The following is a 72,089-nucleotide window of genomic DNA, read 5'->3' as shown; positions in this document are numbered from 1 at the left end:
AAATATATGACCATTTCAAAAAATAGATGTAAAAAAGATATTTGTCCAAGTTCAAAACAGTTTCACTCTAAACTTCTCAACAAGCTAGGCACAGCACAACAGAGACCTTGCATGACAGAACACAAATGACACCGTAGAATGCACATTAAGGAAAAGCTGAAAATGCCATATCTCCTCTAAAAGCAGAGAGAAGAAAAGAGGAGTCTCATCACTTCCAGTCAACAAATATTTAAAGTCCTGCCCAGAGCAGTTACACAAGAGGAAAATATGCCAAGTTAGCCCAGATGGAAAGGAGAAAGTTAAATTTTCTTGGTTTCCAGATAACATCATCTTATAATTTCTCAGAAAACTCGAAAGCCTCAAGCAGAAGCTGTCAGAGCTGATAAATACAGTAAAACTGCAGGACACAAAGTCAATGTGCAAAAATCAGTAATAAATCTACACCCTGACAGGAAAGAATCTATGAAGGATTTCACAAAAGCATCTCATTTACAGCAGTGAAGATAGTTAGAAATAAATTTAACCAAAGACATGTAGATCTATAAATATATATATAAAATATTAATGAAAGACTTTATTTATTTACTTATTTATTTTGGAAAGATGGTCTTACTTTAAATCCTTTGCTGGTCTAGAACTCACTACATATAGACCAGGTTGACCTCAAACATGTGGCAATTCTCATAACTCTGCCTCTCAAGTGTTGAAATTATAGGTATATACCTTCACACCCAGTTTATGAAAAAAATTGAAGGCCTAAATGGAAAAAGAGTCCACATTTAATAGAATAGAAGAATTACTTTTGCTAAAACATTTTACTACCTATTATGCCTGGATCACAGAGTCCCCCCAAAACCAACTAGAAGACCAAGTCCTGTATGTAAAAGCAAAGAGCTTTTTACACAAGTTTGCAAACTCAGACTCTCCGTGTGTCCAATGTATTGGAGTGATTGGAGAGCTGCAAGCTCAGTTGAGGTTGAGTTTTTATAGTAGAAAAGGTAGGGGGGAAAGATTTCTTTTTTTTTTTTATGGTTTTTCAAGACAGGGTTTCTCTGTGGCTTTGGAGCCTGTCCTGGAACTAGCTCTGTAGACCAGGCTGGTCTCGAACTCACAGAGATCCGCCTGCCTCTGCCTCCCGAGTGCTGGGATTAAAGGCGTGCGCCACCACCGCCCGGCGGGGTGAAGGATTTCTAAGGTTCAAGACCCCTAATTGGCTAACATTTGTCTAGGGGGTGTCCTGGTGAAAAGAGATGGGTGTTTGCTGGTAGGCAATCCTCTCTCTACAACGGTTGGAATGCTAGGAACTTCCTCCTTGGTGAAAAGACAACGGGTGTGTGCTGGGCTAAGGGTCGTGTGTCCCTGGGTGGAGCGTTGGTGGTCTCAGTTTGGGGTCTTTCTTAGAACTAGGTTATGCCTTAGGGCAAACTGAGACTCAGGCCTACCTTGAGCTTGTCATGGCTGAGTCCTGCTATACAAGTTATTTGTCTATAGGTTCAGTGTAATCCCTATCAAGCTATCGCTGGGATTTTTTACAAAAATAGAAAAAAAAACCCACAAATTTCATATACATTCACAAAATACTGCCCAGTCAAGATAGTCAAGTAATCTTGAACAAGAAGAACAAAGGTGGACTGGAGAGGTGGCTCAGTGGTTAAGAGCACTGGCTCCTCTTCAAGAGGATGAGGTTCCCTGGCATCCATAAGGTGGCTCACAACCTTCTGTAACTCCACTTCCAGGGAATCTGGTACTCTCTTCCAACTTCCTTAAGTACCAGGTATGTACATGGCACATAGATATGCAAGCAAGCAAAGACCAATACATATAAAATTTAAAGGGGGGGCAGTTTGGAGAGATGGTTCAATGGTAAGAACACTGACTGCTCTTCTAAAGGTCCTGAGTTCAATTCCTAGCAACCACATGGTGGCTCACGATCATCTGTAATGAGATCTGGTGGTCTCTTCTGGCCTGCCGGCATACAGGCAGACAGAACACTGTGTACATAATAAATAAATAAATAATTTTTAAAAAATAATAATAAAAGAACAAAGGTGATACATCATACAACCTTATCACAGTAATCAATACACCTTTATACATAATGCTGGCAAAATAAAAGACATATAGTCCCATGGAACAGAGTCGAGCCCAGAAAGAAATCCACACACTGACTACCAATTGGTTGGTTGCCAGTTTCACCAATGCTGCCAAGAATACATAGTGAAAAAAGCATATTTGTTTTCAATAATTTTAAGGTCTCATATTTTTATATAAAACTTAATTTAAAAATGAACAAATGACAGAAATGTAAAGCCTCTATAGGGAATGAAATACTCCATAGTCTTGGGCATTTGGATGTTAGTCCCCAGTTGGTAGCATGGATTCAGTGGATTCAGGAAATGTGTCCTTGTTAGAGGAAGTATGTCCAGAAAAGCGAGCTTTAAGAGTTTAAAGATTAGTCACAATTGACAGTTCATGCTGATGAGGATGTAGACCAAAGGGAACACCCACCCTCCATTGCTGGTGGAAGTGCAAACTTGTACAGTCTCTTTGGAAATCAATATGGCAGTTTCTCCCCAAAATTGGGACTCAATCTACCACAAGATCCAGGTATACGCCCCCTTGGGCATATAGCCAAAGAATGCTCCATCCTACCACAAGGACACTTGCTCAACTATGTTCATAGCAGCATTATTTGTAATAGCCAGAACCTGGAAACAACCCAGATGTTCCTTAACAGAAAAATGGATAAGGAAACTGTGGTACATTTACACAGTATTGTGTTACTCAGCTGTTAAAAACAATGAAATCATGAAATTTGCAGGCAAATGGATGGAACTTGAAAAAAATCATACTGAGTGAGGTAACCCAGACCCAGAAAGACAACCATGGTATGTATTCACTCATAAGTGGTTTTTGTTGCTGTGAAGAGACACCATGACCACAGCAACTCTTTTTCTAGGTTTTTCTTTCTTTTTTTTTGTTTGAGACAGTGTTTTTCTGTATAGCCTTGCATGTCCTGGAACTACTCTGTAGACCAGGCTGGCCTTGTACTCAGAGAAATCCACCTGTTTCGGTCTCTCAAGTGCTGGGATTAAAGGCATGTACTACCATCGCCCCACCGACCATGGCAACTCTTACCAAGAAAACATTTAATTGGGGTGGCTCACTTACAGTTTCAGAGGTTCGGTCCATCATCATTATGCCAGGGAACTTGGCAGCAAGCTGGTAGATGTGGTGCTGGAGCTGAGACTGCTCCATCTTGTAGGCAACAGGAAGTCCAGTGGCTGTCACACTGAGAGAAGCTGGAGCAAAAGAGACCTCAATGCCAGCCCCGACAGTGACAAACTTCCTCCAACAAAGTCACACCTCCTAATAGTGCCACTCCCTTTGGGGGCCATTTTCTTTCAAACTGCCTTAAGTAGACTTTAGCTGTAAAGTAAAATGCTGCCATTCACAGACCCATAGAGGCTCAGTAACAAGGTGGACTGGAGGTGGGTGGGGATGGGAACAGGAGGGATCAGGTAGAGGGGTGGAAAGAGAGAGTCCTGGGATAGACAACTGGAACTGGAGAGCATTTGGGGGGAGAGGTAGAAATCCAATGCAATGGAAACTCCCAGGAGCCCACAAGGGTGACCCTAAGGAAGGCGCCTAGTAATGGGGGATACGGAACCTGAGCCAGCCATCTTCTGTGGCCTGGCAAATCTTCCACTGGTGGAACTGGAACACCAACCCAGCTTTTTACCGACAATTTGTCCTGCCTGCAAGATGTGCTGGGGTATAAAGGTGGCACAGAACTTGTAGGAGTGACCAACCAATGACTAGTCCAACTTGAAACCCCTGCCACAAGAGAACCCAACCCTGACACTGCCTGGAGGACCAGAACCCAGAGGCTGGATAGCGCAGAGACCCAGAATAGAATCAAACACAACCATCGAAAAAAAAAATCAATGAAGCAATTCCTAGTGATATTCTGCTATACTTGTAAACAGGAGCCTAGCATAATCATCGTCAGAGAGGCTTTATCCAGCAACTGAGGAAAGCAGAGGCAGAGACCCACAGCAAACATTAGACGGAGCTCTGGAAATTCTTCAGAAGAGGGTGGGGAAGGATTATAGGAGCCAGAGGGTCAAGGACACCTCAAGAACACAGCTCACAGAATCTACTAAGCCAGGCTCGTAGGAGCGCACAGAGACTGAAGCGATAATCAAGGAGTTTGCATTGGTCTGACCTAGGTCCTCCGCATACATGTTATAGCTGTGTAGCTTGGTATTCTTTTGGGACTACTTACAGTGGGAGTGGAGGGTGTCTCTGACTCTTTTGCCAGCTTTTGGGACTCTTTCTTTTCCTACTGGGTCGCCCTGTCCAGCCTCAATATGATGGTATGTTCCAGGTCTTACTGTAACTTGTTATGCCGTGGTGTTCCATTGATGCCTCTGGGAGGCCTGCTTTTTTTTTTTTTTTTTTTGTTTGTTTGTTTTTTTTGTTTTTCGAGACAGGGTTTCCCTGTGGCTTTGGAGCCTGCCCTGGAACTAGCTCTTATAGACCAGGCTGGTCTCGAACTCACAGAGGTCCACCTGCCTCTGCCTCCCAAGTACTGGGATTAAAGGCGTGCACCACCATGCCCGGCGGCCTGCTCTTTTTAAAGGGAAAAGGAGGAGTGAATATGGGGGAGAGGGGAGGTGTATGTGGCCGGACTAGGAGGAGATGAAGGAAGGGAAACTGCAGTTAGGATGTAATATATGAGAGAAGAATAAAGAAAAAAGAATAGTTTAACACAGTGACAAAGAAAGAAACTAAGGCTCTTACAACGGGAATGCAAACTGAAACCACAGTAAGGCACTTCCTTAAGCCTGCTAGAGTGATTACAGCAAAGACAAAAGTTAAGTATTAAATAGGACCTGAAACAAAGAAAGTCTTAGCAGGGGCTGGAGACGCGGCTCAGCAGTTAAGAGCACTGGCTGTTTTTCCAGCAGACCCTGGTTCAATTCCCAGCAACCACATGGCCGCTCACAACTGTCTGTAACTCCAAGATCTGACACCCTCATCTGACACCCTCACACAGATATACAAGCAGGCAAAAATGCCAATGCACATAAAAGAAAATCTTTGTATAATGTAAGAATGCAAATTAGAAAACCCATTATGGCCCCAGGGGGTGGTGGCCCACACCTTTAATCCCAACAGAGAGCTTAAGACCAGCCTGGTCTACATAACAAGTTACAGGACAGCCAAGGCTACACAAAGAAACCCTATCTCAGAAAGAAAGAAAGAGAGAGAGAGAGAGAGAGAGAGAGAGAGAGAGAGAGAGAGAGAGGAGGAAGGAAGGAAGGAAGGAAGGAAGGAAGGAAGGAAGGAAGGAAGGAAGGAAGGAAGGAAAAGAAAAAAGTTCATTATGTATAACATGGAAATTGTTTTAAAAATTAAACACAAAAATGCTGTTTGATCAGTAGATGCATGGTAAAAGAAAATGGGCTAGACTTTGCAACAGAATAATGTTCAATTAAAACAAAGAAGGAACTCATGTTCCTTTTTTATAAGTTGTAAGAACCTGGAAGACAGTATATTAAATGAAATAAAGTATACAGAAAGACAAAGATCACATCATTTCACTGATATGTGAAATCTAACAACGCTGATTTCACAGAATTAGAGTAGAATAGTGTTTACCAAGTACTTAAGGGAAACGTGAGGAAGTGCTTGTCAAAGATAGACTATTTCAGTTAGGTAGCAAGCACAAATCGAAGAGATCTATTGAAAAGCATAGTGACTATAGTTAATGAGATTCTGCATTCTTAAATAATGTTTCAAGTAGGTTCAAGAACTCTCTATACAAACATAACTACATTAATGAGTTTGACTTAACCATTCCACTATTAATATATTTTTTAATTAATTTACTTTTATATATATATGGGTGTTTTGCCTGCATTTCTGTGACTGGTGCCTACAGAGGTCCGAAGAGAGCATTGAATCCCTTGGGACTGGAGTTCAGAAGTTGTAAACTGCCAAATGAGTGTTGGGAGACAAACCTAAGTCCTGAAGAAAAACAGCCGGTGCTCTTAACTACTAAACCATCTCTCCAGCCCCTGAATATATTTTAAATAAAACCTCATGTTTTTAAATGATGAATACATTGTTAAGATTTTTATGCTGAATTTATTCTTGTACCATAAGTTTTTGTTTCTTCAGTTTCTACTAGGATATCTTTTTCTTCTGTGCAACCTCCTCTTCTGGCTTTGGAACAATCTGTTCCTTGTCATTGAGGATCATCTTGATGAGGCAGGCAGAACCCATGCACGGGTTCCTCCAGCTGCAAGCTCTGTAAGGTCATTGGCGCATCTTGGATGATTTGTTCACCTGGATGTGTTCAATGACTAGAGAACCTACATCTAAACCCTTCCACTCAGCATTGCTCTCTTCAGTTTTAAGCATGTGCAGTAAAAATTCAGCACTCTCTTTTGGCCACTGACCCTGTCTTTAGCCCCACTGTTTCGCCGGACCTACGGACTCCACCATTGTACCATCGGAATGGGATACACTGCTCCTTTAAAGTTACATCTTCCAGATGTTTGGTGGCTTTTCGGATGTGCAGACCCTTGATGGCCTGGGCAGTTTCATGGGTGTTCTTAAAGTGAACCCGAAAATTTATTCCTCTTGATTTGCATGAATTTGTAGGGTTTTCTGAGTCAAGAGAATAGCAAACCATCTTCACATGTGACCTCAGCAAAACCATCTTCACAGGTCTGAAGATCTGGCATAAATATGGTGTCGTTTATACAATGCGCATGTCTAAAACTTATGTTTTCACAAACTCAAAGAATTGTTGTGAGTTCCAGGAAGCTGAATTGAAAAATTCACATTAAACAGGCCAATAACCAGACCCTAAGAGCCCAAATCTTCCCAACTTTCCCCGGTCCTGACACGCTCCTCCTCAATTACCAGAACCTTGAGAAAAATTTTTTTCTTCCTAAACTTAACCTTGTCCTCTGCTCTGCCAACACCTTGCCAGGTCCAGGAGACACCAGAGAGTTCCACAAATCCTGGATAGCAGTAATGTGACCAGATAGCCTAGGGCATGGCCAGCATCCCCAGCTTTCGCAGGTCCCCCACAAATCAGCAGGAAGCAGTCTTGAGAACTCGACACACTTGGCCCCTTAACCTGCCATGCCTAACTCCTTGCCTTTTTAAGATAAGAGAAAGATGGGAATGTTATAATTTTTATGCAGGCCTGCCCTGTCACCTGGGCACTTTGTCCCTTTAAGAGACAAGCTCCACCCATTCCCAATCTCCCCCTTCCTGCTGAGGCAAGCTGGTCTCTGCTCTATCTATCTATCTATCTATCTATCTATCTATCTATCTATCTATCTATCTATCTATCTCTATCTCTCTCTCCCCCCCACTGTTCTGAAGTTCTGAAGAGGCTGCTTTTTGTCTCTCTCCCCATTTCTTTCTCTCTCCCCCCCCATACCTCTCCTATCCTTAATACCTTTCCCAATACTCACTAAATAAACTCTCCATACCCAAGCTCTCTCTCTGCATGGCATACCTGTCTGTCCCTTATCCACCGCAGTCTTCCAAACTCACAGTGGGACCTGCCAGGGTCACTCGCACTGTAAATCATAACATATATACAATTTTATTTGTCAAGGTATTTTGGGGGGTGTGTGTCTCTCTCTGTATGTGCATGTGTGTTGCTGCTGCTGCTGGGGATAGAACCTTTGTATGTGCTAGACAGGTTCTACCAAGAACTATACCTCCAAGCCTTTATGTCTCAATTTGAAACAATAAAATACAACTCAATTTAAAATGATAAACTCATCCCAATTGTTGTAGATAAATTATATATGTGGACACATCAAAAATAGATGATTTTGGAGGATTCAAGATAAATATCACTTTTATGCTAATACTTTTATAAAAGGTAATAATTAATGCTGCTTTATTTTCTACAAAAATGTGATCTTTATTTTTAAGACATTTATTTATCATATATACAGTGTTCTCTTGCATGCCAGAAAATGGAATCTGGTTACTTGGAACCTCTGAAAGAGCAGCCAGTGCTCTTAACCTCTAAGCCATCTCTCCAGGCCCATCCTCCTTCTCTCTCTCTCTCTCTCTCTCTCTCTCTCTCTCTCTCTCTCTCTCTCTCTCTCTTTCATTTTTTTCAAAACAGGGTTTCTCTATATATCCCCAGCTATCCTGAAACTTTCTCTGTAGACCAGGCTGGCCTCAAACACACAAGAGATCTGCCTACCTTTGCCTCCTGAGTGCTGGGACTAAAGGCATGCACTACCACTGTCTGCCCTTTTTTTTCATATAAAGCAACTAAAATATTTACCTTCCAGGTCCTTTTATTGGTGCTCACTAAGCACTTTTGCTCCTCAAATGTCAAATTCTGAGCCAATAAACTTGAGCTCTTTTAAATATATACTTTGGGCCAAACTTGGTGGTACAGACCTTTAATCTCAGCACTTAGGAAAGAGAAACAGGCAGATTTCTATAAAGTGGAGGTCAGTCTAGTATATATAACAAGTTTTAGGCCAGCCAGGGCTACATAGTAAGACCTTATCTCCAATGCGTATATGTGTGTGTGACAGAGTATATACACTCTCTATTTATTCCTTAATATAATTAATTATCTGCTTTCTCATGTCCCCATCCACATATGATTGCAACAAAGTTACTTTCTAATAAATATGAGAAATATGACTTAAATACTAATTTTTTACCTTCAGTTTCAAAAAGTTGTAATCTTAATGGGTTTATATTTATTCAAAATATATTTTTGTAAGACTACTTGGCATAATTGCTAGACTAGACACAAATAGGTGATAAAAACACATTATTTAGTCTTTAAAGTTTGTAATGTTTAGAAAGTGAGAGCATCTCATTTCCAATAATGAGAGGCAGGGGCAGGGACTGAGAATGAATTATGTTGGGTAAATGCTCAGAAAGGCAAAGATATAAATGGCAGCAATAAACATCTCTTAAAGGTGCATAAAGATTGGTAAAAATAGGGTATATGTCTTGTTAATCTCTACACCTGAAACTGTAGATCCTTAAATCCTAAAATGAGGCCCAAGGAGAAGCTGCCTATATAACAGGCATAACCAACCATCCTAGCAGGTGTAAGGACCAATCATCATCTTATGGTTTCAGTATGCATTCCTCTGATATTACTAAGATTCTCACATTTTAGAACTCTGCTTAAGGTTTTGTTGTTGTTGTTGTTGTTGTTGTTGATTTGCTTGTTTGTTTTGTTTTGGAGTTTTGGGTTTTGTTTTATTGGGTTTTATGTGCTGTGTTTGTGTTGTTTTTGTTTCATTGTTGTTGTTTGAGACAGGGTTTCTCTGTGTAGCTTTGGTGCCTGTCCTGGAACTAGCTCTTGTAGACCAGGCTGGTCTTTAATTCACAGAGATCTGCCTGCCTCTGCCTCCTGAGTTTTAGGATTAAAGATGTGTGCCACAAATGCCCAACAAACATTTGCTATCAGATCACCAAGGAATGCCCATCCAGAACAGAAGAAGAAAAGTATAATCACAGAGAAGAATTCATAGTGTAAACCACTAACAAGAAAGAAGTTTAGGATCAATAGTAGGTAGCAAAAGGCAAATTCAGATAGGAATATGGTGCTGACTTAATATCTACTGTAAGAAAAAGTACTAACAAATAAAGGTGGTGTTGCAGAAAGCCAAGTAGGATGCTAGATCCTCCATCAGTGCGGGGCTGTAAGAAAGACCTCCACATCAAGGTACCACTAGAGATTACATAGGAAGCTTGGTTTTCCATCATCACCTAGCTATGTTAGTAGTTCTTCACACTCATAGACTGTGCGTTTTACTTACACTTTGCTATTTATAATACATATACAAAATGTGTGTCGTTGTGCTGTCTGGGGTAATGGTGAAGCTTTAAGACAACAGAAGTGCCTATTAATAGCTACGTTTTGGGAAAATCAAAAGTTACACATGACTCAGGTTATACAGTGACAGAGCACCTGCTCAGCATCACAAGGCCTGAGTTTCTTTCCTTAGCAACACACACACGCACATGCACACACACACACACACACACACACACACTTATACACACACTTATGCATGACTGTGTGAGGATTAGTGCCCTAAAGTTTTACATTATTTATGGGTCAACTTATAGACACAGATTTGTATTTTGCATTAGTGTATCTGTGTGTGGTGTGTGTGTGTGTGTATGTATGTATGTATGTAAGGAGGGGGAGAGGTGAGGTGGAGGGAGTGGAGTAGAGAGAGCATATATGATTGTAGCAGCTGGCTAAGTTTCTTAGGGTTTCTATTGCTGTAACATAGCATCATAACCAAAGAGCAAGTTGGGGAAGAAAGGGTTTATTGGTTTACACTTCCACATGGTTGTTGATCATTGAAATCAGGACAGGAACTAAGTAGGGCAGGAACCACGAGGCAGGAGCTGATGCAAAGGCCATGGAGGGTGCTGTCTACTGGCTTGCTCACTATGGCTTGCTCAGTCCACTTTCTTTTTTTTTTTTTTTTTTTTTTTTTGGTTTTCTCTGTGGTTTTGGAGCCTGTCCTGGAACTAGTTCTTGTAGACCAGGCTGGTCTCGAACTCACGGAGATCCGCCTGCCTCTGCCTCCAGAGTGCTGGGATTAAAGGCGTGCGCCACCACCGCCCGGCCTCAGCTCACTTTCTTAAGAACCCAGGACAGCTAGCGCAAGGATGATACCACCTACAAAGGGCTGGGCCCTCCTTCTTTGATCATTACTTGAGAAAATGCCTTACAGCTGGATCTCAGGGAGGCATTTTCTCAATTTGAGGGTCCTTCCTCTCTGATGACTCTAGCTTGTGTCAAGTGGCCATAAAATCAACCAGTACACTAGGCAAGTAAATATATATTCATACTAAACAACACAGAAAAATCATTTGGCTAAATGAAGGATGCGCGTACAATACAAATGCTTGACAAACTAGGGAGAACAGGAAACCTCATCAACTTCATGAAGAGACTTTCTAAAAGTCAACCACTAGAGCACACTTCATAGCTAAGGTAGGGAATAATCAGCTGAGTCTGATCTTACCAGTCTTTTAAAAAATATTTATTATTTTGTGTATATGTATGTATGTATGTATGTATCTGAGTGTTTGTGAACCTGAAGAGGTCAAAAGAAGGCATCGGATTCCCTGGAATTAGAATTAAATGTAGCTGTGAGCTGCCACGAGGTGCTGCGAATTAAACTCAGGTCTTCTGCAAGAAAAATAAGTTCTCTTAACTGCTGAGACATCTCGCCAGCCCTGTTCTTAAGACTCTTAGATATAATGCTAGAAGTTCTAGTCAGGGTATGAGAGGATTTAAGGCAAACTTTTTTTTCAAGACAGCATTTCTCTGTGTTACAGTCCTACCTAACTGTCCTGGAACTAGCTCTTACAGACCAGGCTGTCCTCGAACTCACAGAGATCCACCTGCCTCTGCTTCACGAGTGCTGGGATTAAAGGTGTGCACCACCACTGCCTGGCTTTAAGGCAAACTTTTAGGAAAAGAAAAAGTAATAGTGTCTCTATTTCTAAATAGCATAATTAGTGATGTAGAAATTAGTCTACTGAAAACTCATATTTTTGCACTTTTTTTTGAGACAAGGATGTTCTCACTACGTTCCTGGCTGGCCTGGGACTTGCTAGACCAGGTTGACCTTGAACTGATAAAAACTGGTAGAGATCGCCAGTGCTGGGATTAAAGGCATTGCTTATTTTGTTTATTTGTCTAGTTTGAGATGAGGTCACTATGTAGCCCAGACAGGCCTCAAAAATCACAATCTTTCTGCCTCAGGCTACCTAGTGCTCAGGCGACTGGCAAACACCACCATGCCTAGATTTATTTTTCTTTTTGTTAATTTGCCTAAAATATAACTGCTGGAAATAATGAGAGTACTAATGTACTAGGGAAATTGAGCATATTCTGTTCAATTTTCACTATAGTAAAGCAATTTAGTGCTGTATGAAAGCAAAGTTCAATTATTTTAAATGGATATCATAAGCCCCAAAGCAATCACTAAAAAGCTAACAACAGCAAAATAAATTATAAATGATACTACGGTGAGAGAACATCATACGCAACTGAGAGTAAGTTCAAGTAAAACCATATAGATTGGGGCTGGAGAGGTGGTTCAGTGGTTCAGAGAGCATACTATTCTTGCAGAAGACCTGAGTTCAGTTTCCAGCACCAATGTTGAGTGGCTCACAACTGCCTATACTCCAGTTCTAGGGAATCCAACTTTATCTTCTGACTTCAACATGTACCCGTATTCATGTGTGCATTCCCACACACAGACATGTATGCATACACACAATTTTAAATGTTTTTTAAAAACCAATACATAAAGGGAGAAGGGGAGAGAAAGGTTAAATGCAATAAATCGAAACATTGACAAAGGTTGTTTGCATTCAACTATATAAATATTCACTTCATTTTATGTTTTTTTTTGCCTAAAAATATACGCAGTCTGTTTTTCTGGTTGGGAGGTGTCAGAGTTAGCTTCAGCTGTCAACTTGACACAAACTTCGGATCACCTGGAGAAAGGAATCTCAACTGAAGAACTGCCCAAATCAGATAGGCCTGTAGCCATATCCATGGAGCATTTTCTTTTTTATTATCATTACATTGTGTGTGTGTGTGTGTGTGTGTGTGTGTGTGTGTGTGTACCTGTAGAGATCAAAGGGATTCAATTCTCTTTCCACCATGTGGGCCCCAGGGACCAAACCCAGGTCCTCAGGCTTGACAGCAAAGACCCTTCCCCACTGAGCTAGCCCACTGACCAGGTGAAGCATTTCCTTCATTGCTAATTGATATTGAAGGGCTCAGCCCACTGTGGGAAGTAGCATCCTTGGGCAGGTGAGCTGTATAAGAAAGGTAGGTGATCAAGCCAGAAGAGGCTGGCCACCAAGCAGCGTTCTTCCAGGTCTCTGTTTACATTCTTGCCTCCAGGTTCCTGCCATGACTTCTGTAACTTGGAAGCCAAATAAACCTTGTGCTCCCGAGTTGGTGTTGGTCAGTGTTTCATCACCGCAGTAAAAAGCAAACTAGAGCACTTGACTTGCGTGACTGGGTTGCATCCTCAGGACCACAAAAAATAAAAATGAAAGGGATCAATTCTCCAAAGAAGAAATAACAATCCTAAAGACATAGGCAGCTAAAAAACAGCAGCGAGCACATGAACAAAAGCTGTTAGAAATGAAGAGGAAGCAAAGCCAGCTGTATATTCTAGAGAGACTACATTCCTGTCTATAACTGACAGTAGCAAAATGTCATCAAAAAGTAGATAGCAGACTCTCTGTCTCTCTCTGTCTCTGTCTCTCTCTGTCTCTCTCTGGATTTTCAACACAGGGTTTCTCTTTGTAACAACTCTGGCTGTCCTGGAATTCACTCTGTAGACCAGGCTGTCCTTGAACTCAGAGATCCATGACAACACCTGGCTAGATAGAAGTCCTAATGAACATAATAAAATTAATATTTATGGACCACTGAGTCCAACAACAGCAAATCACAAAGACATGGAAAGTACAAAGAGAACATTTACTAAGATGTGTCTTATGTGGGCTATACAATATATCTTAATAAAATTTGAGAAAACAGAAATTATGTGGACTCTATGTTCATACTCCAAAAGCATAATGTAAATCATAAACAGAGACTCAGTAATTTGAAAGTATTTAGGAACTCTACAGCATAATTTTAAATAACCCATAGGTCCCAGAAGTCTCAAGAGAAATTAAAATGTTCTAACTAATTGAAAATAAAAGTACAGCACATCAGTTATGTGCTGTAGCTAAATCCTAGAGAGATAATTATATGATTAAATGTCTATATAACAAAGGAAAGAAGATTTGAAGGGAACAAATTAAGGGCCCACCATAACAACCTGAAGAGGATAAGGAAATTAAGCCTAAAGCCAGCAACAGAAAGAAAACACTGAAAATGAAATTTTAAGAAATCACCAAAACTGAAAGCAATAAAGAACACATTGACAGAAAACTTTGATCCTTGTACTTTGAGCCACCATCACTGAAGTAATCAACTGCCACCCCAGCAGCAGTAAACTGCAGTTTGGGCCAAGTCACTTTGTCTCTACTGCCAGGAGCCACCCAGAGCCAGTGACCTGATGTTACTGTGATCAACCAGCCCCAAAGCAGGCAGATCTTTTTGAGTTTGAAAGCAGCCTAGTCTACAAAGTGAGCTCAGGACAGGCACAGCTACATAGTGAGACCTTGTCTAAACACACACTTGCATTCACACACGTGCATGTGTACACACACACGCACATCTGAACACACATACGCACATATTGACACTGGGGTTCAGGGGCAGGTAAGATTGACTCAGTGGGTAAAGGTACTTGCTGCCAAGCCTGATGATCTAAATTTGACCCCCAGGAGGAGAGACCAACTCCTGCAAGTCATTCTTGGATCTCCACAAGCACACTGTGGCACACCCACACAAATAAATAAATAAGTAGAATTTCTAAAAACAGGAAAGATTCCCCCCATATCATTATTCAGCAGGAAATTGAAAATCAAAAGGATAAAATGCCACTGCATATGTATAACAAGGACTAGATACAGGATGATTGTTATGTAAAAGAGCAAGACAGGCAATAGCAACTGTTAACGATGAAACGGGAACATTGGAATCCTCGGACACCGCTGGTGCAACGGCGTAGCACAAATTTTAATTGTTCTTAATAATAAAAACCCAGAGTCAGATATCAGGGGGTAAAAGCTGAGAGATCAGAGAAGCAGTGCAGCTAGCCACTAGAGAAAGCTTTTACCTCTACCAAATCCTCGGACCAAAAGGACAATGCTGTCCTCAGACTGCCTCCTCAGACTGTGTGATTTGCATCTTCAGACTGATTGCTACAGATTGCTGCCTCAGACTGCATCTGAGCTCCTGTCTCCTCACGCTTTATATTTCTCTCTCCGCCCAGCCATATCCCTTCCTGTCTCTATCTCCCTAATGCAGAGATTAAAGGCACGTGATTCCCCAGTATTGGGATTAAAGGTGTGAGCCACCACTGCCTGGCTCTGTTTCTCTTTTAGATTTGACCAAGCCCAGGATGGCCTTGAACCACAGAGATCCCTCTGCCTCCAGCTCCTGGGATTAAAGGTGTGTGCCACTAATGCGTGGCCTTTAGTGGCTTAGCTCTGTACTCTGATCTTCAAGCAAGCTTTATTTGTTAAAACACAAACAAAAATATCACTACAGAAAGGTAAAATGATGTAGCCATTGTAGAAAAGATTGGTTGCTTCTTAAGAGAGTAAAACATAGGTTTTCTATGACGCCTGGCAAATACATTCCTCTGTGTAATCTCTAAGAATCTTAGGAAACTTGCTTGTATGGACTACTAAAAGCAGCATTATTCCCAGGACTTGTATTGTTCCTATTCCTATTCATAATAGGCAAAAGAAAAGGCAACCTAATAACCACCAATTGATGAATGCAAACAAAATATGATTTATTCATACATATAATTTTTCAGCCAAAGAACAAAGTGCTAACAAACTTTTGTATCTTGAAAAAAAATATGTCACACAAAACAAACAAGCCCAACACTGCATGCTGTGTCGTTCTGTTTCTATGAAATGTCCAGAATACACAAATCCACTGAAACACCATCAATTGCTGGTTGCTAGTAGCTGGAAAGAGACGTGGACTGGGAATGGCCATTAATGGAGTGATAATTTAATGTTCTGGAACTGGAAGTCTGATGATTTCAATGATTTGTGACTATACTAAACAATATTAAATTGTATTCTTTAAAATAAAATGTATATACAATATTTCAAAAGATCAGTCACAGATTCCTATTTTAGGGAATTTTTTTAAAAAAACATAGTTTTTGGTCAGGCATGGTTGTGCATGGCTTTAATTCCAGCACTTGGGAGGTAGAGGATCTTTATGAGTTCAAGGAGAGACTGGTTTACATAGTGAGTTCCAGGCTAGCCAGAGCTACATAGTGAGATTATATTACATTGATCATATCCATCCCATTGCTCTCTGTTACCACTGAACCCCTTTGATAGGTTTTCTGAATCTCTAGCTCCATCGACGCAGTAAGCCAGAGCAAGTCGAATGCAAAAGTAAAAGACCAGGTTTATTTGGGCAGAGCACTCCTGGGTAACCCTCCAGCCCCCAGCGAAGGGGTGGGGTGGGGGGGCAGGAGAAAAATCACATGGCCGATCTAAGGCAGGGCACTTAAATACCTTGTAGGCACTGGGATGGGGGATGTGATGATGTGTCCTCTACAAGATGTGTTTGTGCCCAGCTTCAGGGGAAGAGCTCCCACTTAGCTAGCAGGTTTTTTTGAGAGGCAGGAATGAGGCTTTCTCAGCTTAAAGTTCTAGCAGAACACCCTTGTTCTTCCTAACAAACCTCCCTTCTACTTTCATTTCTCTCTCTCTCTCTCTCTCTCTCTCTCTCTCTCTCTCTCTGTGTGTGTGTGTGTGTGTGTGTGTGTGTGTGTGTGTGGTGTGTGCACGTGCACACGCGATCCATTCTGTTTAAATGGGGCTACTTGCATGAACATGGGTGGGGCTGTTTTACTTAAGAAAGAAAACTTACCAAGGACTACATAAACCCCACTCCCTTCTTCACTGAGATTTCTTTTTTTGTGTGTGTGTGGTTTTTTTTAATTCATTTATTAAAGATTTCTGCCTCCTCCCCGCCACCGCCTCCCATTTCCCTCCCCCTCCCCCTCTCTCGTCAGCCCAAAGAGCAATCAGGGTTCCCTGCCCTGTGGGAAGTCCAAGGACCACCCACCTCCATCCAGGTCTAGTAAGGTGAACATCCGAACTGCCTAGGCTCCCACAAAGCCAGTACGTGCAGTAGGATCAGAAACCCATTGCCATTGTTCTTGAATTCTCAGTAGTCCTCATTGTCTGCTATGTTCAGCGAGTCCGGTTTTATCCCAGGTTTGTTTTTTTTTTTTCTTTTTCGAGACAGGGTTTCTCTGTGGCTTTGGAGCCTGTCCTGGAACTAGCTCTGTAGACCAGGCTGGTCTCGAACTCACAGAGATCCGCCTGCCTCTGCCTCCCGAGTGCTGGAATTAAAGGCGTGCGCCACCATTGCCCGGCTTTTTATCCCAGGTTTTTTCAGACCCAGGCCAGCTGGCCTTGGTGAGTTCCTGATAGAACATCCCCATTGTCTCTCACTGAGATTTCTTAATGCCTCATCTACTCCAGACTTGGAAATGAAGAAGTGAGAACCACAGCAATACTAGTTGGGACAGTTATAAATTTACACCCAAGTCAGTTCTTCCTAGCCAAAGGACCGGCATAGCTAACTGGAAAAAACTTAGGTGGTTGGTTACCTGTATAGTAATTGTAAACAACACAGAAAAGAACTCCAGCTCCACCTTCATCTACACAGCAAGGCCAGTTTTGGTGCTTTGACTCCCATACTTCTGAAGTTGCAAATAATGGTGGGAAAAGAAGGCAATCAGGGCTTCTCATTTTCACTCATCAACTGCAAGGCACTTCTATCTTCAGGATTAGTGCAAATGACGTAAGAAGCCCAATTTCTCACTTCATCCAGCAGTACCCCTTATCTGAGCATTAATCAAGTCAATGGGATAAGTGGACGTTCATCTTCCACCAGGAGTCACAGAATGATGGATACTGCAACTCAGCTCTCCCTAAGGATGCAGAGCCAAGCAAATAGCAGTCAAAAGAGAAAGTGGAGAGTATCCAGCCTCTCATGAGCTAATGTGAGGATGCTCAAATTAGACTTGAAAACAACTCATTAAACTACACGACTTGAATCCCAGCACTTGGGACCCAGGGGCAGGTAGATATCTGGATCTCAGGTCAGCCTAGTCTACATAGCAAGTTCCAAGCAAGCCAAGACTACATAGTGAAACCTTGTCTCAAAAAAAGAAGAGGAAGAGGGGGAGGAGGAGACTCAAAATAGACGGACAAATAAATCCATACCAAACTACATAGTAATGCAATTTTCAAATATTAACAACAAAGAAAAATATTTAAAGCATCCAGCAAATAAACAAGATATCATTGACAACTCAAAACCAAGAGATTGTTCTTTCTCTAAAACATATGGGTTCACGAAACAAGTGACATAACCTTTTTCAAATGCTGAAACCATCGTCAGTCCAAATTTACACACCCAGCAAAAAGGCACAGGTGCAGAAAAGTAAGATGAGTTACTGCCAATGGCCGTGAAGAACACATACAGGAGCTGAGGAAGGAGTGGTGCAGGGTTGGAGCTCTTCTCCCAGTGTGTGTGTGAGGTCCTGGGTTCCATCCCCAGCAAGGTAAAAGGAAAAAAAAAGACCAGAAAAGAGAACATGGAACAAAGACAAGACAAAATAGGAAAGACAACAAAAATGTCAAATATCTTGAAATATCAATAACAAAGAAGGAACAGTATGCTAAATTTTAATAAATACCTTTTATGTTTATAAATGGTGATGGCAGTTGAGTTGTAAATAAATCATGCAGAAGACGGAAAATACCTCACGAAAATGGCAGCTGATAGAGCCACTCTGGAAAAATACTTCAACAATTTTATTAAGTTCAATATAATCTTTGTTTAAAAAAATTATCATTAGCTGTGTGTGTGAACATGTGTGCAGGTGCCCATACAGGTTAAAGGCATCTAATCTGTGGAAGTTTGAGTCACCTGTTGTACACTGCCCAAATAATGGGTGTTGAGAAACCAATTCAGATCTTATGTGCTCTTAACCTCTGAGCCATCTCTCCAGTCCCAAAGTTCAACATGGTCTTAAGTATGTGGCCCAGTATTCTACTTAAATATATCTATTCAAGAAAAAATTAAACTGGGTGGTGGTGGTATACGGCTGTAATCCCAGTACTTGAGGGACAGAGGCAGGTGGATCTCTGTGAGTTCGAGGCCAGCCTGGTCTACAAACTGAGTTCCAGGACAGCCAGGGCTGTTACACAGAGAAATCCTGTCTCAAAAAAAAAGGAAAAAAGGAAGAAGAAAGAAACAAACAAAAAGAAAAAGAAAAGAAAGTGAAAAATTAAAGCATGTTTCACAGAGACATATGAATGTCTATAACATAGCATTTTCATAATATACAAAAGGTGAAAGGAGTCCAAATGTCATCACCAAGTGAATAAAGAAGCAAAATGTAATATATCGCAAAAATGAAATAGTATTTATCCATTATAAGGAACAAAGTCCTAATAAATGACACAATATGATGAACCTCAATAGCACACTAAGCAAAAGAAGGTGTCAGAGACAGCATATTTTATAAGACAATTTATTTGAAAAGCCCACAACACAGACTGAGAATACATAGGAATGGGAATGAGAATGGGGGGTATTGAATTGAGGCAGTGGATATATTCTAAAATTAGTTTGTGGTGATGACTGCATAAATCTGTAAATCGACTAACGTCACTGAATTGTGTACTTTAACAAATAAACAAAGCTATCTTTTAAAACTGTGAAACCTTCTCAGTCCATTAAACCTGAGACTTTGTGCCTCAGGCCCCCATCTATTAGATGAGAAAATTGCCCTCATGACCTCCTCAGCACATTAGGTAAACAAAGCCTTATACCACCTGCTTTCCTCTGCATCCACTCACCAATTTACTAGCCTGAAAGCCAGCTTATCATTTAAAAGCCATCACGCTTCATGTGTTCACTGGCAGTGGACACACAAAACATGTTTTTCTCGGCTTTCCCAATCTCAGTCCTCCTGGCAGAACTGATTACCTTTGCAATCACACATGCTTTTTCAGCACCGTGTATGTGCAGGCAAACAGATGAGCTGATCAGACTGTGCTTGCACACTTGGCCAAGCACAGCACTTCTCTACACTGCTTTGTCCTTTTGACTTCTAACTAAACGTCAGCAGCCTCTTTCCAATTTATTTAGTTTGTTTTTTATTTTGCTTGAGATAGTGTCCAAGGCTCACTTCATTCATACTTACTGAGGTGCCAAGGATGAACTTGAACTTCTGATCCTCCTGCCTCCACCTCCCAACTTTTGGGATTACAAATATGCACCTCCATCTCCAGTTTATGCTGTGCAGGAGATTACAAGTAGGGTTTTCCTGCATGATAGGCAAGCTCTCTACCAACTAAACTACGTCTCTGGACTCTCTGCTTTGAAACTTACAGTAGAATTTCCCCAGCCCTCTCTCCCTTCATCTTTCCATCTCCCCCAGTCACTATATCCTAGCTTGACAACAGTTCTAATGTCTTATTGCATTTATCACAAAATCCAAGTCTTTTCCTTTACTGTCAGCTATTCCTGCCTAGACTAATCTTTAGTGATGGAAATGAGAAGCTACCACTGGAGCAGTAATCAGCAAAATAGTATTATTCCCTCTAGATACTGATTTACTGGACTCTTTATAGATAAGATGTTTGGGAAATATTTAATCTCCTCTGTGATTTTTGTCTTGCTTCTTAAAAAGAACGGGTATAGAATATTGAAGTTGATCTCAGGTCTGAGGTCATCCACTCTCATTGTTGATATATGTTTAATAGTACTGGGAAAAACCAATTATTGTTATGAAATACTTTAAGATTCTTTTATCCTAATCTCTGGCTAAAGTAAAGTTCTTTATACAACAAAAGGCTCATTTGTTTTTTTTATAGATAATGTTACATCTTACTTCTCAATTCCCAAACAAACAAGCTATTGAATATAATGAAAAATGCAATATTAATAACACCAATTCCTTGATATCTGAACAATACCTCTTACAGAAAAGATTTCTCTCTTCCACACATGCCTAAGTATTTTTGATTACTGCCAATATGGTGCTGATGCTAGGCTTATTCTAAATTCCAGGCTCTGTCTGTTTCCCCAGTCACACCACCTAATCAGAATGAAAGCTCTAGCGCAGCAGAGGGCATAGGGAAGCTGGTATTAATGGAGCGTACCTGCACCGCGATATTCATTCCATTAGGAGCAGCTGTACTATATAGTCTTAACGGCACAAAGTCTGTGCTGCTACCAGGTATGAACCAGTTTGGAACATTACCTAAATACTTGAAATATGTGGCCTCTGTATTTTAGTGATGTAGTGAAGATGAGGTAGAACGTTTGAAACGGGGATGGGGTAGGGTGGGGGGAAAAAAAAAGGTCACTACAGACCTGAATGAATTATTTAAATTTTCTGATATTTAATATGTCATCTTTTTAAATGATTTATTTTTATTTTATGTGCATTGGTGTATATCTGTGTGAAGGTATCCAATCCCCAGAACTGGAGTCACAGGCAGGTGTGAGCTACTATGTGGGTGCTGGAAATTGAACCAGGGTCCTACTGGAAGAGCAACCACTGCTCTTAACTGCTGAGCCATCTCTCCAGTCCATCAATTCTTCATCTATAAAAGACATATAAAGGTACCTACCTCACCAGATTGTTTGAATTAACTGACCTATGGTATTGGGAAGAATATAGCTTAGAGTCTATAGAATAGGCTATGTTAATATGTCTCTAAACTGGCATGCCTTCTACATACTCTCCAGCTCCACTCCTCAAAACCCCAATTTCTTTTCCTTCCTTCCTTCCTTCCTTTTTTTTTTTTTTTTTTTTGGTTTTTCGAGACAGGGTTTCTCTGTGACTTTGGAGCCTGTCCTGGAACTAGCTCTGTAGACCAGGCTGGTCTCGAACTCACAGAGATCCGCCTGCCTCTGCCTCCCGAGTGCTGGGATTAAAGGCGTGCGCCACCATCGCCCGGCCTTCCTTCCTTTTTTTTCCTTACCCTTTTTCCTCCTTCTTTCTTCCTTTCTTTCTTTTTCATAAGACAGGGTTTCTCTGTGTAACTCTAGCTGTCCTGGAACTAGGTCTATAGACCAAGCTAGCCTTACTCAAAGATTCTCCTGCCTCTGCCTTCCAAGTGTTGGGTTTGAAGGCATGTGCCACTACACCTGGCTTCAAACATGTTTATTCTTATTAATAAGAACCAACCAAAATGCACCACTGCCCCCAAGCCTTTCCAAGCAACTTTAGGCACTGTAGCTGTTTGACTAAGAGTACAGGGCTTTGGAAGTAGGAAGAGACTCCAGATTTAAAAGCTCCTCTGTCATTTACTAGCTCCATGACCTTGAACAAATTACTTGCTCTCTATGTATCTAGATTTCCCTTGTGTGATATTTGAATCAACATGGTACACCCATCAAAGAGTTGTAGGGAAGAGTAAATGAGATACGCACACAGAGCACTTAGCACAGTCTGTGACACTTAGCAAGTCCCCAAAGTACCATTCAGCAGGAGAAATTAATAGAAAGTTTCCTCTTTTGTAAAACGTTAATAAAAATGGTTGCCCTTAGGATTGAACAGTCTCTTCGTAAGGGACTGACATATGTGTACCTTGAGATATTTTGGGCAAAGTCCTAAACTCGCTTTTATAGAATTTGCTTTCCCTCGACTGCCTGCATAGAGGTAAATATAACCCTCATTAATTAACAGGCACTAAAACAAGAACGTACGTCCCCTGCGTACGAGAGACTGACGTCCGAAGCGCAGTATGAAGATCAGCACCCGCAAACCGGACCTCGAGAATTCCCTGGAGTTCACCTCTACCGGCCCCCTCCCCTTGGAGCCGCGCAAGCGTACACCGAATTTACTCCCTGGTCCCTCATGCCCCCGCCTCCAACCCCCGCTCTGTCTGCCCACTACGCAGGCGCGTCTCCTCAAGTGCTTTCCCTACCCCCTCCTCTTTCTCTTCAGTCAGTTCCCCCTCCTCTCCCAGCCGCTCCGCAGGTTCAAACTCTTCTCCCGGCGAGTGGCGGCAGTTGTGAGGTCACGTGATGAGCATCCTGCTGCCCAACATGGCGGAGTTCGACACCATCTCGGAACTGGAGGAGGAAGAAGAAGAAGCAGCAACGACGTCGTCGTCGCCGTCGTCGTCGTCGTCGTCGTCGGTATCTGGGCCCGATGAGGATGAGGAAGATGAGGAGGAGGAAGAAGAGGAGGAAGAAGAGGAGGAGGAGGAGGTGCCACCCCCGCCTCGGGTAGTGAGCGAGGAGCATCTGCGGAGATATGCCCCAGACCCTGTGTTGGTGCGCGGCGCTGGCCACATCACTGTGTAAGCTATTGCGGCCGGGGTCTTGCGGAGGCTGAGAATTGGCGGCAGACATGAGAAGGGCATCGAAGGGCCTGCAGAGTGGGAAGGGCTGACTAAGACATACTGTTAGCAAAGGACACCTGGTTTAAATAGAGAAACCGCAGATTGAATAGGTGTAGTGCAAAAGAAATGGGGAGAGTGACATCGACCCTGAGAAAAGAGTGAGTGTAGGACATGGAGTTACGGGGTGGAAAGCTAGAGGCACTGGAGTAGGGGTGATCCGCTTGTACGTGTTCTGGCAAGTCAATAGTCTCTAAGCTGCAGGATGTACTAGGCTTCCCTGCTGGCAAGTGAATAGCCTCTGAACTGCAGGATGTACTAGGCTTCTCTGCTGCCAAGATTGATGGCTAGTGGAAAACGGCGACTGCTGTGACATGTGACAAGATCTGGGCTTGGATTCTTCAAAACAAAACTGTGATGCATTTTGTGAATAATATAAATATTCATCCACCCACATATTTATCCATCCATTCTTCCTATCCAATGCTTATATGAATGAATATCGTCATCTTTTCTCTGTTGAACGCACCACTCTGACGTTCCTGTAATATCACATCATTAGAGGTTCAGGTCGATAAGAATCTATGCAGAGTAGAACGAGCAATGGATAGAGGGTGAGAGATCTTGGTTGCTAATCTCAGTTTCCCTTCTTACTAGCCCTATGACCTTGGTCAGTTGATTCTTACTTCCGGACTTTGGGTTCTCCAAATGAAGGGTTTGAAGTACATGGTTTCTAAGCCCTTTGGCTCTGAAATAAATTAAGATGCCTACAGGGGATTTTGTTCGCCCAAACATTAACTATATAGGGAAATTGGTCTTTGATTAATTGAGGATGATTTCTCTAAAACTCATCCAAGGTGGCTTCTTTTACATTGAAATTCTGTATCGTATTTGAGAAAATAAAGTGTGCAAGGACTTCATATCATCTTGGTTACACAGTAAAAGAAGAAAAATTGACCTCTGGGCTTTGAAGAGTGGGTCCCAGTTTTTATTAGCTTGGATTGTAAATACTTAGAATTTTGAGTATGGTGTTGTGTTCATGCTCTTAACTGTGGTGTCATTTACTGCATTTTCAAAATAGATTTGCCCCTTTTCATCACGTCTCCCTACCTTTCATTTTGATCATGGCTCACCTAGTCCCTTTGACTCAACTGAGTGCTTGCATGAAATCATTCAGTATGTATCAATTCCTCAATCGTGTTAGCTTTTAATTTTTAACATGTTAACTCTTTTGACTATAATACACTTTTAAATTACTGAATGACTGTATTACCAAATATTTTTTTCAGTTGTGGTGGAAGGCTTTGGGGAGACGTTTAGGCCTTATTTTTGATTAGGTAATTTTCAGACAGTTTTTCTCAGTCCAGGGTTTTTGCAGAAAGCCTGCAATGCTCAGGTGCCAACTTACTGCAGTTTCACTTCCATTCCTTTTGTCACTAGGGTGACCATTATCCCAGCTAATTATGATGCTGGCACGCAGGGTTCTTTTTATGCAGATTCTTTTACATGACCAAGCAGAGAAATGGTTTTTATACTGCGATCCATAATTTTATGTTCCACTTTCCCCCATTATTTTCTAAAATTCAAACAGTGCATACATAGCAAGGAAGCATAATTTAAGTTCTCTAAAACTTCCTCGAGGCTCCATTCTACGCGCCACACAACCAATTTCCTTTCTTCATTTAAAACAGAGCACTGAGATTTGCTGTGTCTAGCCTCTTGTACGTGTAATTCCCTGCCGACACCACACACACACACACACACACACACACACACACACACACACAGTTTAAAAATTCTGGAATCACATGTAAAGAGATAATGCCAGTAGTATCTTGGTATTAATTGGAAAAAAGTCTGAAAAGCATAAGCCAGTACTTAAATCCTAGAGATGAATATAGTTTGGAAAATTGTTTGGTTTTGTTGTATACATTTTCTTATTTAGGAAGAACACTTGATGCTAAATATCTAACATTTTAGAAAAGGACTGTTGCCAGGCGATGGTGGTGCACGCCTTTAATCCCAGCACTCGGGAGGCAGAGGCAGGCGGATCTCTGTGAGTTCGAGACCAGCCTGGTCTACAGAGCTAGTTCTAGGACAGGCTTCAAAGCCACAGAGAAACCCTGTCTCGAAAAAAACCAAAAAAAAAAAAAAGACTGTTTAGAAGGTCTGCTAGAAGCCAGACATGGTGCTTTATGCCTGTGATTCCATCACTTGGGAGACTAAGACAAGAAGAGTGCCATGAGATCAAGGCCAATCTGGGGTCATATAATGAACTCCAGACCAACCTGGGCTACAGAGTGAGACCCTATCTTTAATAAAAATTTTTGGTTGGGATCTGAGACATGAACTATAATATCAAAACCTTCCATATGTTGAGTAAGTCTGTAAGAATAATTTTAATCTAATACATCTAAAATGTCGAATTTTGTTTCCATTTTTCTGATGTAGGCATGTGTCGATTGCTCTAAACTATATTTTATTGGGGGTGAGGGTGTGATGAACTCAAACTAGGGCACTGTGCATCGAGGCAAGTGCTGTGTCACTGAGCTACACTCTTGGCCCTATATCTATGTGAGTGAACTCTTTCTTTCCTTTGTTCTTTCTTTTTTTTATTCCTTTTTTAGTTTTTTTGCTTTTTTTTTTTTTGAAACAGTGTTTCTCTGTGTAACAGCTCTGACTGTCCTGGAACTTGTTTTGTTGACAAAACTGGCCTTGAACTCAGAGATCCCTCTGCCTTTGCCTTCTGAGAGTACTGAGATGAAAGGCATGTGCCGCCACCACCCAGTTGAATGAACTATTTCTTATTCTTTTGTACCCTGACTTTGTGCTCTATTCGATCTTCATCTGTGGAAGATTTTGTTTCTATTGAAAGTTGAAAATGTAGGAGTTGTCACTATCAACTGGACTTTTCTAAAAAGGGGGAGTATTTTGTAGCTTTTCACCATGAGTAAGAGATACATATTTAAGGCGATAGTTATATTTAACCTGATTCTAACTCAGTATATCTTAAACTCAACATTTTCCCTCCCCAAATGGCTTATATTTCTATTTGCCACATTTCTGGCAGTGACCCCAACATTCTACTTTCCCAGGGTAATATTTTAAATCTTTGAGCCATTTTGACTCTTCTCCTTGAATTGCCCTATGTCTGATTTTCCCAGAATTGTCATCATACATTTGGAAATCCGCTTAGATTTTCCATTTTCTCTATTCTTCTTTGGCAGCACTCCTGTTTGAGTGGCCGTCATCTCCTTCTTGAGTTATAGCCATAATCTGCTGCCTCTCCTCATTTCATTGTGCATGCCCATGCCAAACTAATTTTCTTAAAATTCCATTCAATTGTGCCACTGTCCTGTTGTAAACCTGCATTGGATCTTTATTAGACCTTAGTGTTCTCAACATTAGAATTCAAGGAGCCCCTCTCCTGTCTTCTTTTCTGCCATCCATACCCTTTTCTTGTAATCTCCACCCAAGCAAAGTCTTGTACCATAAGGCAGCTCCTGGCTCCAATAGTGCCTCACTTTGACCCCTCTAGAATCTAGAGTCCAGATTGCCCTGTAATATATTCAAACCCTAAACCTTCTGATATTCACATCCTCTTCAGCTGCTATCTAATCTCTCTTCCTTCTCCACATTCCTTAAGAGTACGGACATGCACTATATTTACTTCCTCTTATCTGGATTCTGCCACCTTAACTGTGAAGATTCTGACCTCAGTTGAGATCACCATGATCAGAGACTGGGAGTATAGTTTTGCAATAGAGTGCTTGCCTGGCATGTATTTTTTTTTAACAGTCTTCTTCCTGTCTTGTTTCTTAAATACCCGTGATTTTATGCTTAGCCCACTACTCTTACTGTCTACATATCTTAAATGGTCTCTTCTTGCTTCTTGTGGTCTCAGTTATCCAGTGTTTCTGTACCAGACTCTGCTTGGACACTTCCTGGGCTACTTAACCCTCAAACATGCCTCTTATTGTTCTCTATTTTCCATCTCAGTTGAGTGTACCTCCTTTTACTCATCACAGCATGCTATTTCATCTCGTCAATGTCTGTTCCACCTAGTGCTTCCATCTTAAATGCCAGCATATACCTCCCTTTACCCTAGCTTTCCAAATGTCACCATTTCCTATGTTTTTTCCGCTCTTGCTAAATTGGAAGCACACCAGCAAGAACAATCTCTCATTCCCTATGAATCTTCAGTGCCTACCATAATACTTGTTTATGAAAGTTCAATGAGGGGGCTGGAGAGATGGCTCAGTGGTTAAGAGCATTGCATGCTCTTCCAAAGGACCTGAGTTCGATTCCCAGCAACCACATGGTGGCTCACAACCATCTGTCTGGTGCCCTCTTCTAGCCTGTAGGCATATATGCAAACAGAATATTGTATCCATAATAAATAAATAAATATTTTTAAAAAAAGAAAGTTCAATGAATATTGGCTTGCTTTAGTGATAGTTTATGCCCCTTGTTGTGCAGACTATATTATAGGCCCTCAATGTGAGTTTGTTCAATCATGCTATGAAGGAGACTATTCTGAGCTGTATATATAGCTGTAATAATATAATAATCATAGTGATGAGGTACCATCACTCTCCAACTGATAGTATCACTGTTCCTCTATAAAGCTTTCTTAAGCTAGCTCATGTGTGTAAAAGTACTCCAATTTACTTGTATCATCTTAATATTTTTGACCTTTTAGTTATTTTAACAAAATATTAATTTTAATATTAATTATAATATCATAAGAAACAGAGTGAGCCAGTTGTGATGGTGTACACCTTTAATCCTAGCACTGAGAGGCAAAGACAAGTTTGAGTATGAGTTAGAGTCCAGCCTGGTAATGAGACCCTGTCTCAAAAAACAAAAAGTATTACTAAATTAATTCCCATGGTTTAAGACTTTAGAAACAAAATGATGGATGTCACTTGCAAATGTGAACTATTTCAAAAATGCTGTATATTTGAGTTATATTTTTTCTTCTTTTTTAGGATAAATATTGGGCTACAGTGTATTGAAGTACAGAAAACAAATACATCTGATGAGACTCCCCCCCCGTGTCTATAAACACAAGCACACTTCTATTTCTTAAAATGTATGGGTGTTTGTACTTGCAAGAGTACCTGTATAGAAGGTAGTTGAGATGACTTCTGAATTACCAGTTTTCAAGGAATCTCACTAAAATTATTATATAGAAAATCAAAACTGGTGATTAAATTTATAAACAATACATTTACACAAATTTAGAGATACTTCTTAGATTAGAGAATGGCATACATTTTCTGTTACCTGCCATTGGGAATTTATAGTGATACATTGTTAGTCTGAGTTTATGGAAGGTAAATATTTGGGCTCAGAGAGAGGGGCCTAACTAGTATGAGCAAGGCCCTGGGTTCAATCCCCAGCATTGAAAACAATCAGATGACTATTTTACAAAGCTTTAAGCCATAATGTAGTTTGGTTTATTTCCAGAAGAAAGATCTAAGTAGAATTGAAAACAAACAAACAAACAAAACTTCTGTTTGTATTATATGGCATGGTTTTTCTTTTTCTTAAGTGCAGTAGAATTCACTACACGTGCTTCAGAATCAGTACACTATTATTAAGTACATACTTTTCTAGCAAAATAGTAGTTCTTGTTAGCAGAATTTGACTGCACTGATTATTTTACCTGAGCACATGAGCTTTCATTTTGGCAAGGCTTTTAAATGATTGAAAATAGTAATTTTTACAAGCATGGAAAGCGAGGGATATAGGGAGGCAGGAAGAAACAAGGAAAATGATCCATTCTTCTTTGTCTCCATTTCCTATAGTCCAAAGAATTGTTCCAAGAAATTAAAATGTAGGGACATTGAAACACTTAAAGAAAATTCAATCATTGATAACCACCAGCTTGGTCAACTTCGAACACATAATAGACTCTATATTTAATAAAGTCAATAAAATGGCTTCTGAGTAGTTCCCAAGTGCCTCTTTGTCTAATGCTGAAGAGTGCCACATCTTGGCTAATGCCTATCACTGATGAGTAATGAATAGATGCATTTGTGTAACCTCTATAGAACCATAGCTTCTTTTTGTTTGTTTGGTTTTTGTTTTTTGTTTGTTTTTCAAGCTTGGAGTGCATCACCACTACCTGGCTGAGCCACAGTTCTTAACTTCATAGTTTGCTTATGAAACAGAGGTAAGGTGTTTATACAACAGCAGCCATTTCAATATATTTGTGGCTACCAAGTTAAACCCTCAGAATTAAGGTTATTTGAAGTAAGCACTCTTTTTATGTCCTCAGTGTTAAAGAAAGAAAATATGTAAGAAAGAAATCCTTGGTTGGTGAGAACAGGATAGCTATTCCTTGTTAGCCAAAACTATGAGAGTAGTGAGTCTGGTTTGCTTTTTGTGATGGATTCTCACTATATGGTTCAAGACTGGCCTTGAGCTCACTATCCTCCTGCCTCATCCTGGGATTGCAAGGCAGATGATGCCAGTTTCTTTATATTTTATAGTATAGATAAATAGTTGACCCTGAATACTCACAGGTTTTGCATAAATCCAACCATTTGCAGTTCAAAAATACCTGAAAAAAATACCATCTATATTGAACATGTATGGAAATTCCCTTATTGTTATTCTGAATAACAATATAGTATAGCAACCATTCGCATAGCAGTTGTATTAGCTATTACTGGGATGATTTAAAGAATACAAAAGCCAGGCGGTAGTGGCACACACCTTTAATCCCAGCACTCAGGAGACAGAGGCAAGAGGAGCTCTGTGAGTTCGAGGCCAGCCTGGTCTAAAGAGCAAGTTGCAGACAAGCTCCAAAGCTACAGAGAAACCCTGTCTCGAAAAACCAAAAAAAATTACAAGAGGATGTGCACGGGTTACGTGCAAATACTATTCCTTTTTAGTATAAGGAACTTGGGGCTGCAGAGATGGCTCTGCAGTTTAGAGCACTTGCTCTTACAAAGGACTGAGATTCAGCTCCCAGTACTCATGTGAACACTCATAACCATCAGTAACTCCAGTGTCAGATCTGACACCCTTTGCTGACCTCCAGGGATACTGGACAAGCGCATGGTACACATACATACATGCAGGCAAAATATATGCATAATAGAATTAAATAAATATAAAAATTGTTAATAGTTATTTTGATGTCCAAGGTGAGGCTTAGAAGTCATCTCCAAAGACACTGAGAGATGTCTATATGTTGCTCATAAAGGAGATTTTTAAGAAGTAAAAAATATATTTCCTTTATGATTTTAATATACTTTTTATATTTTAGAAGTTTCATTTTTGCTCATTAAAAAAGAAAATGAGTAACTATTATTTTTAGTTCTCACTACTTCCTAACTAGATAGAAACTTGACTTTAATCATTTAATTAATTGATTTTTAAAAATGTTTTTAAGTGCTAGGATTCAAGGCATGTGCCATCATGAATGTCAGCTTCTCCATCCAGAAAATGGGAATGACAATGCTTTTAGAGGCCTTTAAGACTTGGAAGGAGCAGCACCTGGGAGGCAGAGGCAGGCGGATCTCTGTGAGTTTGAGGTCAGCCTGGTCTACAGAGCTAGTTCAGGACAGACAGGGCTACATAGAGGGACCCTGTCTCGAAGTAATGTAGTTACTTAGCACAGTTACTTAGCCTGACAAATACATAGTTACTAATATGTGTTGCCTGTTACTGCTTCCTTTCATGGCGTTCTCAACACTATTTTTCTTTTTGCTTTTCCATCACCCACTGACATAAAATTGTTAGTATTATAATACGGGATTGTCTGGCATTCAAAAAGTAACCTAAGTTATCCCTACTCAGTTCAACAAATGGATGAACAAAGGCCTGTAAAATTCCTTTTGACTTTATTGCATATTTTAATGAACATAGTGGAAGAGAAAACTTTAGAGGCGAGCATCTCTTTCTCAAAATGATTGAACAAATAAAAGGCATTTAAAAAGATCTTTTAATTGTCTGAAGAGTAACTGGTCGCAAGTTATCAAAGTATAGTTCCAAAGTCTACATTAATGATAAAAGAATACTTTTATATGTTTTTTTGACACAGGGTTTCTCTGTGTGTAACCCTGGCTGTCCTGGAACCCACAGAGATCTGCCTGCCTCTGCCTCCCAAGGGCTGGGATTAAAGGTGTGTGCTACCACCACCCAGCAGAAAAGAATACTTTTTTTAAAAAAATTATATACATGGACAAAAAAGTAGGAAGAATAGCATAATTCATCCACATATATTGTCATCATCCAGTTCTAACAATTATCTACTAAAGTAGATTTTTAACAGAGAAACATTTTAGTCAAAAGCTATAACATGGGGGGGGGGGGCGCTGGAGAAGTGGCTCAGCTGAGAACACTGGCTGCTCTTCCAGAGCACCTGGGTATGATTCCCAGCACCCACATGGTAACTCCAAGCCCCCTGTAACTCTAGTCAGTTCCAGGGGATCCAGTACTCTTTTTCTGGCCTCCAAGAATACCACACATACAGGCCAGGCAGTGGTGGCGCATGCCTTTAATCCCAGCAGTCAGGAGGCAGAGGCGGGCGGATCTATGAGTTCGAGGCCAGCCTGGTCTACAAGAGCTAGCTCCAGGACAGGCTCCAAAGCTACAGAGAAACCGTCTTGGGAAATAAAAAAAAAAACCCACACACGTAATTAAAAATTTAAAATTATGACTCCTAGCTATTTTTAGTCTCATGGGTATAGTTAGAATTCCACTTATATTTTTTATTACTTAAAACATTTTTTAATTGAGTTAACTTATTTATTGTATGGGCATTGATATGAAGGTGATGAGATCCTCTGAAATTGGAGTTACAGACTGTTGTGAGTGCTGGGAGCCAGGGTCCTCTGGAAGATCAGCTATTGCTTTGAACCACTGAGCCATCTCTCCAGCCCACTTAAAACAATTCTTAATTTAAATATATTCTGATCATATCCTTCCCCTCCCTCAAGGGGAGATTTCCAGATTTTTTCAGCCTCTCTACCCACCCAAGTTCTTTCTGAAAAACAAACAAGAACCCAATAAAACAACAATTTTTAATTGCTTTCCTGAGATTTCTTTAACTACTAATTTGGACAAATAGTCAAAAAATTATTTTTCTAAGTATGTAAAGTTTTATTTGGAACATACTTTTTAATTTAATGTTTTCGGGACTTACAAATTTTTTAAATCCATTACTTAGTTTTAACTAGCATATACATCATAAAGTTGTGCATATTCAGGACATATTTTTAAATCTGAAGACCAAAGAAAACTGCATGGGTTTATAATCTATTGGGAGAAAGGGTTAAATATGCTGAAGAGAATAGATTATGTTTTGTCTTTGTTTTTAAGGTTTGGATTAAGCAACAAATTTGATACGGAATTTCCCTCAGTTCTGACAGGGAAGGTAAGTGAGTTTGCTTTGAATTTTCCGATTCTAATGCACTGTGTTATGGTTTATTCAATGTTATGACAAATGCTTTGACTCACTGGTAATGAAGCCGAATAACAGGAGGCCTCCCTACTTGGAAGCTGTGGTCGCAGTGACTAAATGGTGTTACCATGACAACCAGCCTCTGGCCAGCTATTTTGTCTGTTGTTTCTTAATGTCAGCCATTGTTTATTTACCTGTTCAGCTTTTCCAGTGTCGCCTTTTTTGCGCAGCACAGGTAGCTGTAATTATTTTCATTTAGATCTATAATTTCTAATATGTCTCATTACCAAATTATCTTTGTAACTGAGTCACTATTATTTTTAAAGTGTTGTGTGGCACGCATCATTTATTACAAATAAAAAGCATCACATTTTTGGTTAGATTTTTTTTCCTTTTAGATTGAGTTTCTAAAATTAGACTCACAGCAATAAATAACTACCTTTCTATTTGCGGGTTTCTCTATATTCAGTTGCATTCTTGCTCAAAATTCAGACTTCCCAGGATTGAAACCTATCATTATGGATTAATGTACAGCATGATGATTATTAATAATATTGTACTATATACTGAAAATTTGCCAAATGAACAGATTTCAGGTTCTCTAAAAGAAACGATAAATAAGTATGTAAGGAGATATATTAACTTGCTTGACTGTAGTAATTATTTCACTATATATAGGTATATTAAAATGTCATGTTGAGCTGCTTGGTAGCACAGATATGTAAACACAGCACTAACATTCAAGAGGGTCATGAATTCCAGGCCAGTTAGAGCTTGTGTCAAAAAAGCCACCACCACTAACAACAACAACAACAAACCCATCAGCATATTGTACACTTGAAATGTTGCCTTTTTTGCTTTGTTTTGCTTTGGTTTTTTGGTTTTTTTTGTTGTTGTTGTTTTTCTTGGTTTTTCGTGACAGGGTTTCTCTGTGTAGCTTTGGAGACTGGCCTGGAACTCGCTCTGGAGACCAGACTGGGCTCTAACTCACAGAGGAAGTACCTCTGCCTCTGCCTCCTGAGTGCATGCACCACAGCCTGGCTGAAATATTGCCTTTTTAAAATGTACTGTATTTGGGAAAGTTCTCTTACAGGAATGGTAACTTTCAGTTTGGGGTGATGACTCAGTGGGCAAAAAGTCCTTGCTCTGCAAGCATGAGAACCCGAGTTCAGATCCTCAGTACCCACATAAAAGCGGGTACAATGGGGGACATTCTCCGGCCATTTAGTTTAGAAGAAATGATGAGTTCCAGGTTCAGTGGGAGATCCTGTCTCAAAATAAGGTGGAGAGTGAGAGAGCTTTAGAGACAACTCAAGTCCATCTCTGGCATCTACACTTGCACAGGCAAGTGCATGCACACACACTCACACAGAGAGAGAGAGAGAGAGAAAGGCATAGAGAGATGGAGGGATTGAGAGAGGGAGAGGGCGGGGAGGGGAGGAAAAATCTCTTTGGTATAAATGTTCGGCTTTGGTCTCTAGTATGTTCTACCTCCCACTCCTAATCATTTAGAATACTTCACCAAGTGCAACAGCAGCAGCTTAAACTTAAGTATGTTTTATAAACACTAGTAAGAAACATTTTCTCCAAATGTGTATAATTAAACATGGAAATATCTCCTGAATAATAACATTGATATAAACATGATATGTTTAATATTAAAATTAAACATGTAAATCAAAACATCTCCAATAGAAAATTTCTTTACATTTCCCTTAAGGCTACTATATGTGTTGTCTGGGAAATTACATATAGCTTTAATACTAGCTTAATATGCTGGACAGTGTTGCATGCCTGTAATTCAAGCACTCGGGAGGCAGAAACAGGCAGACCTCTGTGAGTTCGAGCCCAGCCTGGTCTACATAACAAATTCCTAACCAGCCAGGGATACATAATAAAACCCTGTCTCAAAAAAAATTCCTAGCTAAATTTTTTCTACATGTTTAAAATTAGAGACCTAGAAAATTCTAGAAAACTGTCAGTAAATATAGTTCCCAGGCATAAGCATTATCCATTTTTTAAATTAGCCAGTTTTATGTGCTGAAGTAATCTTTAGAATATCTTTTCACACCTCTTCATTCCTTTCCAAACTTTTTGGAACTAAAAATTCCATTGACCCATAAGATACTAAGATTTTTTAAATCGGAGTTGTAAGAATGGTAAGCTGCTTTTGGGATCCATTCATACAGCCTAGATAATCTGGAGGGAACTGTTCTTGAAAACATCCATTCTTTTTTTTTCCAATCTGTCTTTTTCTTTTTTAGAAACAGGATTTTGTTATGTATCTCAAGCAGCCTGGAATTTATTATATAACCCAAGCTGATCTGAAGCTTGTAGCAATCCTCCTGCCTCAGCCCTCTGATGTTATGATTACAAGCATGAGTCACCATGCCTGGCTAAAATAGCTATTCTTTTCAGGTGACTATTTTTATAGTACACACCATATTGATATGTGGCTTTATGTTCAATTATATGTTATTTGTATTGTTCACACTTTTGCATGTGTACATGGCTATACATTGGGTAATGCAGAAATGTTAGTGCAATGTTTTCTTAATGTGTGTTTGACAATGAGAAAAGCACTAAAAGTAATTCTGAAAGTCTGATGTTAGTTTTTGTTTGTTTGTTTGTTTGCTGTGGATCAAGCCCTGGGCCTTGCTCACACTAAGCATGTGTGCTACCACTGAGCCTCATCTCAAGTTCCTGGCGGTCTGATTTTTAAGGTTACATGTTTATGACATAAATACAAGTTTTATTTTCTTAATGAGATTTTTTTTTCTCCAGTAGGAACTATTTTACTTGTATGGATTAGTGTGGATTATTAAACCATTTCTCTAATAAGTAGGGGAAGGACAAATAAAAATATGAAAAACTAAATTAAAAGGTCTTAATTCCCTACTTACTACTCCTTGTGTAGATTGTCTTAAAATGGGTAAGTGTAATACCTGGCAGAAAAGAGTTGCCCTTTAGAAAAATCAGCTTTTGGCATGAGAGAGATATTCCAAGTAGCTGGCTTGAGGTCAACAAAATTGCAGTGAGTTAGGAAAATCTAAAAGGCCATTTTGTAAATTCCACAACTCAGTATTAACGTTTTGCTTCTTTTGTGTTAATTCTTGTAAGTGCAGAAAAGATTGTTTTTCCCATTTCACTAAAGGTAAGTTATCCTGTCGTGATAGGACAAATCATGTAGGTATGTATGTGTATACACGCAGATTCTGGTGAGAGCCTCCAGTTCTCAGCTTGAGAGGAGTGAAGGGTGTTATGGGGAGAACGCTGTGCAGTATTGGGAATGGTGAGCCATAAAAATTGCCCTTTTCTATTGTGGTCCTGTATGACAAGCGATTGCTATGCTTGTGGGCCTCACAATGAGGGAGGCGAATCAGTCCTGCTGGGCTTTGCTTGGATTTTCTTCTGAGTCTCCTGCATCCTGTTATAAAATATTATGACCCTTTTCTCCACCTTCATGTTGTTTTCTTTTTTCTCTCCAAGAGAGTCAAAAGGAATGACATATTTCTTTACAGCCTACTGTCCAGTTAGAAAGTCAGAGGCTCCCAGCCGACATTCAATACTAGAAATGGTCCTAACTCGGAATCTGCAGTTAACTAAACATTTCTCTGCTTATTCAAAACGAAGAGTTAGTCAATTCGCATTCCGTATCTCTGCTTTAGGATTTGTACTGTTACTCAAAACGGGTTCAACCCCCCAAAGCCAATCCTGGCATCTTTTTAAAGTCAAAATGCAGATTGTAGTTTGAGATTCTAGCATGTTTTTCTTTTCAATAGATTCGTTTTATGACCCAAAATTTGATTTCTCATCTTTAGCAAGTTGAACATTTGAGTTTTAATGTGTCTATAATAAGAGAGTATCCTTTTGGAGAGGGTTTGGGAGAAGGAAAATTGCCTAATTTAAGGAGTGTTGCTTACATTTTCAGAAACAAGTAATACTAGACAGCTTCCTAACAAACTGTGCACACTGTGGCGTATAACTGATTTCATTTCCATGCTTCAAATTGAAAGCCAGCTTTCTCTTCCCTCAGCCTTCTACCACTGTTCTTCCCTGATAGAGAGAGAGAGAGAGAGAGAGAGAGAGAGAGAGAGAGAGAGAGAGAGAGAGAGAGAGAGAGAGAGAGAGAGCTGTTCTCTAAGTCCTTCTAGGCAGTGAGGTAAGGGGTTGTATTTTTCAGAAAATGTACAGTTGTCAGACCAGTAGCATTTAAACGCTTAAAGAACACAAATTAAGACTCCTCTTTTGCCTGTAATCTCACCATGCAATATGGACAATAGCTCCATTTACTGAGTACCTAATATACACTAGATATTGTGTTAACTAGTTTTATAGCTGTTACCTCATTTATTCTTAGTTTTCCTTACAGAAGGAAAAAATAATTGCAGCCTATGCATAGGAGGAAGCAATGTTCCACAGTTAGAAGATAGTAAGAATAAATGCCTAGCTGAGTGAAGGACTCTGGCCCCTCGTGGGATTCTGTGTGTCCCTTAGCTCAGGTAGAAGGTGAAGGTGAAAACTCCTTTCAGATGGAAACTGTGTTTCTTTAACTGGTACCTGGTTACTCGGTGATTTCCTGTGCTGAGAAGGAAGTGAGATGTTGCTGTTTGGGACAGATAAATGTTTAGATAGTAACTAGTAACATCAAAGGACCACAGGTGGAGCAAGTGGTAGAGCATCTGCTTAGTGTGGGCTACCTCCCCCCACTCCCCAGTTTCCTCCCTGGTTCTGAGAAGAAGGGAGAAGAAAGAGGCGGATGGGAGGAATAGCTCTGAAGAAATTCTAAAGCTGAAGAGCATTGGAGTTTCCTTCAAAACGTGGCAGATTATCCTTTTATTTCTAATCGAAGATATAACAAATGGTGGGCTTTCTGACCAATCCCTTTGCCTTCAGAGAAGTCAGGCAACAGCTTTGCTTTCTCTATGTCTGAGACATGATTTACAGGCTTTCTTTTTCAAAGTACTCCAGCCAAGAAATTCTAAGGTGAAACTTGCATTTCCGGTGACTCAGCAGGTAAGAGCACTGGCTGCTGTTCCAGAGCTCCAGCATTCAATCTCCAGCATCCACATGGTGGCTCACAACCATCCATAATGAGATGTTTCCCTCTTCTAGCATTCAAGCATACATGCAGACAGAGCACTCACAAAATACTTAAATAAATATATTAAAAAGATAAAGCAAAGACTATCATTTTACCTTGTACATGAAGAACCAGGATTCAGAAAAATTAAATGATTTTGTCTGTGATTTTCTCAGGCACAGCAAGAACTGGAAGCCAACTCTCCTGATTTGGCTTATTAATGTTTTTTATTTCCATTATAAATTGTAATTCTGTGAATTTATTTCCATATTTGCCCTGTAGAAACATCAGTTCATTGGGATTCTTGGTGCACAGTAGCTGTGACTGTGTTGTTTTTAACAGTGTAGATGGAGAATGAAGTCCATTTTTCCCATGTAAACAAAGTTTTAAGCCCTACAATTTCAAAACTGGCCATTTTTAGCAAAAACAGCCATTTCATAGACTGAGTAATTGGCTTATGGGTGACACAAACAGTTCTAATAGAGCTTATCTACTCAATGTTTCTTTTTTTTCTTTTTCTTTTTTTTTTTTTTTTTGGATTTTTCGAGACAGGGTTTCTCTGTAGTTTTTGGTTCCTGTCCTGGAACTAGCTCTTATAGACCAGGCTGGCCTCGAACTCACAGAGATCCGCCTGCCCCTGCCTCCTGAGTGCTGGGATTAAAGGCTACTCAATGTTTTGATTGTGATGGTGCTGAATTGAACCTTTATAGCATCTATCAATATGTATGTTTGTGTAGAGTCTAAGACAACCCTGCCAAAAAAGTTTAAAATGTGAAAAAGCGACTTGTCTAGTGCAGCTGTTTATGTGGAAGAGTGAAGCTTTTAGGTTTGTGGTGTTACACATTTTGTTTTGCAGCAATTTATTTTTCTACCAACATCATAAGTTTTGCTTTCACAACAAGACGCTGAACTCTTCCCCTTGAATTTACTGTCTGCCGGCAATCTGAGTAATGCAGCAGCATCTTGGGGATATAGAAACATGATTTCACCGAAAGCAGACTATTTTTAGTGTGCCTTTGACTCATGAAACTTACAAGAGGAAATTTTGATATAAATCTTAACTACATGGGTCATGCTCATGCCTTTGAATTGACTCTGTCATTGTTTACAGAGAAGCACAAGCAACTACTTGCAGGAACAGAGGGAGTAATTAGAAATACTAAATTTGTGGAAAGACTCTTCAACCTTCAATACTCAGAGTGGTTATGAATCTAATATGTGCTGAATACTGACAGACTGTTTTAAGCATAATTACCAGATATTATCTCTTGTTAATGTATTTCACTGCAATCAGCAGCAAATTTAACTATTATAATTGCAGATTTGCCAGAAAGAAAATGTGTTAAGAATTTATTTCAAACTAATTCAGGGCTGGACAGAGGTGTGTGCCTTTAATCCCAGCACTGGAGGTGGGGGAGGCAAAGGCAGGTGGATCTCTGTGAGTTCAAGGACAGCCTGGGTCTACAGAGTGAGTTCTAGGACAGCCAGAGCTGCTATACAAAGAAACCCTCTCTCAAAAAGAAAAAAAATCAAATTAATTCAGGATTATTATGAATGCCTAATGTTCATTCTGTCTCCTCTGGTCAGTAGTTTGGTTTTTGCTCTTGCCTTATGCTTCTGACCATAGCTCAGCTTTCAGTCAGGGTACCTGAAGACTGTGAGCACCATTGTCTTAACAAGACTGTTTGATGGGTTTCCCGTATTATCAGTTATGTTGCTTTCAGGGGATTATGGCCATTTCAGAGCATTGTAGATATTACATGAAGTTCTTCAAGCATGAAATTATATTGCTTCACTCCCTGATGTCTTCCAAGAGTATATGATACAGATTTATGGCAAGAATATATTGAGACATTAAAGTATTTCTGATAAGATATTTTCTTTAGAATTGGGGGTAGTGGGAAGCTGTCCACAAACTCATAAAGTTAGTCCCCCTGTTTTAGGTGGCTCCAGAAGAATTCAAGACCAGCATTGGCCGTGTGAACTCATGTCTGAAAAAGGCTCTCCCAGTCAATGTGAAATGGCTGCTGTGTGGATGTCTCTGCTGCTGCTGCACCCTGGGGTGCAGCCTGTGGCCTGTTATTTGTCTCAACAAGAGAGTGAGTATAACCAGCCTATTGTATAACAATAAAAAGAGCTGCCGTTTAGTGGACACTTGCTATGTGTTAGAACTGTTTCAATTTACTTTACATGATTTATTAAATTCCCATAACAATACTGTCCTTATATTAAAGCTCAAGAAATTCCAGGAAGGGAGTAGAAGCCACTTGTTCAGCCTTTATCAATACTTCATCACTTGGTATGAGCTTCCACTACTTGAAATAAATGCAGTCTAATTAAATGTACTCAAGTAAATGTGTATGAATTACTTTTTTAAAAAAGAAAACCTGAAGAAATGACTTAAATAATCTGAGCTAAGGTACCAGGGGAGCATCTTTGGCTTTTTGAAGCCAAACAAAAGAACCAGCAATCCTCAAAGGTTGAGAAAGCCCTTAGCTTTGAACATGTCACAGTAAAATTCCAAAATAACCTTTCTAGTTGTGTCCTGAATTTAGGATACTGCCTTACTTTTGTCTTCTTTAAAATTATATTTAATGGGGCTGAAGAGATGGCTCAGTGGTTAAAAGCACTGACTGTTCTTCCAGAGAACCAGGGTTCAATTCCCAGCTCACAATTGTCAGTTCCAGGGGACCCAACACCCATGGCAAAACACCAATGCACATAAAATAAAAATAAATTTAAAATTTTTATTTATTTAAAGGTATAATTTTTAAATTTATTTTTATTTCAGGAATGTGGGAAGACCTCTTTGAAAAATCTGATTAATGGGCAGGGAATATAGCTTAATGGTAGAGTGCTTGTCTATCGGATGTGAGGCCCTAAGTTCAGTTCCCAGACATGGATAAAATGTGGTTACAGGCCCTGGAGAGATGGTAAGAGCAAGAATGAGGACCTGAGTTTAAATCCAGTACCCATGTCAAAAGCCAGGCGTGGGTGGAGGCAGAAGCCTTGGGGCTTGCTGGCCATACCTCTGGGTTAAACAAGAGGCTCTGTCTGAAGGAAATGGAAGGAGGTAGAGCAGACCTCCACAAGTTCACACAGGCACATGCCTGTACATATGCACCGTATGCCTGTACACACATACACACACAAATTCAATTATGATTAAATCCAAACACCCATTTTACCTAAAATTCTTTCCCTAGTGTCTACTGGTGTTTGTTTAAACTTGTAAATCACAATTGGTCCACTAAATCAGATATGGTATTATAAGTTGAAAATATTTCAAGAAATACTCATTTTATCTTGTGTTTTCTCTTAAGCTCTTTTATGATTGCTTCAAAAAGACAGATAATAAATAAAATGTTGTAAACTTTGACTTCTTCCCTTAACCCAGAACCTTGTGCATGGTAAGTGTTCTACCACTGAGTCAAAGCCCCAACCCTTGTTTTTATTTTGAAACATGGTCCCATTAAGTTACCCAGGCTAACTTTTTTTTTTTGAGACGGGATCTCAGTGTGTAGTCCTGGCTAACCTGGATCTCACTGTGTAGTCCAGACTGATCCTGAACTCACGGAGATCTGTCTTCATCTGCCTTTGCCTCCTGAGTGCTGGGATTAATGATTCACACTGCCACACACCTGACCAGGGCTGATCTTAAACTCCTTCTGTAGCCCAAGCAGCCCTGAGCTCCTGCTCTTTCTGCTTCAGCCTCCTTAGCATTATAGGCATGCGTCACCAAATCAAGCTCCCCTATGACTTTTGGAATGGAAAAGTTAAACAGTTTACTGATTTCCTGGTGGTTATTAAAGCCACCAGTAGATCAGAGCTTTGCTTTAAATAAATACAGTTTAATTTGTCAAAGCAAATATAGTATTTTCAACTGACTGTCTATAAGTTTAAAAAAGCTGAGAGCAAAAAAGTTTTAATTGTATTTTTTAGAAGTTACAATCATTAACTTCTACCCCATTGTTTTAAAGCCTCAGTGTGAATTAATCCAAAGATTTCCTATCACATAAATATAGCCAGTATTAATGACTAGAAACAAGGTTTTTGGTTTTAATGTTATCAAGAATGTTTTCCTCTTGATTCATTTATGCTTTTGTCCATCTCAATACCTGTGCTGGAGGGCCTAAAACAAACATTTTTTCCAACCATGTGTTTCTAGTAGAATATTCAATAAAGGCTGACATGATGCTGATTCCCTGATAATTCTTCTTTCTGTCATTGCTTTGGTTAACTAAATTTACACTGCAGCCAGCAGGATGGCTTTGCTAGTAAAGGTGATTGGTGCTAAGCCTGAGAACCTGAGTTTAATCTCTAGACCCACATGATAGAAGAGAGAACCAACTCCCACATGTTGTCTCTGACCTCCGCATATGTATACTCACACACACACACACACACACACACACACACACACGTGCGCGCACACACACACACACATCTTACAATTTAAAAAATGATAATTTATGGGGCTTAAGACATGGTTCAGAGTTAGAAGAGTTTACAGATGATCCAAGTTCAAGTTTCAGACCCACATCAAGTGACTTGTAATCACCTATAATTCCAGCTCCAAGGGAAGCTTTTTTCTGGCCTGCATGGGCACCCTCACAAATGTGGCACACATACACACACATTTTTATTTTTATTTATTTATTTATTTATTTTTTGGTTTTTCGAGACAGGGTTTCTCTGTGGTTTTGGAGCCTGTCCTGGAACTAGCTCTTGTAGACCAGGCTGGTCTCGAATTCACAGAGATCTGCCTGCCTCTGCCTCCCGAGTGCTGGGACTAAAGGCGTGCGCCACCACCGCCCGGCACACACACATTTTTAAAAATACAAAATAAGTCTTTAGAAATGACAGTTTAGACTGGAGATAAAAGTAAACCGCTTCCTCTGCATGCACAAAGCCCGAAGTTCAATCCCCGGCATCACATAACCAGGCATAGTAGCACATGTCTTTTTTTTCCGTTTATTTATTTATTAAAGATTTCTGTCTCTTCCCCGTCACCTCCTCCGATTTCCCTCCCCTCCCCCAATCAAGTTCCCCTCCTTTGTCAGCCCGTAGAGCTATCAGGGTTCCCTGCCCAGTGGGATGTTCAGCGAGTCCGGTTTTTTCAGACCTAGGCCAGCTGGCCTTGGTGAGTTCCCGATAAAACATCCCCATTGTCTCAGTGTGCGGGTGCACCCCTTGCGGTCCTGAGTTCCATGCTCGTACTCTCTCTCCTTCTGCTCCTGATTTGGACCTTGAGATTTCTGTCCGGAGTAGCACATGTCTTATCCAGCACTTGAGGTGAAAACAGTAGGAGCAAGGTTCAAGGCTATTCTTGGCTGTGTAGTGCGTTTGAGCCTACCTGGGCTATATGAGACCCTGTCTAAAGATTGTTTAGTGTAGATTTGTAAACCATTACCCTAAGAGCCAAACCACTCCTCTATATTCTTGAACATTTAGAAAAATTATCAGCATTTAAAAATTGGAATACTAGGCTGGGCAGTGGTGGCTCACACCTCAGGAGGCAGAGGCAGGTAGATCTCTGAGTTTGAGGCCAGTCTGCTTTGCAGAGTGAGTTCCAGGACAGCCAGGGCTGTTGCACAAAGAAACCCTATCTCAAAGAAGAAAATTAGAATACTGAAATCAGAGATAGGGATCAGTGAGACAGCTCTTGCTTAGAATTTGTGAAGTCCTGGATTCTACGCCTGGCACCTCGTTCATTAATTTTTAAAAGAAAATTTGTGCTATCCAGTCAGCTTCTCCTAAAAGCTGGAGATCTGAGAAGATTGGACATTAGTGAGAGTTAACTGTAGCCACAATAGGTAGGTCCAATGAGTTTCGACTTACCCCCTCTTCCACGTAGGGATGGTGTGGGTCCAGTCAATTTCAACTTACCCTCCTTACATGTAGGTATGTGGGTCCAGTCAATGTCAACTTACCCCTCCTTACATGTAGGTATGTGGGTCCAGTCAGTTTCGACTTACCCCCTCTTACACGTAGGGATGGTGTGGGTCCAGTCAATTTCAACTTACCCTCCTTACATGTAGGTATGTGGGTCCAGTCAGTTTCGACTTACCCCCTCTTACACAAACCATGGAAGCAGCTATGGTTTCGTATTCAGCTTTGAGATTTGGTCATATCACCACCCTTACATGTGAAATTACTTTAAACCTTTCCCCTTTTTTACTCTGAGCCTTGACAAATTGAGAGGGCTATTTCAAAGGGAGGGCCTATTCTCATAAAACAAATATGATGGTGTTTTATGAGGTAGAACTTGTAATTACCATCATACTTGATTCCTTGTTTGTAGGGTTTCTTAAGTATTTAAAAAAAGAGATGATAAAGCAAAAGCCCTACCCATACATCATGTCATATAGAAAAGGAATCAGGCTTTGTTGCGAAAGACAAATAGTTCTATCTGCAAGTTGTATTTAAGCATTTTACTTGTGTCTTTCACAGAGTACATGTGTGCTCTTATGCAAAGAAGACATGAAGCTATTCTGTACAGTGCTATAACTTAGATGTGCCCTGCCTTTGAACCTTTAGGGGGTGTTTTTTGTTTGTTTGTTGGGAGCCTGTTGCCAATCCCAGGCTGGCCTTGAACTGACTATGTAGGTGAGGATGGCCTTGAATTTCTGATCCTGTGTCCGCCTCCTGAATGCTAAGATTATAGGCTACTATAATATACTACTATATAAACTAGGTCTAGTTTATATAGTGCTGGGAGTGGAACCAAGGGGTTTAAGTCCACGCCGGACAAGCATTATACCTACTAAATTATATCCATAGCTCAAGCCACTACCTTTATCTTCTGCTGAACTTGAATCATTTGCCTATAGCCATATATAAGAAAATAATTGTGTGGGTTTTTTTGTGTTTTTCCTTTTTGTTTTGTTTTGCTTTTTTGAAGCAGGGTTTCTCTGTGTAACCCTGGCTGTCCTGCAACTCACTCTGTAGACCAGGCTGACCTCGAACAGAGGCAGTAACAGACAGATATCTGTGAGTCTGAGACCAGCCTGGTCTACAGAGAGAGTTCCAGGAGAGACACCAAAACTACAGAGAAACCCGGTCTCAACCCCCACCCCCCAGAAAAGAAGAAGATGACATGGCTAGAGAGATGGCTCAGTGTTTAAGAGCACACTGGCTGCTCTTCCAGAGGTCCTGAGTTCAATTCCCAGCAACTACATGGTGACTCAACCCTCCATAATGAGATCTGGTGCCCTCTTCTATTGTGCAGGCATACCTGCAGACAGAACACTGTATACATGATAGATAGATAGATAGATAGATAGATAGATAGATAGATAGATAGATAGATAGATGATAGATAGATAGATGATAGATAGACAGACAGACAGACAGACAGACAGATAGATAGATCTTTTTTAAAAAGATGAATCCTTTGGTTTAGTTTTAGTATATTTACAAATAGTGCTTGTGTAACCACCCTACACACTCTAACTTTAGAACATTTCCTTCACCTTTAAAAGGAAAGCTTGGGACCATTTGTAGTGACTTCTAATTTCTCCTCAGCCCCTTCCCCAATCCCAAGCAAGTGCAACCTACTTTGGCTCTTACATTTCCTTTATATTACTTTACTTTTTTATATTTATATTTTCATAAATGTAATTTTTTGGTTTTTTTTTTAAGACAGGGTTTCTCTGTGGTTTTGGAGCCTGTCCTGGAACTAGCTCTTGTAGACCAGGCTGGCCTTGAACTCACAGAGATCCGCCTGCCTCTGCCTCCCGAGTGCTGGGATTAAAAGTGTGTGCCCAGCTATAAAATATAGTATAAAATTTATGTTGTATTGTATTTTTATATTATATATTTTTATTTTTACTTTATAAATTTATATATTTATATTTCCTTTATATTCCTATATATTACTTCATGGCTGGCTTTGAAAGCAAGAAAAGATAATGGCTTTTATTGGGTAGAAACACATACAAAAATTGCCTGTGAAGCCACTTTCAGGTGTATAATTCAGTGGCATTAAAACCATTAACACTGTCACACAGCCACCTCCATTGTGCAATTCCAGCCCTCCTTCATCATCCTGCAGGAAAACCCCATGCCTGGAAGCCGCCGTTCTCCGTCACCTCTACAAGTTAAGAAGTGCTCCCTCCTCTTTATCTTTCAGAAGAGTTTTAAAAGGATTAATATTAATTCTTTAATATTCTTTGGAGAATGTACTAGGAAAGCCTGGGATTTACTATGTTAGCAAGGGTTTGATTTGCATGTACTCTATTGACTTGGCTTAGTCAGATTTACTGAGGCTTATTCTTTTTTTAATTTTTTCTTTTTGAATCTTAACCAGAGTTTCCTCTCTCCTATCTTCCCAGTCCCTCACCAGATTCTGTATTTGTATTTGAGTCAATTCTAGAAATTCCTTCCCTTTGTTTAGGCTCTCTAGTAGGACTGCATAGCATAGCGTGTTCTGCAGCTCTGCATTCCTGAAAGGTCAACTGCAAAGTTTCTGGCTTAGTCCATTGAGTCTTCTCTTGCAGCTAGATGTTTGGTATGTTTGTCAGTATTTTCAAAAGGAGACCTTTTGGTGTTACTATTCTGTTCCTACTCTCTCTTTTTGTCTTTCTTCTGCTGCCTTTGGATTTAATTTGCTTCCTTCGCTAATGCCTTAAGGTGTGAGCTAGGTTATTGGTTTGAGGCCAGCCTTCTCTCTTCCCACAGCTGTGTATAGTTCCTTTTCCTTCTAAGCATTGCTTTTGTTGCAGCCTCTAAGTTTAGCCTGAAGTAGTTTGTTTTCACTATTTTCTAGGTTGCTTGTGGGTTCTTTGGGCTATTCATTGTTTCAGGGTATGGTGTTTGATTTCTTCCTTTGTAAATCTCTTTGTTGAGCTGCATAGTTGTGTTTTGTCCATTATTGAAAGTAGGATATCAAAGTCTCTATTGTTATGGAATTACCTAATTCTCACCTTAGTGTAGTCAATTTTTTTAAGATTTATTTATTATGTATATAATATTCCTTCCATGTATGCCTGCCTGTCAGAAGAGGGCACCAGATCTCATTATAGATGACTGTGAGCCACCATGTGGTTGCTGGGAATTGAACTCAGGACCTCTGGAAGAACAGTCAGTGCTCTTAACCTCTGAGCCATCTCTCTAGCCCAGTGTAGTCAATTTTTAATCATAGGTTTTAGTTTGTTGTTCATTGCATGTATGTTCATAATAGTTAGGTCTTCTAGATAAGATTTCTCCTCTGATTTATCAGCTTATATTATTACTGACTGAGTGTTTATGTCTTCACCAAATTCATTATGTCGAAGTCCTAACCCTGAAGGGGAGAGTCTTTATGAGATTATTGCCCTTATATGAAAAGACCAAAGAGTTCTCTTCCCATCCTCCACTCACTTTACCTCTCCATCACCATCTCTGTCTTTCCTTGTGATGTGAAGAGACATATATAGCCAGCTTTCAACACTCTGGCAAGAAGCCCCTCACCAGGGCTCAACCATGCTGGCTTCTTGATCACAGATTTCAAACCTCCAGAACTGTGAGATATGCATTTCTAGGGTTTTTCCCCTATTATCGAAAATAGATAATGTTGCCGGACGGTGGTGATGCACATCTTTAATCCCAGCAATAGGGAGGCAGGTGGATCTCTGAGTTCTGTGATGCCAGTGTCGTCTACAAAATGAGTTCCAGGGCAGCCAGGGCTACACAGAGAAACCCTGTCTTGGAAGGAAGGAAGGAAGGAAGGAAGGAAGGAAGGAAGGAAGGAAGGAAGGAAGGAAGGAAGGAAGGAAGGAAGGAAAGTAGATAATGTATTCTTTTCCCACATAATATACCTTGATTATGATTAACTTGTTGATGCTTTGGTAACAAAGTACCACAGGCTAGGTGACTTAAACAACTGAAATATATTTCCTTGCCATTCTGGATGTTAGGAGCCCAAGATGAAGATGTCTTCAACATCTGTGCATGATGGAGCGCACCTTTAATCTCAGTATTTGGAAGACTGAAGCAGGCATATTTCTGTGAATTCAAGGCCTGCATAGAGTTTCATGGCCAACCAGGGCTACATAGTGAATGAGACCCTATCCCTCAATCAAAAATAAAAATGTTTCCAAGAGGATTGTTTTTCTGAGTCTTTGGGGCAGTTAATTACAGTCTTGTCCCTGTATATTCACCTGTCTCTCTGTGCGTGTCTGATTTTTTTTCTTGCTTCACGAATTTGCGTGTCATCCTTGCGCAGGGGCCATGCTAATCTTCTCTGTATCGTTCCAATTTTAGGTGCCAAAGCGAGCACCATGTCTGATTCTTTTCTTGTTGTTGGTTGGTTGGTTTCAAGACAGGGTTGGCTTTGCCATCCTGGAACTTACTCTGTAGACCAGGCTGGCCTCAAACTCACAAGAGATCTACCTGCCTCTGCCTCCTGAGTGCTGGGCTTAAAGGTGTGCACCACCACTGCCCGGTTTGCAGGTCTGATTCTTAATATCCTCTTCCTATAAGAATTCCAATCATAACCAGGTATGGTGCCTCATGCCTGTAATCTCAGCACTTAGGAGGTAGAAGCAGGAGGATCAGAAATTCAAGGCCAGCCTCAGCTACCTAGCAAGTTTGATGCTAACCTGATATCGTGTTTCAAACAACAACAAAAAGGCAAACAAATCATTATATCATTATATTATATTATACCATACCAATAAGACCTCATTTGAACTGAACTACCCCGTTCAGTTCCCTATCTCCAAATGCAATCACTTTCCAAGATACCAGGAATTGATACCTTAATATGAATTTTCAGAGAACAGAATTCAGCTCATAAAACAGTTATCTTTTTTTAATTTTGCTTTTTGATTTTTACCTGTCATACTTTTATTGTTCCTCAGTTCTTCTGTTACCTCCAGTGGTGGTTTGAATGGTAACACCATCCATAAGATCAGATGTTTGAATACTTTGATCCCAGTTGGTGGCACTGTTTGGATAAATTTAGGAGGTATGGCCTTGTTGAAGGAAGTATACTATTGCGGGTGGGCTTTGAGGTTTCATTTCCAGTTCTCTTCTCAGTGCTTATGGTTCAAGATGTCAGCCCTCAGCTTCCTGCTCCTGCCACCATGCCTTCCCTTTGCCATCACAGAGTCTAGCCTTCCGGAACTGTAATCCCAAATAAAGTCTTCTTTAATTTGCCTTGGTCATGGTGTTTTATTGCAGCGATAGAGAAGTAACTAATACAGCTCCTTGTCTTATATATAAATGATTTTTGTAGTGAAGTATTGTTGGGTTTATCTTTCATGTCCTATGGTAAAAGGCAGCTTAAAGAAGGGAGGATTTATTTGGGCTCATGATTTCAAAGAGAATAGCCCATCAAGTCAGGGATGACATGGTGTTGTAGCTCTGTCCATGGCTCAAGAATTTGCAGCTCATTCACATCATGGTTGATCACAGAGCAGAGAACTTAGGTCAGAAGCGCAGCCAGCCTAGAACCTTCAAAGACCTACCTCAGTGACCCACCTCTACAAGCCATGTCTCTTTCCCCAAAGGTTCCACATCTTCTGAACATAGCTAGCTGGAGATCAAAGGTTCAAACACATGAGCCTGCTCGGTCATTTCACATTTAATAACCATGTATTTTCTCAATTCTTTTTGTGTATAATTTTTTGATATTTTTTATTGGTTCCAATTCCAACTTTCTTGGTTTTTCAAAACAGGGTTTCTCTGTATAGCCTTGGTCATCCTGGAACTCGCTCTGTAGTCCAGGCTAGCCACAAACTTGGCAGAGATCTGCCTGCCTCTGCCTCCCAATTGCTGGGATTAAAGGAGTCCGCCATCGTGCACTGTAATCCCAACCTTATATCGCACAGACTCTGCTCCTGTGTATGTCCTCACTTCTGCCTTTATGTTGTTATTATCCCAGGTTACATCTTGAGTATTATGTGCCTATTAATACAGATATATAATTTTCATTTTATGGTTCATCTAAATCAAAAGAGATGTTACCAAGCATATTGCAATAGAACTGGGTTTTTTTTAATATGTATTATATACTTGGTATTTTATTGGTGGTGCCCTTTCATTTCAACTTAAAGGACTCTCTTTAGAATCTCTTATAGGCAGCTCACATGACAATAAATGTTTCTCACCCCTTTTTTTCTGGATTTTTTTTATTTTTATTTTTTATTGATAAAAGGAGAATAAAAAAAAAACAAGTTTCCACCTCCTTCCAGCCTCCCATTTCCCTCCCCCTCCCTCCACTCCTCTCCCCCTCCCTCTCCAGTCCAAAGAGCAATCAGGGTTCCCTGCCCTGTGGTAAGTCCTAGGTCCTCCCCCCTCCGTCCATATCTAGGAAGGTGAACATCCAAACTGTCTAGGCTCCCACCAAGCCAGCACATTAAGTAGGATCAAAACCCCGTGCCATTGTCCTTGGCTTCTCATCAGCCCTCATTGTTCGCCATGTTCAGAGAGTCCAGTTTTATCCTTTCTCTTGTTAGTGAAAGGATAATTTTTTTTAGACACAGAATTTTTATTTTTTTTAAATATTTATTTATTATGTATACAATATTCTGTCTGTGTGTACGCCTGCAGGTCAGAAGAGGGCACCAGTCTCCATTACAGATGGTTGTGAGCCACCATGTGGTTGCTGGGAACTGAACTCAGGACCTTTGGAAGAGCAGGCAATGCTCTTAACCTCTGAGCCATCTCTCCAGCCCCGACACAGAATTTTTAATTGGTATTTTTCTTTCAACACTTAAATGCCTCCGAGCTTCCTGGCCTCTGATGTGAAATGAGTTCTTCATCTCCTTGAGGCTCCCTTGACACAGGGTTCTCTTCTCTAGCTGCTTTCAAGTTTATGTGTTGACTTTTAATAGTTTCATTACATGCTGTCTCGGTATGTCATTACATGCTCGCTTTGAATTTATCTTACTTAAAATTCATTTGGCTTCTTAAGAGTTCTCTATTTTTGCCGGGCGATGGTGGCGCACGCCTTTAATCCCAGCACTCGGGAGGCAGAGGCAGGTGGATCTCTGTGAGTTCGAAACCAGCCTGGTCTACAAGAGCTAGTTCCAGGACAGGCTTCAAAGCCACAGAGAAACCCTGTCTCAAAAAACCAAAAAAAAAAAAAAAAGAGTTCTCTATTTTTTCTCAGCAAATTCAAATTAATGTCCACTGTCGCTTGGTTTCATCTTTAAAAGCTTCCTTACTAGGACTGAAGATATAGCTTAGTGGTTATGAAAATTTGCTTCTCTTGTAGAGGACACTTATTTTTTAGATTTATTTTATTTTTAATTATGTGCAGGGGCAATTAATATCCACCTGAATACAGGTACCTGCACAGCCCAGAGGCAGCAGGCTCTCCTAGAGTTAGTTACAGGCAGTTCTGAGCTCCCTGATGTGGGTGCTGGGAATCAAAATCAGGTCCTATGGAAGAGCAGCAAGCACTCTTAACTGTTGAGTTGAGAGTTAGCATATTTATTATATAGAGAGTTATTATATATATATCCAATCCAGTTAGCATATTTCTTAAACAATATTAGGTTTACAGAATAAAATGAACAAAAATACAGAAGTCCCATAAACTTGTTATCACTGGATGCCAACTTCGCCTACTGTTGGCGTCTAGTGTTCGTGTGATGACATTTTCATAATTGATGAGCCAGTGTTGCTACATTATAATTAAGTAAAGTTCATGGTCTCCATTAGGGTTCATTCTGTATTCTACATGCTTTGGGTTTTAACAGCTTATTATCCTATCTGTCATCACGGTGTCATACTGAATAGTAATTTCACAGGCCTAAGTGTCTACTGTACTGTACCTGCTCCTCCCTCTCTCCCACTTCCAAATCCTGAGCAATCACTGAACTTTTTTGTCTCTAATGTTTCTGTTTCTTCCAGAAACATATGCTTAAAATTAGTTTAGATAGTCTTTTTTTTGCTAACTTCCTCTACTTACTGGGATATATTTAAGGTTCTTAAACTTGTTTTGGCTTGGTAGCTCATTTCAGCAGATCTAGCCTTGGTAGTCTAGTCACTGGACACTATTGCTTTGTTTAAATATCCTATGCTTTCTTTTATCACCTTTTCACCTGTTGAAGGCCATCTTAGTTGCTTCAAGACGTAGCAATCATAAAGATGAGTGAGCAGAACTTTAAAACTCATTTGAATAAGTACCAAGAAGTACGATGCTGATCATTCAGTAGGAGTATGCTTAGCTTTGTAGGAAACTGTCAAACTGCCTTCCATGGTGTCAATCCATTCTGCATTCCTACAAGCAGTAACTAGAACTTCTGTTTCTCCACAGCCTCAGCCCCAGCATTTGGCGTTGTCAGTGTTTTAGATTTTGGTCGTTTGAACACCTGTGCAGTGGTGTTTCCCAGCTGGTGCAACACAATCAGCACTTCACAATTTTGATTTCGAGCTCTATGGAGTCATATGATGCTGAGCAGACTTTTTTGTGTGCTTACCTGCCATTTGTGTGTCTTCTTTGAAAGGTTTCTATTCACCATATCCCTTTGTTTGGGAATTTGGTTTTGTTGTTTTTTATTTTTGGGGGGGACTGTTATAGGTTGGGGTTTTTGTTTTTGAGATATTGTCTTAGGTTCAACTGTCTCTGCTTCCCAAATGCTAAAATTAAAAGCATGTGCCATGGTGCACAACCATCCCCATTTTTAATAACCCAGGTATGGGATACTTCTAGAAGAAGAAGAAAGACTGCATACCTTCCACAGTATGCTTACACATCCATTTTTAAAGGAACACCATTATGTAACAAGCCAGGGGCTTGCCCAGTTTTCTTTTTCTTTGAATACTGTTCAACTTTTGAAAATGATCCAAATACTGTGCATGCCAGTAGTCTTCAAAGATAAGTACTTTGCAAATATTTTCTCCAGTCCACTGCTTATCTTTCATTCTCATAACAATTAGATATCTGTACCAGAATTTTTAAATTTTATTGATTTCAACATAACCAATTTTTGATTTTAGTTAGATCTTCTTTCTTTTGGTTGCATATCTAAGAATCTATTACCAAACCTAAAGTCACCTCAATTTTGTTTTAGGCTACAGTATAGGCATTTTATAGTTTTGCAGTTTACATTTATCTCCATGATCTTTGAATAGATTAATTTTTAATTGTGAATGTCTACTTGTTCAAGAATTATATGCAAAAAGACTATACTATTCTTTCTCCAATAGAAGGTCTTTCATCATTTGTCAAAAATCAGAAGGCTTTAGATTTATGTGCATTTATCTTTTTACCCCTCTTATCAGTCCCATTAATACTTTTATCAATAGCACTTTGCTGGATTAAAGTACATTTATGGGACTGGAGAGGTGGCTCAGCAGTTAAGATCACTGGCTGGTTTTCCAAAGGTCCTGAGTTCAATTCCCAACTACTACAGGGTGGAGTCACAATCTTCTATAGTGGGATCTGATGCCCTGTTCTGGTGTGCAGACAGGGTACTCATATACATAAAATACATGAGTAAATAATTTTTAAATGTCCCTTTTATACTAAGTGAAGAGAGCAGTTAGTAGTCAGCCTCCGACTTTGTTCTTCGTTGAGTACTCTGGATGTTTGCCTTTTGTATAAGCTCTAGAATCAGTTCGTTTATATTTTCATGAGATCTACCTGGGACCTTGTCTGAAAGTACTTTACAATATAGATTAATTTGGGAAGACTGGACATTTTGACAATATTGAGTCTAGTTCACCTGTATTCCTGGAATATCTCTCTATTTGGATAGTTGTTTATTTCTTTCCTCAGAGTTTGTGATTTCCTTCATAGTTTATTAAATTTCTACTTTACTATTTCTATTTGTGGATTCTCAACTAAACAGTATTGTGTTTGTAATTTCAAATTCCACTTGAGTTGATGTTGGAATGGGGACTATTGCGATGGAATGAATGCATTCTGTACAAGAGGACATGATGCTGAGTGCTGGTGGCGCACACCTTTAATCCCAGCACTCGGGAGGCAGGGGCAGGCAGATCTCTGTGAGTTCGAGGCCAGCCTGGTCTACAAGAGCTAGTTCCAGGACAGGCTTCAAAGCTACAGAGAAACCCTGTCTCGAAAAACCAAAAAAAAAGGGGGGGGGAGAGAGGATATGAAATTGGGGACAGGGGGCAGAATGGTACAGCCTAAATGTTTACATCTCCCAAAATTGCTGTGTTGAAAGCTAATCATCATGTGATGGTATTGGGGAGTGGGGCTTTGGAAAAGTGATTACATCATGAGCCAGGGCCCTTATGAACAGAATGAATGCCCTTATTAAAGAAACTCTAGGTAACTGTCTCACCCCTCTGCCAAAAAGAATGACATGGCAAGAAGATGACTATGCATGAGCCAAGAATTAGTTCCTCATGTGATACTGCGTCTTCAGGCAATATGATCTTGGGCATCTCCACTTCCATACCTCTGAGGACTAAATATCTGCTTTTCAAAAGCCAACTGCTCCATGGTAAACTGTTACAGGAATGTGAGCAGTCAGATACATACCCCATTCTTTCTGCCTTGTCTTTCTTGTCCTATCACATTAGCTATGATAACCACTGTGATTTTGTTCTTGTTGTTTTGGTTTTATGAGACACGATTTCTCTGTGTGGCCCTGACTATCCTAGAACCAGCTCTGTAGACCAGACTGGCCTCGAACTCACAGAGATCTGCCTGTCTCTGCCTCCCAAGCATTGAAATTAAAGGTGTGTGCCACCACCACCTGGCTCACTGTGACTTTTAATAGAAATATTGGCTATGTACCTCAGCTGTTCCATGTGTGATCTTAGCTATGAATTTAGCTGTGCTTTTTCTAGATCTTATTCTTCAAGTTGAAGAAGTTCTTTCCTATTCTGAGTCCACTCAGTGTTGTTTCATTTTGTTAGAAACCTTTCCTAAATGTATTGGTACGATCACATGATATTTCTTTACATTTGCTAATATGATGGATTGATTTTCAAATCCCACTTGGCTGTGATAAATACCTTACCGTGTTTGTAATGTTTAATTTGGGATTATTGTCGCATTGTTTACAAAGAAATACCAGCTAACCTACAGGTATGTTTGTGTAGCATCTTTATTTGGTTTGAGTACTATGGAAATAATGGCCCTGTAGAAAAGTTAGGAAGGATTTGCTCTGTCCCTGTTTTCTGGATGATATTACTGAGAAATACTAATTTCTTCCTTAACGATTTCGTAGAATTCAGCAGTGAATCCATATAGGTCAAATGATCTCTATGCAGGAGATATCATTATTTAATTTCTTATTTATTTCTCTATTTTTATGTGTATGGGTGTTGTGCCTTTATGTATGTATGTGCACCACTTGTGCACCTGTTGTTCATGGAGGCTAGAAACTAGAGTTACAGACAGTTGTGCCCCGAAACTAGAGTTACAGACCATTGTGAGCTGCCACTCGGGTGCTCAACCTGGATCCTCTGTAAGAGTAGCAAATTTGACCAGACTTCATACATTCTTTTAATCCCAGCACTCAGGAGACAGCAGTAGGTGGGTCTTTGCAAGTTTAAGACCCCTGTGAGTTATCAGGACAGCCCGGGCTGCAAAGTAAGACCCTGTCTTAAAAAAAAGAAAGGGGGGGAGGGGGAAGCAAAAAGAAAAAAAGAGAAAAAGTGAGGTCTTGAGAACTGCTAAGCCTATACAGATACCTGGACCTAGAGCGCCACCTTGTGTCACAACAGTAGAAGTGACTGCAGGCAAAACAAAACCAAACTCTGGAAAAGCTAGATATTTATACACCTTTCTTTATTAACTTTTTTGAGACAGAGTCTCACTACGTAGAGTTTGTTGTCTTGGAACTTTGTAGACCAGGCTGGCCTCAAATCACACAGATCCATCTGCGTCACCCTCCGGAGTGCCGGGATTAAAGGCGTGTGCCACCATCCCCTACTAAATTTCACCCTTTCCCTCCTTCTGCTCCTCCAGAATTCTGCTAGTCTCAGCAATGAAAAAGTTGGCTTCAAAGTGGTCTACCGATCCATATATCATCATACTGAGAACTGGGAATTAGACAGATTTCCCGATAGGCAGACAGGTAGGGAGAGGAGCCATGACTAGGTAATGAAGGTGGCATACTTCCAAAATGGCTGACTTCTTCCCCACCCCCCATTCCCACCTCCCACCTCACCCCCCTGGTGAGAAATTAAAAGCAGAGTGGTTTAAACAAAAGCCTAAAGAATTTTTTTTCCTCTTTTACCAGTTGGCCCTTCTGCTAATGGACCGGTTTGGACTGGTTCTTTGCTGGTTGTTTTGTTGTTTTCTGTTCCATTGTGGGGGTTCTTTACATGTTTTGGAGTTTAATTCAGGTGTATGACTTGCAGATAATGGTCTCACATTCTGCGTGTTGCCTTTTGATTTCTTTTTTTTATTTTCTCCCTGTCTGGGTTTTATGTTTTGGGTTTTTTTTGGTGGGGGTTGGGAGAGGTGCTAGGGTTTTCTGTTATTGTTTTGTTTTGGGTGGGTATTTTTGTTGGGGGGTTCATATTAAAAGAAAACATTGCCAAAAGCAGTATTGCATATTATCTTTTTTTAAAAAATGAGTTTTCTAGCTTCTGAGTAAATATTTAGCTTTTAATTCATCTGAGTTAATATAAGTAAGCTTGGACCAACTTCACGCTTACCTTTAGATATCCGGTTTCCCAACACCATTCAGGAACCTCCTGCCTTCCCAGTGTGCACTTTTGCTAGCCTTCTTGAAAATTACTTGATCGTGTGTGGGTTTATTTTTAGGTTCCCTGTTCTGTTCTACTGGTCTATGTCTGAGGGAGGTGTGTGTGTGTGTGTGTGTGTGTGTGTGTGTGTGTGTGTGTGTGTGTGCACGTGCGCGCGCTGGCACCCATGGAGTCCAGAAAGAGGTGTCAGATCCCCTGGAGTAAGAATTACAAGTGGGGGCTGGAGAGGTGGCTCAGAGGTTAAGAGCACTGGCTGCTCTTCCAAAGGTCCTGAGTTCAATTCCCAGCAACCACATGGTGGCTCACAACCATCTGAACTGAGATCTGGAGCCCTCCTATGGCGTGCGGGCACACATGGAGACAGAATGTTGTATACATAATAAATAAATCTTTAAAAAAAAAGAATTACAAGTGGTTATAAATCTCCCAGCATGGATGCTAGAAACTGAATCCCAGTCCTCTGCAAGAGCAGCCATTATGTCTGTCTTTTACACTAGTGTCCCACTGTTTTGATTATCCTTTCAATTAAGAGTTTCACATCAGGACACGTGATGGCTTTAACCTTTGCTCTTTCTCGAGATTCTTTTTGTCTCTGAAGGTCTTTGGTGGTCCCATACAAGTCTGAGGATTTTCTTTCTCATTTTTGTATTGCCCTGAAGCAGTGTAGACAGTTCAACAAGGGAATGCATCATTTCATGATCAAAATACAGGTCTTTCTACTGAATTTTCTTTTCGATTTTTTTTACAAGTGACTCCTTCCTCCCTTTTCTTATTTATGTAATTTGACGCAGGATCTCACTTGTGGCACCTACTCCTAACTGTGCACAACTCACAGGAGTGCACCTCCCAAATGCTGGGGAGCATCTGGCTTTCCTTCTTTTATGTTAATCAAAAACCCTTTCCAATAAGAATCAAAAATGCCTGGTATTCTTCCAGCGTTTTCAAAAGCTTTAGAGACTTTCTAACACCCTCCAATATGCATGCATTTTGAATGGATTAGAATGGAGAGACTCTGCTATGTCCGGTTCCTGCATTGCATCGTCTCTCCATTACACTTCACCATCTGCTAGGAAAACCTGGGCTGAACCAGCTTAGTTTGGAATGTGAGGTGTTTACTGAAAAAGTAGTCCCGAGAAAGGTTCTCGAACATCTTTATGAGGCCCACAGCTGCTGCTGCTCCATGTTAGCACACTGTTGATGGGTTTCCATAGCTGTCCAGTGCATGGCCACGTACCACACAGCAATTCATATGCATACTTCATTTGGAAAAGCATAAATTAGGGGCTGGAGAGATGGCTCAGAGGGTAAGAGCACTGGTTGCTCTTCCAGAGATCCCGAGTTGAATTCCCAGCAACCACATGGTGGCTCAAAACCATCTGTAATGAGACCTGGTGCCTTCCTTGCCAGCAGTGCATTGTATGCTTAATAAATAAATATTTTTTAAAAAAGCATAAATTAAAATTTGATGGATGGATGAGTGGGTGGAGAGATCTTTTTTGTTTGTTTGTTTGTTTGTTTTGGGGGGGTTGTTGTTGTTGTTCGAGACAGGGTTTCTCTGTAGCTTTGGAGCCTGTCCTGGAACTCCCTTTGTAGACCAGGCTGGCCTCAAACTCACAGAGAGATCTTTTTTTTTTTTATAGCTATGCAGTAACCGCTCAAAGTGTTATTTCACTTTTGGCAGTTTCTATATATGTTGCACTTTTTTCTGATTTGTAATAAAAAAATGAGTAATGCCTTACAAGAAGACAAAAAACACAGATACATGTAGCTTATAATGTTTAAGTTATCTTCTCATGGAATCTTAATCCTTTTTCTTAGACCAGAAGATCAATTCAGAAGTTACTAGAATGGGAAAATAACAGATTATACCACAAGGTAAGAAATTTAAGGCAAGTAGGTACCCTATTTATAGTTTTGAATTATCAAATTGAAAAAGTAAGTACTAAGTGAATTAATCCAGCACACAAAGGAATGGATTAGCAAACTTAATCCTTTTACCCCTTTACTAGCATATCTTCTGGGTAAGGTATTTGAGGCGCTATTTTATGTCATGCAGCCTAGATTTTACTCTTATTCAAATGCAGTTCATTGCAATTAACCAAAGATGATAGAAAAATTCTTAACCAAACTCTACCTTTTTAGCTTGCTTTGCACTGGAAGTTGACTAAAAGGAAATGTGAAACTAGCAATATGATGGAATATGTAAGTATGAAGCTGTTTTAATTATTCTTGTGATTTCACCCCAAATGCTATGTATTGCTTACTGTGTTTGCCATCTGTTGTTCAGGCCCTTTAGCTTCTCAGCCTGAACTTCTGTCTGTTGGGGCATAGAGGCCACCATTCATTTTCTTTAGATTTGTGGCCAACCTAAAGTATCTTGAAAGCCTACAGATCATGTACATCTTAGAAAAGTCTCAGCTCAAAATGTTGTACACCCTAACCTACAGCACTGAGAACAGCTGTTGCCTAGCAAAATACACCACGGTGCAAATGTGTCAAAAAAAGAAAAAAGAATTTAAAAACTTACCTAAGGAATTAACTTTCAATTCTGGAACCATATTCCTGGCTTTTCTTTTCTTTTTTTTTTTCTCTCTTTTTTTTCCCATAAAGTCATCTCATACCTGGCTTTTCTTTCTTTTATTTTTTTTTTTTGGTTTTTGTTTGTTTTGTTTTGTTTTTCCTGTTTGGTTGTTTGGTTTAGTTTTTCAAGACAAGGTTTCTGTGTGTAACAGCCCTGGCTGTCCTGGAACTCACACTCTGTAGACCAGGCTGTCCTCAGACTCACAAGAGATCCACCTGGCTATCTGGTTCATCTTTAATATGGCTGAAATTTAACTTGGAGTGAATAAACTATTGAATAAATAAAATCTATTAAAATAGATTTAAATATTGGCTAAGCATTTTTACTGAAAATATGCGGTCTTGCTGGGTGCAGTGGCACACACCTCTCATCCCAGCACTTGGGTGTCAGGGGCAAGTGGATCTCAAAGTTTCAGGCCAGCCAGGGTAACATAATGAGACCCTATCTCAAAACAATTTCAAAAAGAAAAGAAAACAGGCAGCTTTAATCATAAAGCATAAGAGCACTTAGAAACAACATGATCTAGTCCACCATCATGGATCTTCCAAGCTCCCAATGTTTATCATTAAACATGCCAGGTCTGAGACTATAGTGCAGTTGGTAAAGTGCTTGTCCAGCATCTAGAGCTCTGAGTTTGATCCTTAGGACTGTCTTCATCATGATGATAACAATAGCTTAATAAGAGAAGTTCCTCCTGCCTTTAATTCCAGCAGTTGGAAGCAGAAGCGGGTAGGTGTCTGTGAGTTTGGGGCCGGCTTGATCTATAGAGAGTTCCAGGCTGGCCAGGGCCACAAATTGAGGCTCTTGTCTCACAAAAACAGAAATCTTGGAAGCCCTTCTGCAATTCACTTGTTTTATAGTCAATCGTTTGGACAACTCCTATTTTGCAAACAACTTTCAAAAAATAATAATCCTCAACTAATATTAGCTGCTTTAATTGAAAAATAAAAACTGGTATTTTTTTTCCTAATCTGTATAAAGTAGTTTTAATCTCTTCTACTTGGCTCTAGGATATAAAAATGTAATAGAATTTGGTTCTAAGAAAGTAACTGTTGGAAATCAGGCAGTAGCAGCTGTCAGTTCTAGCGGGTAGGTTCACCGTCCTGTTCAGTTTTGAAAAGCATGGCCTGTTTTGTCACATCTTGTATATTTTACTTACTTCCTGTAATTCAGAATAAAAATACAGTCCTGTGGAAATCAACTAGACTTTGCAAGTTTATGTACGTTAAATAAAGATTATTTTGTCAATATATTCTTTTCTTTTTTTTTTTTTTTTACAGGTAATCCTAATAGAATTCTTACCAAAATACCCCATATTCCGACCTGACTGAGGAGTTTTGTTCGGTCACTTCTGTGTTTTCTGTCATTTCCTACCCTTAGTGCCTTGTAGATGATCTTGGAATGGAGAAGTCTCCTTTGCTGTGTTCAATTTATTCTTTATAACAGTAGAATATTCTTCTCACTCTTTTATTTGTGTTGATTTAAGAAGGCAATTTGCACATCTTTTTTGTTATTAAATGAGGCTTGTGTTTTGCACTCTCAATTTTTAAATAAATACACACAAACATATACAATCATATGTAGTTGACACTAAAACCATCAGTGCTGGTGTGTAAAGAAACAGACAAAACCCTTGTTCTGAGCATGCTGCCTTAGGATTTTCACACTCACCGTTTCTAAATGCGCATCATTTTCTAGGCTATTTAATGCTCTGTAATCCCTCACTGGACACACCCAAATACGCTTTTGGTAGCTTTTAGAAATGATTTTACTCTGCTTTTAAAGAACATGCAATTAATAGCACTGGTTTCCTCCTGCACTTTGCTAAATTGTCACTTATGTTAGTGGATAAAATATTTAAACTCCTAAAGACTTGTAAATATTGTCTCTTTGCATAATGTAAAATGTGGTATGCCATGGTTTACAGGATTATTATTATTAATGTATTGCCAACATGTCCACGTAGATTTTGATAAGAAGTTTGCAAGCATCCTTTTGAATGTAGAGACCTTTAACATGCTGTTTTGTGGCAAAGCCAACATGAGTATGTTAAATTTCAGGTGTGGGGCAAGATTGCCCTTCCTAACAAAGTGGATTAAAATTGAAACCATTAGTTCAGACCTTGTGCGTTACACCTGAGACCAAGAATCTTATTTTTTCCATTTAATTCACTGCTCTTCATTTGTCCTCCATTCCACCCCCTCAAAATAGTTGACATCTAACTCATCTTATGGCTGCGTTAGCTCTCATTTCCTTTTGCCTATGTATCTTTTCCCTCCTTTGAAAATACATAGAATTTCCCCTTTTAAGTGTCTTGAGAGCCAATTCATCCTGGTGCAGGCCTTTAATCCCAGTACTTAGGAGGCTAAAGCAGTGGATCTCTGAGTTCAAGTCCAGCCTGATCTGCAGAATGAGTTCCAGGACATCCAGGGCTACACAGAGAAACACTGTCTCAAAAAAAAAATCAAAAAAGTGTTTTGAGATTTTTAATCTTGTGAGATATCAAGGCCTCCATGAAAGCCACATTTTAGCCTGCATTTTACATTGAGAAAGAGTGCTGAGAAGCTGTAGCTATGGACTATGCAGTAGTCTAGTCAGAGCTGGGAAAATATTCTTAGCCTTCTGCTTGAGAATCTTTTCTAAACATTTTGAAATTATCAATGAGGAAAGACAAGTAAAATTTAGATAAAATTGTATTCCATTTGTAAATGTGTTTTGGTTGGAACATGCATCTTTCTCTTTTTTTTTTTTTTTACAGTTAAATTGAGTGAGATTACCCCTCTGGTTCTACTACAATTTGAAATTAAAATATAAGAAAAGTTTGATATCACACGAATTCAACTGCAAGGGAATGCCTGTATACGGGCATTGTTTGTACTTGCCGTTACTGAATACATTCTCTTTGTCCTTCTACTCTTAACTGCTTTTAAGTCAGTTCATTTTATTGGACAGAACAATCATTTCTGCATACAAGGTCAAGCCTTTTAAAGCCACTTTTAAAAGTTTTGCCTAATCTGGAATTAGTCCTTGACCAGAGGAGGAAAGACCAGTTTGATGTTGTTCTAATGGTTTGCACAAACACTTTTGGAGACCCATCCCCCCCCCCCCATGTCACCCAGCCACCCCAGATCTCTAAATCCTAGCATATTTATTGTGTATGCCTGCAAATATGTCTGCCTGCTGCAGGATTGAAGGTGTATTTTTATAGACAAGAAGAAAGCCTCTGAAAATGCATACCCAATGTCTTGTTTTATAGCTAAGGTCAGGGAAAATCATATCTATGTTTTATGTTGCAGCTAATGTCATCAGATTTATGCTTCATACTGTGACATTTAAATACCAAAATTGATTTCCATTCCATCATAATACAAAATCTTAATCCTTACTGGTAAGATAATTCCTTGTGAATGTCAGCCCTTGGCAATCTTACATTACGTTTTGAGCCTTAGAATTTGACCAAGTAGTGATCATAGAAACCTTTTCTGCCGTGGACAAATCACACTTCATTTTGTTCAACAACACAAAAAACAAGAAGTGTAACGAATTGTTTCCATGAAACAGATATTAAAATAGGAATAGCTTGTATCTGGAGGTGACCAAGTATAATTCAAGTTACAATAGTATTTGTCATTAAAAATAACATTTTACAATATGTCAATTCGATTAGAACTACTCATGTGTTAATTGATTGTTCAATATAGTGATTGACTAATCATAGTTTCTCGAACTACACAGAAGACAATCTGGCTTTTTTCTTTTCTTTGTTTCACACTGCTTCCCCGCCAGGGGGGTGATTAGTTTGGTTGGGGATGAGATTCCTTCTTATTGAAATGAATCAACAAATGCTAATGTGACGGAGTGCACCTTGGTCTCTAATTCCTCCCCCACCAAACTGTTTTTCCCTTAGCCTCAGGATAGAGTGTAACTTGTATTTTTCCATTGGGTTAACCAACTATTTTGTGAAAGTTATTTTTGATTGAAAAAAACATAACTTTAATTTCTTTGATACATAATATCCCTTTATTAAAACTGCCATGGTAGTTTCCAGAGGAAAAACATTTTAAAATAGCATGTTTTTGCCAAAGCATTTCAATCTCACCAGACTTGGAGATTGCAAGTTAAAAGACTTTTTTCTAAGTCACATTCTGAAAAACCTGGCGTGCTGGTTTGCACTTTTAATCCCACAATTTCAGAAGCTAAAGCAAGAGAATTGCCATGAATTGGAAGACAGCCTGGGCTACAGAATGAGACCCTGTCTCCAAAGAAAAGAAAAGAAAAGAAAGAGCATGGTTTCTGTTACTTCTCATTTGGTCCAAGATTCTGGCTTAATAAATTGATTCAACTGGTCATTTTAAAGCTTGTCCATAAGGCAAGTAGCATCTATATTATTAATAAAAACATGGACAAATGTCATTAGCCGAATAACTCCATCTCAAGACATGTCCTCTATGTGTTTCCCCTAATTTAGAAAAGAGATTATTGTAACTTTCGAAGTAGATGGGAAAGTGCCTTGTCTTTTTCAAAGATAGCATGGTATGTGGAAGAAAGCAGAGTGAATGAATTCTTAGAAATTATTCTTTTCAACTAGGCATGATAGCACAAGGTTATTGATTGCCTCTTATTTAAGCCCATTTACTTATCTTCCAAACATGAGATACATTAATGACAAAATATCATTGAATAGAACTATCAGTCACTTAAAATTACTGTAATTTTAATGCTAGTAAGCATAGAATTCAACATGGTTCTGGAAGGACAGTGGTCTTTGATTAAAGACCCTACTAAAACTCATATATTTCTTATACTAGCATGTTCTATAAACACTAATATCTCAGAAATTTAACTGTGTTCATGCCTAGCATTGCCATTTTACTGAGAGTTATTGTTGCCTTTGATAATTTGAGTAAAGCTCAATAACATTTGTAAACCTATCAAGAGTTAGGTATTTCCAAATGTCTGTGACCTTGTAAGTCATTAGCACTTTGATTTTTGTTTACAGATAAGCTGCCACTTAAAAATTAAAGCACTACTTGAACATGCAGACCCCAAACAAAATTTCATTTGAATTTACTATATGCCCTAGGCGAATATAGAATATACTTACCTGATTAATCGGAACAATTCATATAGTAGAAATATTTTTTTTTACTAAATTAACTGGAAGTGTTCAAGTTCATTGAAATTAACTCTAAATATGCCTATAAAAATCTGCTTCTTTTTAAAAAAGAAAAGAAAAAGGTCTATTTTACAACTATCAAGTCATTCAGGATCCCTTGAGTGGTGAACTGTTGGGAGGTTTTTCATGGTGAAGAATAAGTTTATTAATACTTGTTCATGTACTTGTGAGCTAAAATAATTGAAGATATCTATAAGTATATCCTTCCATGTATGTATGTGTGAGTGTGTGTATATATGTGTGTATGTATATAATCCTTACCTTGTTCCAACATTTCCTTACCTGATTCTGAGCCAGCCTTTTTAATTTGATGATGGCAACCTGAGAATATGTTCCATTTTCTGTGAATTTTGTCGAAGTCAGACTTAATGAAGAAACAATCTAATATTGTGGCCCCCAGGCAAGTGACCTAAAGTACAAGGAGAGGGTTGAACCTTGAGTTGGACAACAAAAAATGAGAAATGATCTAACACACCATGGTTCTGAGAAGCCGTGGAAGATCTTGACTGTGCAGACTTGGTGGAAACTCACAGTGCCTTGCGCAGTTTGAGTTCAGTTTGCTGCCTGGCTGCTAGTCGATGTGTGTTAATAAAGGCACACTCAAAGAACCAAATCTCTGGTAGACCTATCCCCTCTGTGCTGAGAAAAATGAATAGCATTTCCCTAGGAAGCAAGGGCTGGGATCTCTGTTTGCATATGGGATACAACTATGCAGTTGGTATCCAGGCAAGAACTGGAGCTGTGACAACAGCAGACATGGCAAAGTGTCCCCTTAGAGTATGTGAAGAGTTGCATATTCAATTTCACATCTGCTTCAGTCTCTCACCAAGTTCCCTACCCTCAACAAAATCTATTGGAATGAATTTAGAAAATTAAGTGGAAAGGAAAATGGCCTAGAGTTCAACCCCAAGTCACTTTTGGTTTAATTTTTAGCTCGGCTGCTTAATCCCTCTGTACCTCATGTTCTCATTGTTGAAGTGGGGACGACATCTGGACCTACCTCACAGGGATATTGAAGGTCTTTTTTGTGTGCTCATATGCTTAGAAACTGACTAAAAGAAATATTGGATTGAATAATTACATAATTTCTAAGGAGATGTGGCTTTCAATCCACAATATTGTTTTCTTTCTTGGTAACACCCTACAGAGTAAGTGTGTGCTTGATTTATTTTTTTCCATAGTCACTTTTGTTGCCAATACCCTATTTGTTAAACATGAATGATTGTACTATAGTAATACTTGATTTAGGGAGAACAGGTAGGTGTAAACCAGTGGTTCTAGCTTGAGGCAGATAAAGAGAGCAGTGGAAAGTATCCTTGAGCCTTTTTGAAGAATTAATTCGAAAAATAACACTAAAGGCCACACACTGACCTATCACATTCCTTCTCCACCAGCCAAACAAGACATGGAATCAGCATGCATTTTGCTCATGTTCTTTCCTATTCTGTCTTTCAACATTGCTTACCAACACTGATCAGAAACTGTGAACGGAAGTGTGCTTGTATTTAATGGAAAATAGGAAGGCGTCCTTAAGTGTACTTTAATATGTACTTGAAAATGGGGAAGGAATTTAGAGATCCATATAATGAAAAAGTTGGGAGCCACTTTTCTAAAAGAATCAGGATTATTTGACCCTCTCAACATATTGCTTCCTAGTTCCTGGATGATGGAGAAAGAGAGAGAGAGAGAGAGAGAGAGAGAGAGGAGAGAGGAGAGAGGAGAGAGGAGAGAGAGAGAGAGAGAGAGAGATTGGGCTATAAATTCGGATTATAATTTGCCCAGTTTGGGTTTGTTTCAGGATTCTGGAACTGAACTGATTCACTGAGGCGTGTCCATGTACACACAGAGGATTCAAATGTGCAGTGTTCTGGTGTCATGTTGGTCTAAATGACAATTTCTCAGCCTCTTAAAGTTTGTGTGATGTCTGTGTGATAAGCAAGGCAATAAGTTCTCTAATGTTCCTTTTACTCCTGCTTATTTGATTTGCTTTTATCTTGGCATAATTTTCCTGCTTTTCTGTTTTATTGTAAGCAAATAGTTGGAAACTGTTTTAATGCCTGGACTTTGAAACAAGTTTTAAATGTTTGAAATTATATAATCTACAAGCTAGTTTGCCATCCTTGGACTAACCACATACAAGTGTGAATCTCTACTGCAAGAACAGGACATCCAGATAGCTACAGAGCTGTCATTGTTCAAAAAAAAAATCTGGTTGAAATATAAGTGACTTCTACATTTTGGCAGAGGATTCCTGTTTGGACAGCTTTACCAGAAGAGAATAACAGTGGATATGTCCTTCAAACCACGAACTTTCATGCATCTTGTAGTGTTATGTAGCCTGTGGAATGAATTCCTCTTCCCCCTGGAGTCCAGGATTGACTCCCCTGAAAGAACTCAACCTATATACAGCTGTGCCAAAATGAAGGATACCTGCCTCTGAGACTTTCACTGCTGCTTCTGTCGTTGTTCACTTGTCAGATAAAATTTTATTCTCAGGATGCAAAATTCCAATAAAGTACAAATCTATGTTAATGAATTGAACCCTGTGGCTTTGGTGTGCACCTTCTTTCTTTCCTGCTTTATGTTTTCATTACTTGGGCGTGGGTACAAGAACTCAGCTGGTACAGAGGCACTTGTTGCCAAGCCTGGTGACCTGAGTTCAATTCCTGGGAGCTACTTGGTGAAAGGAGAGAACTAACTCCTACAAGATTTCCTCTGACCTCTTCACATGCCCCCCCAGAGAAAGAATATAAATAAATGAATAAAAATTAATACCTAAATGTAATTAAAAGAACTTTTCCCACTTTTCTTTTTTAATAGAAAAGGGTTTATTTGGCTTACTTCCAGGTCACATTTAATCATGTTGTATAATAAAGTTAATTTATATTAACGTTACATAAGTTTAGACCTAATGAAGCTATAACCATAGTTAAGGTCAAACATGTTCACTTTAGAAAGTCCCTTCCAGGGCTGGAGAGATGGCTCAGTGGTTAAGAGCATTGCCTGCTCTTCCAAAGGTCCTGAGTTCAATGCCCACGTGGTGGCTCACAACCATCTGTAAAGAGGTCTGGCGCCCTCTTCTGGCCTTCAGGCATACAGATAGAATATTGTATACATAATAAATAAATATTTAAAAAAAAAAAAAGAAAGTTCCTTCCACAGGGTGGTTGGTGGTGCACATTTTAGTCCCAGCACTCAGGAGGCAAAGGCAGGCGGGTCTCTGAGTTCAGGGCCAGCCCTATAGAGGGAATTGCAGAACTGCACAGAAACCCTGCCTTGGAAAACTGAAAAAAAAAAAAAAAAACAAAGAAAGTTCCTTCCGACCCCATTGGTAGCAATCTAACACCTAAATTCAACAAAGCAGACATGGTGTCTCAGACCTCTAATCCCAGCACTTGGGAGCCGGAAGCAGGAAGGTTATGATAAACTCAAAGCCAGCATGATCTACATAGTAAATTCCACACTAGCAGGTTCCAGACCAGCTGGGGTTAGTAATGAAACTAATAATATTAAATAAATCTTTGTAAAGATCATTACTTGAAGCTTCCTTTAAATGACAGTATTTTGCATATTGCAAAATCCCATTGGTTAGAATTGTGTCTGATTCTGTAAGTAATTTATGAGTAATTTGTGCCATTTATTGAATTTGGGAGCCTTCGTTGTACCCAGTGTTTGCATGTGGCTAAGTAAAAAGTTGTTTTTTTTAAAAAATATTTATTTATTTATTATGCATACAATATTCTGTCCAGACCTCATTACAGATGGTTGTCAGCCACCATGTGGTTGCTAGGAATTGAACTCGGGACCTTTGGAAGAGCAGGCAATGCTCTTAACCGCTGAGCCATCTCTCCAGCCCCTAAAAGTTGTTTTTAAATGACCTTACTAAATATAAGTGTTTACTCAAGGAGTGCGGAAATGTGAAGCTACTTAGCCAGTTTTGACTCGTCACAGGTTCCTAGCATCTCCTACGTGAGTTGTACTCATCTGCAAAACATCCAGTTGTACAAGTATACCTTTTGCAAATTTCATCAAAAATAGTAAAGCAAGGGTTAGAGAGATGGCTCAGCAGTTAAGAGCACTTACTACTCCTGCAAATGGTCTGGGTTCGATTCCCAGGACCCACATGGTGAGTCACTGTCTTCAGTTCTAAGGAAATCTGACACATCGTCTGACCCCTCCCCATGGGCTCCTGTATGCATATGATGTGCATACACATACTCAGGTACACACACATTCACATAAAAATATCTTTTTAAATATCAAGGGGGAGCTAGAGGGATGGCTCAGCAGATTAGACCACCTGCTGCCCTTACAAAGGATTTGAGTTTCCTAGCACTCACATGGCAGCTGTAACTCCAGTTCCAGGAGATCCAGCCTCCATTGACTCCCACACACACGGATTCTCAAAAGCACAAACGAGCACACACACCACATAAAAATTAATAACAGGTCTAGCTCTGTCAATGGCAGTCATTAACAATGATTGCTGTCATATGAAAATAGCAAGTTGAAAAGCCAGGAAGTGGTGGCACAGGCCTTAATCCCAGCACTGGGGGACAGGTGGATCTCTGAGCTTGAGGCCACCCTGGTCTACAGAGTTCCGTAACAGAGAAACTCTGTATAAAAAAAAAGAGAGAGAGAGAGAGAAAGAAAAGAAAGAAAGAAAGAAAGAAAAAAGAAGAAAGAAAAGAAAAGAATGCATGCAATGTACTATAACACAATAGAAGCAAATGCATTCAAAAAGCCTGGAAGAATTATTTGCCATGAATGAATCCCAATGGCTTATCTCCATCTCACAATAAGAACCCTAAAATAATGGAGCCCTAACAGCTAAAACTTGCCCAGGAACCCCATGCTGGTAGAGGAAAAGGTGAAAGACCGAGCACAAAAGAGAAACTTGCTTTGCAGGAAGAGATTTTCCACAGTTCTAACAGCTTAACTCGTGGTCAGATTAATATGCATATCTGCTGGCTTCTGTTTCTGTATCAAAGTTTAACGCTGTTGTTAGGTAGATAGACCGGGATTGGTAGCCTTGCGGCTATGAGGATGGGCCTTTCTGGATTGATCTGTTTTTTCACCTGAACTCCAATTCCCTGCCCCCTGCAATTTACAATTACTATTCTTAGGTCTTCAATTTCCTTTCAAGAAGGTGGAGATTCCAGGGCTCTGTAAAGGCCCTTTATGGGAAAGCTAAACTTCCTCCAGGTGGAAAGGACGGAATCTGAGCTCCGACTCTGCCTCTAGGTGGAGACTGACTTTCTGGTCTGCTCCCAAGATTAGAAAATGGCATACTATTGTCTTCATCCTTAGGAGTTAACCCAAAGCTGGAGGGATTGCTCAATGTTTAAGAGGGCTTACTGCTTTTACAAAGAACAAGACCTCGCCCACAGCAAGCGGCTTGCAACTATCAGTAAGTCTAGCTCCAGGGATCGGATGCTCTCTGGCCTCCATAGGCACCGAAAGTATGTGGTGCTCATGAATTCACACAGGCACTCACATACACATGAAACAATAATCCTTTTTAATATAGTTAATCCACTTGCACTTGGAGACCATTTCACAACTACTTGTCAACCTTCATTACTGAACATGCCCTCTTGCTTGGACCCTAACTCAAAACCCAGGGCTTCCTCTTCATCCCAGCAGTTGTCAAGATTTACAGCTTGCATGCTCTGTAATTTTGTTTTGTTTTATTTTTCAAGACAGGGTTTCTCTGTGACTTTGGAGCCTGTCCTGGAACTCTCTCTACAGACCAGGCTGGCCTCGAACTCACAACCTCTGCCTCCCAAATTCTGGGATTAAAGACATGTGCTACCACAGCTGGCTCAACCACTAATCTTTTTTAATGAAATGTTTTCATCAATTACTTGAGAATTTCATATAGTGTTCTTTGATCATACAACCGCCTACTCCTCTCCCAGCTCCTTCCAGACCCACCTCCCTTCCCAACTGTGAGTCCTCCTCGTAGTAAATAATAAACAAACCACAGTTCAATTTGTGCTGCCAAATACTCCTGGGTGTGGGCCTATCCACTGGCCCTACCAGGAGCCACACTCTTCATTTTTTTATCCCAAGAACACTTTAATTTTTTTTTTAAATTTATTTATTTATTATGTATACAATATTCTGTCTGTGTGTATGCCTGAAGGCCAGAAGAGGGCGCCAGACCTCTTTACAGATGGTTGTGAGCCACCATGTGGTTGCTGGGAATTGAACTCAGGACCTTTGGAAGAGCAGGCAATGCTCTCAACCACTGAGCCATCTCTCCAGCCCCAGAACACTTTAATTTTAATTGAAGTATAATACCTTTACCAAAGTAGCATGGACCATGAATACATAGCTCACTGTCTTCTAGTCGCTAATCTGTCCCTGAAGCTTCATGTGTGGAATCTCCTTTTTTTTTGGTCTTTAAAAACTGCTTTTCCCGCTCCCAATGTCCCAATGAGGAGCAGAAGGAGGGAGAACATGAGCAAAGAAGTCAGGACCACAAGGGGTGCACCCACCCACGGAGACAGTGGGGCTGATCTATTGGGAGCTCACCAAGGCCAGCTGGACTGTGACTGAAAAAGCAGGGGATAAAACCGGACTCTCTGAATATGGCGGACAATGAGGGCTGCTGAGAAGACAAGGATAATGGCACTGGGTTTTGGTCCTATTTCATGTTCTGGCTTTGTGGGAGCCTAGCCAGTTTGGATGTTCACCTTCCTAGACCAGGATGGAGGGGGGAGGACTTTGGACTTTCCACAGGGCAGGGAACCCTGACTGCTCTTCAGACTGGAGAGGGAGGGGGAGAGGAGTGGGGGGAGGGGAGAGGAGGGGGAGGGAAATGGGAGGCTGGGAGGAGGCGGAAATTTTTTTTCAATAAAAAAAATAAAAAAAAACTGCTTTTCCCCAAAGGGCCAACTGATAGACTCAGAGTTCTGTGGTTTTCATCCCCAACTTATGAGATCTAATTGAGAAATGTAATGAACTTTGGTATTTGAGCCCCATCCCCAAACAACCAGAATCTCTGGGCTGTAGTGATCAGGCATCTGTGTTTTTAGAACTCCCCCCAGGAATTCTGGTTTTTTCTTCCAACACCCCAATGTGCTAGGTGAAAAAAATAAATAAGGCCTAGAAAGGGGTTCAAACATAGAATGACAGTATCTGTATGGAATGTAGTAGTATCTGAATCTTTTAGCCCATCTGTGTCTTAACCTATTTTGTGCTGTTATGACTATCAACACAAAAATACCACTCTCACCTCAAAGAGGGTAAGAGACACTTTATTCTAGAGTCAGGTATAGCCCAGGAATAAGAAAAGCACCAAACATGGGGCTGGAGAGATGGTTCAGAGGTTAAGAGCATTGCCTGCTCTTCCAAAGGTCCTGAGTTCAATTCCCAGCAACCACATGGTGGCTCACAGCCATCTGTAATTGGGTCTAGTGCCCTCTTCTGGCCTGCAGGCATACACACAGACAGAATATTGTATACGTAATAAATAAATAAATATTAAAAAAAAAAGAAAAAGAAAAGCACCAAACAAGGCACCTTTTAAACACATTGGTAAAGATAACAGTTACAACCAAGAGGAGAAATCAGAGTTCTAGGTCTTAAAGGTAATCTGATGTAAATCTTAGCCTCTCGTGTCATGGAAATTAGGGGTGTGTTACATTAATACATCCCAAATGATTTTATCTGTTAGTTACAAGGATATTGGGTCAGAAACAGAGGTGGCTAAGGAATAGAAATTACGGAAACTAAATATATATCAGGCTGATAAGTTGGCTCAGCAATTAAGAGCATGGCTTTCAGAAAAACCAGGTTCAAGTGCCAGCACCCACATAGTGACTCATAGCTAACTGTAACTCCACTTCCAGGGGATGGATGTTTTCTTCTTACCTCAAGCACCAAGCAATCACATGGTGCACAAACATACATGAAGACAAAACACTACCATAAAATAAAATGAATAAATTTCAACTTAAAAAAAAAACTTTTTAGGGGCTAAATATAGCCCAAGATAAACTAAATCAGGCTCTGGACCAGCAGCATTCCGACTTTTTCCACAATCTTTGAAGTTCTAATCAGTTAATCGGCCTTG

General features: G+C 39.9%; 1 protein-coding gene and 1 pseudogene across 2 annotated transcripts; one reads left to right on the top strand and one right to left on the bottom strand.

The window, feature by feature from the left end:
- Positions 1-22,486: 22,486 nt before the first annotated feature.
- On the top strand, positions 22,487-66,547 carry Chic1 (cysteine rich hydrophobic domain 1). Of its 2 annotated transcripts, XM_075956679.1 has the most exons (6): positions 22,487-23,076; positions 32,455-32,509; positions 39,563-39,718; positions 58,068-58,124; positions 58,392-58,451; positions 60,111-66,547. In XM_075956679.1, the coding sequence occupies exons 1-6, from the start codon at positions 22,799-22,801 to the stop codon at positions 60,159-60,161; spliced, it is 657 nt and encodes a 218-aa protein (XP_075812794.1). In that variant the 5' UTR covers positions 22,487-22,798; the 3' UTR covers positions 60,162-66,547. The 2 variants fall into 2 exon arrangements, with proteins under 2 accessions (XP_075812794.1, XP_075812795.1); XM_075956680.1 differs by lacking the exons at positions 58,068-58,124; positions 58,392-58,451; positions 60,111-66,547 and adding an exon at positions 40,411-40,930 and having other exon boundaries at positions 22,639-23,076.
- On the bottom strand, positions 47,782-47,880 carry LOC142841949 (U6 spliceosomal RNA; annotated as a pseudogene).
- Positions 66,548-72,089: the final 5,542 nt, after the last annotated feature.

This window comes from Microtus pennsylvanicus, chromosome X (genome assembly GCF_037038515.1).
Source record: "Microtus pennsylvanicus isolate mMicPen1 chromosome X, mMicPen1.hap1, whole genome shotgun sequence".
Taxonomy (NCBI): Eukaryota; Metazoa; Chordata; class Mammalia; order Rodentia; family Cricetidae; genus Microtus; species Microtus pennsylvanicus.
This window is presented reverse-complemented; position numbering and strand designations above follow the sequence as displayed.

What these genes read in the sequence shown, in the direction of transcription:
- Chic1 (XM_075956679.1), top strand. Translation starts at nt 22,799, where the DNA reads ATGAGCATCCTGCTGCCCAACATGGCGGAGTTCGACACCATCTCGGAA. An exon ending in CCTCAGTTCTGACAGGGAAG is followed by an intron (nt 32,510 to 39,562) that starts GTAAGTGAGTTT and finishes CCCCTGTTTTAG; the next exon opens with GTGGCTCCAGAAGAATTCAA. An exon ending in CTAGCAATATGATGGAATAT is followed by an intron (nt 58,452 to 60,110) that starts GTAAGTATGAAG and finishes TTTTTTTTACAG; the next exon opens with GTAATCCTAATAGAATTCTT.